Source organism: Ornithorhynchus anatinus, chromosome 4, assembly GCF_004115215.2.
Source record: "Ornithorhynchus anatinus isolate Pmale09 chromosome 4, mOrnAna1.pri.v4, whole genome shotgun sequence".
Taxonomy (NCBI): domain Eukaryota; kingdom Metazoa; phylum Chordata; class Mammalia; order Monotremata; family Ornithorhynchidae; genus Ornithorhynchus; species Ornithorhynchus anatinus.
This window is the reverse complement of record NC_041731.1, coordinates 1,632,987-1,701,693: the sequence shown is the minus strand read 5'-3', so window position 1 is coordinate 1,701,693 and position 68,707 is coordinate 1,632,987. Positions and strand designations below refer to the sequence as shown.

General features: G+C 55.0%; 4 protein-coding genes across 4 annotated transcripts; 3 read left to right on the top strand and 1 right to left on the bottom strand.

Moving 5' to 3' along the window:
- The first annotated feature begins 8,704 nt into the window (after positions 1-8,704).
- Positions 8,705-10,404, top strand: LOC114811033 (zymogen granule membrane protein 16-like). The gene is made up of 4 exons (XM_029062026.1): positions 8,705-8,796; positions 9,144-9,207; positions 9,438-9,573; positions 10,023-10,404. Exons 2-4 carry the CDS (start codon positions 9,144-9,146, stop codon positions 10,327-10,329), a joined length of 507 nt encoding a protein of 168 aa, XP_028917859.1. The 5' UTR covers positions 8,705-8,796; the 3' UTR covers positions 10,330-10,404.
- A 6,161-nt stretch (positions 10,405-16,565) lies between these two features.
- Positions 16,566-20,570, bottom strand: RPLP1 (ribosomal protein lateral stalk subunit P1). The gene is made up of 4 exons (XM_029061949.2): positions 20,368-20,570; positions 19,834-19,908; positions 17,947-18,064; positions 16,566-16,688 (listed from the first exon to the last, which is right to left on the bottom strand). The coding sequence occupies exons 1-4, from the start codon at positions 20,437-20,439 to the stop codon at positions 16,609-16,611; spliced, it is 345 nt and encodes a 114-aa protein (XP_028917782.1). The 5' UTR covers positions 20,440-20,570; the 3' UTR covers positions 16,566-16,608.
- A 1,330-nt stretch (positions 20,571-21,900) lies between these two features.
- PSCA (prostate stem cell antigen) lies at positions 21,901-36,175 on the top strand. The gene is made up of 5 exons (XM_029063707.2): positions 21,901-21,937; positions 22,964-23,010; positions 33,273-33,325; positions 34,866-34,973; positions 35,499-36,175. The coding sequence occupies exons 3-5, from the start codon at positions 33,274-33,276 to the stop codon at positions 35,711-35,713; spliced, it is 375 nt and encodes a 124-aa protein (XP_028919540.1). The 5' UTR covers positions 21,901-21,937; positions 22,964-23,010; position 33,273; the 3' UTR covers positions 35,714-36,175.
- Positions 36,176-46,611: 10,436 nt separating this feature from the next.
- Positions 46,612-51,411, top strand: LOC100082165 (ly6/PLAUR domain-containing protein 2-like). The gene is made up of 3 exons (XM_007661395.3): positions 46,612-46,841; positions 50,737-50,856; positions 51,105-51,411. The coding sequence occupies exons 1-3, from the start codon at positions 46,778-46,780 to the stop codon at positions 51,314-51,316; spliced, it is 396 nt and encodes a 131-aa protein (XP_007659585.1). The 5' UTR covers positions 46,612-46,777; the 3' UTR covers positions 51,317-51,411.
- Positions 51,412-68,707: the final 17,296 nt, after the last annotated feature.

Below are 68,707 nucleotides of genomic sequence, written 5' to 3'. Positions count from 1 at the left end.
CCACAGGGCTGCGGACAGTACAAAATAGAGGAGAGAGTCTGAGCTCTGGGTGGATATCTGAGGAAGTGGCCCTGGAACTTTTGCCAGAGCAACGGAACTGGTAAGACTCGTCCTTACAAAGTTTCCAGCCCCCACACCTCCTGTCCCTAAACCTGAGCTACCCATTCTCCCCACAGACACCCCTCCTCCCTCCCCCCAGCCTAGTAGAGCGGACTCTTGCCAGCTGGCCTTCCACCTGGGGCTTGGAACAAGGTCTGGCTCCCAGGACTCAGAGAACGTTCGTGGGTGGACGGTCAGACTGACTGTTGACCACCAAATGGGAGTGGGGAGGAGGGTCCCCTCTCCTGCTGGGGCCCCAAGAGAGCCTTCCAGCGAGAGACCAGAGCATCCTCTTGTCCAGCTTTTTTTTTAATGGTATTTTTTAAACATTTACTCTGTGTCAAATACTGTTTGAAGCACAAGTTAATTAGGTTGGACAGTTAATCAGGTTGGACACAGTCCCTGTCCCATATGAGGCTCACAGTCTAAGTGGGAGAGAGAACAGGAGAATTGAGTCACAGAAAAGTTAAGTGACCTGCCCAAGATCACACAGCAGGTATCTGACAGAGCTGAGATTAGAATCCAGGTCCTCTGACTCCCAGGCCTGTGCTCTTTCCACTAGGCCGTGCTGCTTCCAGGCCTGCTCGGCTTAATTCCAGAGCTGGACCTGGGGAAAGGGTGGGGTTTGGGGGATGCAGTGGGGGCTTGTGGGAAATAGGGTAGCACGCCCCCTCCCCATCTCCCTCCTCTCTCATCTTTGACTTATTCTCTCTGCCTCCTCAACTCTTTCCATCTCTGCTCTTTCCTTGGTTCCCTCTCACTCTCTTTTTCTGTTCCCTCATTCTCACTTTTTCTCCTTTTCCCTGTTGTCTCATTCTCACTCTCTCTTTTTCTCTCTTTTTTCATTCTCACTCTCCTTTGCTCATTCTCTCCCCTTTCCTCTCTTCTCTTTTTCACTCTCCCTCTTTACCTCCTCTTCTTTCACTTTCTTCTACCTATCCCCACCTCTACCCCAGACTATCCTTGCCCCATCCCTGCCCCCATCCTCATCCCTGTCCCCATCCTTGCCCCCATGCCCATCCCTGCCCCTTGAGCCCCTGGACTAGTTCAGCTACGGACCCGCTAACGAGGAGGAGAGGAAACTGGGTCAGGAAAAGGTCCGCCCGCGAGGAGACTTTGAACGCATTCGTTAAGCGGCCTGATGGATCACTCACTCTGCCGGCAATGAGCTAGCTGAACCCGTCGGTCCCAGCGACGGCAAACACACCTCCCAGGACGAGGCCCCCATACAGCTGCAGCATTAAAGCCAACCATAAAGCTTTCAGATCCTTATTTATCTTACAGAATAATGCAGCATTTGGGTAAATGTTTGTGTTTTCCACCCCGGAGCCACGGTTAATTAGTCCCCAGAACGCTCCCCGGGAAGCAGGGGGAATTAAGTCCTGGAGAGCTCAGACTCTGTCAGGGTCGGCAGCCGGACAAGGGCTCCGAGTCCTGGTGGCACATCTACCTTTCCCATTGGGTTTTACTGCGTGCCTGCGAGTAAACTTCTGCCTTTCTCTGCCCCTCCCCCCCCAGAATTCCCAGCCATCCACCAGAACCCATTCGGGATAGGGTTGGGTGATTAGAAACCACTTGGGGTGGTGTTAAGGAGCAGGGAATGGGAACCAGAGTTAAAAGGACAAAAAACAGGACAGTATTACTGAGGAGCAGCATGGCCTTGTGGCAAAAGCACAGACTTGGGAGTCAGGAGCCCTGGGTTCTAATCCCAGGTGCACCATGTGACTGCTGCATGACCTCGGGTAAGTCACTTAACTTCTCTGTGCCTCAGTTGCCCCATCAGTATCTTTTTCTCCCTCCCCATTAGACTGTGAGCTCCATATGGGACAGGGACCGTGTCTGATCCGATTACAATCTATCTACATCGGACCTTAGTACAGTGCTTACCAAACACTGTAATTATCGATACCAGGGGACCCGATTATCCACACACGAAGAATCAAGTTCACTCTTTTCTTTTCTAGAGCGTATGGAGCCATCAGAAAGTATGAATTTCTAAATATCCTGTTTCCTGCATCCTGTGCTAAACCTGTGGACTCCTTACTAACCCTGCCCTCTTCTGGCTAGCGAAAGCAAGACTTTGTCCCACTAGGTTGAGTATGAGGTAGTGGGAGCATTAAGGAACTGAGTTCCTGACTGATAACTAGCCAAGCTTGTCCTCCAGGAGAGAGAGAGTTTAAATTTGAGATCTGGATGGGGCCTCCGAGATCATCTCATCCATCCCCCAGCCTCCAGATCCTGGAGGGGTGTCCGCCATGATCATTAAGATTCCCAAGGAAGAGACATTCATAGTCTCACTCTCATTCACCCGTCTCAGGACTGCTTATCTCCCAGGCGGGAAATGAAGCCTGAGTGTAACCTAAACTCCTCCTCTTATAATTTAGGGGGAGCCGTGCATAACGTTTGCTTTCTTGGGCCTATTTTAATGTCTGTTTCTCCTGTAGGCTGGAAGCTCCTTGTGGGCAGGGATTGTGTCTACCAAAGTTATAATATTGTGCTCTCTCAAATGCCTAGTCCAGTGCTCCGCACACAGTAAGAGCTCAAAAAATGCTATTGATGATTGATTTTGGCCTCTTAGAATTTTGATAAATACAGAAAAGTCTGATTTGCAATGATGCACATTCAGCATTCTTGCTGGAAAGGTTTGGCTAAACTATTATGAATATGAGCTCCAAAGGGGGACGGGCACTTTATCCAACCTGATTAACTTGTATCTACCCCAGGGCTTAGAACAGTGCAGGGGACATAGTAAGTGCTTAACTTAACTTTAGCATGATAATTATTATTATTAAAGGGATTAACAAAGCTTTGTTTCCACCCGGTATTCCTGTCTCTAGAGACCTGAGAGTCCGTCACAGACCTGCTCTAATCACCCCTCACTACATCCCCGGGAAGGAATCTGAGAGTGGCCACTGTCCTTATTCCGCTCGTTCCTGCCGGAGACCCAGAGGCCCAGAGAGGTTTAGAAGCCCAGCCAAGGTCTGACTCTGTAGCGGGGAGTCAGTAACCGGATGTTGCTTATATTCAGCTCTGTCATCATCAATCAATCAATCAATCCATCAATACTATTTGTTGAGCCCTTACTGTATGCAGAGCACTGTACTAAGTGTTTGGGAGAGTACAACGCAATAGAGTTGGTAGACGTGTTCCCTGTTCACAAGGACCTTCTTAGACAGGAAATCCTATGTGGGACAGGGACTGTGTCAGACCTGATTAACTTGTATCTACCCCAAACCTTAATACAGTGCTTGGCACACAATAGACACTCAACAACTACTATTATTACTATCATTATCATTGTTACTGTATTTGTTAAGTATTTGATAATAATAATGTTGGTATTTGTTAAGCGCTTATTATGTGCAGAGCACTGTTCTAAGTGTTGGGGTAGATACAGGGTAATCAGGTTATCCCATGTGAGGCTCACAGTTAATCCCCATTTTACAGATGAGGTAACTGAGGCACAGAGAAGTTAAGTGACTTGCCCACAGTCACACAGCTGACAAGTGGCAGAGCTGGAAGTCGAACCCATGACTTCTGACTCTGAAGCCCAGACTCTTTCCACTGAGCCACGCTGCTTCCCCTGAAGTGAAGTGAAGAGAAGTGAAGTGAAGTGACTTGACCAAGATCACACAGCAGACAAGTGGAGTAGTACTTACTATGTATCAAACACTGTTCTTAGTGCTGAGGTAGACATAGATCTTATCCCATCTGGGGTTGTCAATATAAGGAGATGGAGAGAACAGGCCTCGAATCCCCAATTTACAAATGTGAAAACTGAAGCACAGAGCAGTGAAATGACTTGTTCAAGGTCACACAGCAGGCATCTGGTAAACCCACCATTAAAACTCAGGTCCTTTAATTCCCAGGCCCATGCTCTTTCCACTAGGCCACACAGCTTCACAAAAAAAAATAACTAAAATAAAAATAGAGGAGACAGACATTAAACTAAATTACAGATAGGAGAAGTGGCAGAGTTTAAAGATATATACCTAAGTGCTGTGAGGCTGAGGGTGGGATGACTATCAAGTGCTTAAGGGGAACAGATCCAAGTACACAGCCAACGCAGAAGGGAGGGCGGGTAAGCGTAATGAGGGCTTAGTCACCCCTCTGTCCACGGGAGGCCAAGAACCGTCTGGTGTGGAAACCCATGTAACTGACACAGTCTGACCATCTTCCCAAATCATTAGAGCACCAAGGACAAAAGGAAGAAAGCTGCCTCCAAAACAGATTAGAAAAGCTAGAAAGTGATGGATGACCTTGAGAACACAAAGCCCCCCTCTCATCTTCCCACAGCAGGGGAAAGAAAGCCCCCTCCCAGGAGTTTTTGGAATTTCAACTAGATTGAAGCAAGGGCCGATAAGCCGGAGAAAAAAGAGAGAGGGGGAAATTGAAGAGAAATGTCATTATATGCGGAAAATGATATGCTAATTAATTTCCCCATCTTTTGCCAGGGAGAATTGAACGCCAGTATATCATAATTAAGCACACTGTAAACGATAATTATTTTATGATCCGCTGAAAATTTGGAGAGCCAGGAAAACGTTGAAGAGCTACACGATGGAGAGAAGAGTGGAAGGGGGAAATTCCTCCATCGTGCCACTCGGCTGGGTTACTCCTAAATTGGTGAGGAGAGGGGATTGTTTTATACCCTACCTTGGAGCTAGACAAGATGCAGCCACTGCCCAGCTAATCAGGAGCTGCCTGAGATGGTCTAGACGTTCTCTGTCCCGGCCTCCTCTGGAGCTGTCTTTGGGGAGAAACCGAGAGAGGGGGCTCTTCAATGGGACATCAATCAATCAATAGTATCTATCGAGCACTTGCTCTGTTCAGAGCACTGTACTAAGTGCTGGAGAGTAGCCTAGAGTTAATAGGCTTGATTCTTACCCTCAGGGATCTTACAGTTTACTATGAGCAAGACACTGTACTCAACATTTGGGAGAACACCCTAGAGTTAGTTGGCTTGACTCCTGCATTCAAGAAGCTTCCCATCTAGTAGGGGAGACTGACATTAAAATGAATTACATGTTAGGAAAGCAGCTGAATATAAGGAGATGTATAAGAGGGGAAGGGCAAGGATGGGGAGGGGGAAGAGGACGAGGGTGAATGGCAACCTTGGTTCCAAACCAAAGGTGAGCAGAGCTGGGGTAGAGTCCAACCTTCTCTATGTCTGTGAGGGGGGCTGACCACAGATGGCACATTCAGCTTCTGAAGCCCTTTCCCCCATGTCACCTACAAACTAAACTCAACATTGGATGTCACGTGCTCACTCAGGCATTTGCTTCCTTTTTCTTTTTTCTCCTTCTGACATTTGTTTCTCCCTCTGAATTGTGGCTCCTTGAGGGCAGAGATCAAGCTGCTCTGTATCTGCCTTCAAGAAAACTCTGGATTAGGGAGATACTGGGACGGCTTGCACTGGCACACTTTATCGGCTGTCTTGGCTGTCTTTAACTGGGATCCATTCTGACCCCTGGATCTTCCTTCCTCCCTTCCAGCTGCCCCACCTCTTGTCTTGTCCTCAGGTTTGGTTTCCATCAGACCTCCCAGAAAAGGCCTGCCACGATGCTCACAGAGCAATCCACATCCTTCCCGCAGATGGGGAGAGACAAGAAGAGGAGAAGCAGCAGCCAACCAGGCTCTCTCTCCCCATCCACTAACCCCTCCTCTAAGTGACATATACTATAGGAAGACCTATCCAAGGTCATCGTGGGAAATGTCCCAGTTGGTCCGGAAGCCCCTCCTGAAGTGTGTCCCGTTATTCCCCTGGGCCTCCCGCGTGGCTTTCCAGAGGTCAGTGTGAAACATTGATGAGGTCTTGACACATCAGCGGTGACACCAGCTGCCCCACATGGGTCCCAAGGTCGATCCATCCGTCCTTCTCCCGCTCTCCCCCCACGCCTCAGAGCTTAATTACCCCGATGCCGGTCCGGCGATTCGTGCCGGAGTGAAGCCTCAGTTTAAGAATCTATCCATCAAGCCGCATCGTGCGAGGGCGGCCCGGGGTGCCTGGCGAAGATCAATATGCTATTGAAAGAGTAATCGTGGGGCCTTATTTGTTTTGAATAATAATGTCGTAAATCAAAAAGACCAGACAGGGATGAGGAGGATTCCAGGGAGGAGAGAAAAGAAGGCAGAAGAGAAAAATCTGAGTGGCTCTTCTCAGCCTGAATCTTGGCCCAGGAGCAGCCTGCTTCAAGACAAGCTCTGTGGCCTAGAGCTAGAGCATGCAGCTGAGAGTTGGAAGGACCTGGCTTCTAATCCTGCCTCCATCACTTTTCTGCTGTGTTACCTTGGGCAGGTCACTTCACTTCTCTGGGCCTCAGTTACCTCACCTGTAAAATGGGGCTTAAGAATGTTGGTATTTGTCAAGCGCTCACTATGTGCCGAGCACTGTTCTAAGCACGGGGGTAGATACAGGGTAATCAGGTTGTCCCACATGAGGCTCACGGTTAATCCCCATTTTACAGATGAGGCAACTGAGGCACAGAGAAGTTAAGTGACTTGCCCAAAGTCACACAGTTGACAAGTGGCAGAGCCTGGATTCGAACCCATGACCTCTGACTCCCAAGGCCACGCTCTTTTCAAGACTGTGAGACCCGTGTGGGACATGGACCGGGTCCAACCCGATTACTTTGCATCTACCCCAGTGCTTAGAACAGTGTCTGGCATATAGTAAGTTTTAACGAATACCATAAGAAAATCCTTCTGTCTCAAATCTCATGTTTCCGCCGTGGAGAGCTGAAGGGGCCACTCAAGATGATTGGCCGGGGGAGGTGGGGGGAGGAGGAGGGCCCGGGGACTTGGCGCCTTTCTGCCGTGGGATGGGGGGGTGGCAGGGCTGGGGAGACGGCTGGGTTCTCATGGAGGGGAACCGGGGATGGGTCCTGGGTGGGGGGAGGTCAGGGTAGTACTGGCCTGCGCCCTGAGGGACTGGGAGTTTGATCTGTCTGCCTGGACTCTGGGGCTATTCATTCATTCATTCATTCAATCATATTTATTGAGCTCTTACGGTGTGCGGAGCACTATACTAAGCGCTTGGCTACTGGGAGAAGACTTGGTCCCCAGCCTTAGGGGACTGACGATCCATTGGGACACATACAAATACACACACACACACACGTTTTCTCTCTCTCACTCAGGTCTGTGGGGAGGGATAAAGGGAAGAGAAGACACAGTCCTTCCCCATGGAGCAGGCCAGACCGAGGCTACAAAGCAGGGAACAGATCTCCCAGTGGGTCTTGTTGTTTGAGCCTTGGCTTTGCCACCAGCTACCACGCTTCCCCAGTCTCATGGACTTCTTCCTTTCCGAAAGGGCTAGGAAGCCAGGTAAGCCAACACCAGGTAAGAACATCGCAGGTCCCTCTCCTGCCCCAGCTCGCTAACGTTACAACAGAATCCATCAATCATCTTGCCAAACTCTCCAGGCTCTGGGGACACACACGCACACAGGCACACACACACACACACAACCCCTGTGTGTCGTTTCCCCCCCCATCTCTCCAACATTCCCTAATTTCCAAAGCCTGGGACCAGGAAGGGGGAAGTTTCCCTGTCTGCTGTACTTCTGGGTGAAAGAACTTTTCACTACGAGTATTGGGAGAAGAGGGAACCGGGGTCTTTAGATGCGGGTCAGGACGAGTCTGATTTAAAGAACTAAACTGACATGAAAGCCAGCACTCAGGGTCTTTCCAGCCCTGATTGGAAATTTTCTGGTCCGGTCAGAGAAGGGCCGGGGGGGGCCGGAGGGTCAGGCCCGTGGATGGAGGAACGGAAGGGAGGCAGCTCCATGTGACAGGGAGGAGAACAGCGGCCCTTGGGCCAGCTTGGTGTGGGTTTTCCCCCTGGGACAGAACACGTGTGGGTGTCCAGCCGGGCCCAGCCAGGGTCTTCCTGGAAGTCCCCTTTGGTGGGTAGTGGTGGGTAGGGTGGGGGCTTGATCAAGTCTGATGCGGGAGGCAGAACACACACACACACGCGCACAAAGTTAATAATAATAATGTTGGTATTGGTTAAGCGCTTACTATGTGCAGAGCACTGCTCTAAGAGCTGGGGTAGTTACAGGGTAATCAGGTCGTCCCACGTGAGGCTCACAGTTAATCCCCGTTTGACAGATGAGGTCACTGAGGCACAGAGAAGTTAAGTGACTTGCCCACAGTCACCCAGCTGACAAGTGGCAGAGCTGGGATTCGAACCCATGACCTCTGACTCCCAAGCCCGGGCTCTTTCCAGTGAGCCACGCTCTTATGGAGGGGTCAGATATGCTCGGGTCTTATTTTGCATCTATCCCAGCGCTTAGTTGATAGCCTGGCATCTAGTAAGTGTTCATTCCAGCTCTCCGCTCCTCACATCCTATTGTCCCTTTCGGGGACCAGGTGGCCGCGCCCTCCCAGAGCACTCTCTGGAGGGTATTAGGTGGCAGGAAAGTACCAGCTGAGGGGGAAGTGTCCTCAGGCCTTCTTTGGAAATGTCTCCCACCTGTCCTTGGGTGATCTCAGCCCGGGGGTGGAGGCAGGAGAAGATGCTGAGGAAGCTGCTTCCAGAGAAATGTCATCCTGGCATCAGTGCGGGCTGCTCTGAGCTTGGGCCAGAGCCAGAAGGGTTAGGTGGCCACCAGTCCCCTGGAGGATATAAAGAGCTGGTTGGGGAGCTGGAGGGAGACAGGCCAGGCTGCGGGAGGTTGCCCGGGACACAGCCACGGTAGGTGGGGCGGAAGGAGCGGGTTGGAAGGCCTCCGGGCCTCGGGAGGGTATGAGGAGCTGGGGGAGCTGGAGGAAGCCAGGCCCAGGCTGTAGGGGCTCACTCTGGGGTAGAGCCCATGGCTGTGGTAGGAGGGACAGAGAGAGAGCAGTCAGGAAAGCCTCTGAGCCCAGAGGCAGAGGATGGCGAGAGAGTCGGGGCTTCTCTGCTCCGCTGAGAAGGGCACAGTGAGTAACCACGAGGACCCCGGGGACTCCTGGATCTCTGGGCCGATCCAGAGGAAGCGGGGACCCCGGGGGGCTCCAGGCTGCCTTTCCTCCCCAACTGCCCCTCTCTGCCCTCTCCAGATGATGCCGTCACTGATCATCTCTGTCCTGGCCCTCCTGGGCAGCACAGCCTCACTGCATCTGGGTAAGTCTAGGCCTCATCCAGAACTCCCCACGCCCCACTGCTCAGGCCCCCTTCCGGTGCCTCTCGGCTTGTGGCCGAGACACAGAGAGACTTGTTCCCACCTTAGCTCGTTATGGGCGGGGAATGTGTTTGTTACTTCTCTTGCACTGTACTCTCCCAAGCCTTTAGTACGGTGCTCTGTCCTCAGGAAGTGCTCAATAAATACCATTGATTGATTGATTTCCTTGGAGGTGGGGAGCCTAGGACCTCATCCTCAGGAGAATTTGGGGCTGGCGTTGGCACCTCCTTCTCCTTGGTCACCTACCACCAGCGGGGGAAAATCACCGGCTTTCGGATCCGGGAGCGGCCAGGCCGGATCATCCGGGGGTGAGTGTGATTGGCCGGGGCCGGACCCCGGCCCTGGCCCTGGGGAGGAAAGTGGGAGTCCAGGGGGGTGTATCACTTGGCTCACTCCCAACTCTCCCCCAACCTCCCAACTCGAATATCCTTCAAACCCAACACAGCCCAAGATAACCCAGACCAATCCAAGCTAACCCAAACTAAACCACCTCAACCCATCCTAAGGACCTTAACCCAAACCGAGCCACCCCAACCAAACCAACCTAACTGAAACAACCCAAACCAATCCAGGTCTCTCTACTTTTGTTCACCCTCACCCATCCCAGCTCTTTCATCCCAGAGTTCCCAGGTCCCTGATCCGCACCCTCCCCTTTCCTCTTCTCCCCTTCAAACGTCTCCCCTTCCCCACCGGCTCAAAAGCTCCTTCTGTGACTTGTCATCCCTGTCTCTCTCTACACCTCCGCCCCACTGGGCAGCATCCAGTTTCAGTTTGAGCACTCCTGGTCCAGTTACTATGGTTACGAAGGGGACGTCATCCACGAGGTCCTCCTGGATCCAGAGGAAGTCATCACTCAGGTCTCCGGGAAACACCACTACTTCATCTGTCAGCTCATCTTTGGCACCAACCTGGGGCGGCAGTTCTACGTCGGCCAGCCTCTGGGCACGTCCTTCAACGCCCAACCACTGAGTGCCGAGGGCCATCTACTCTATGTTAGCGGACACCACGACAGCATGGGCCTCACGGGCCTCTGCTTTCACTGGGAGGAGCCCAGGAAGCTCTAACATCCGGGTCCCCTGCCGGGTCCAGGGCACCAGCATGACCCTAGATTGGGGGAAGGGAGGGTAGCGTTCGGGAGAGCGGGCGGGGGGCTGAGGCTTGGCGGGAACGATACGAGGGAGGCCTGGTGGGGGGTGGGGGTGACCTAGGTCCCCGCCAGGTTGCTAGAGAGAATTCTCGGTGGGGGGAGCAGAGTACCGGGGAAAATTGGGTGGGAAGGAAGCGGTGGGGAACCTGGGGACTGGGTCTTCCATTACTAAATAAAGTTTCTTCAGCGACTGCGCTGCTTCTCTCTGGGACAGGTCTGACGGTGCTGGGTGGTCGAGGGACTCGGGACCTTCTCCGTCCTCTCTGTGGAGGCTGAGGCCCCGGGGAGCCGTTTGGGTCAGTCACCGGAATGCCCCCGGCCGGGGTGGGGTGACTTCCAGAGATTCCCCAAGGGAAGCGGGAGTCGGAGCAGCTGCAGCTTGTGCCGAGGCAACTCCCGCCCCTGGAGGGAGGGTTAGGGGGTCCAGGCTCCGAATCAGCCCCTCTGATCCCACAGTGTCCCAGCCCTCCGGAGAGATGGAGAGGGACCGCTGGGGCTGGCCTTCGCTGCCCACTGGGGCTGACTCTCTGGAGAGCCCCAAGCTGGCCAGCCCCCGTCCGAATTAGACTGTGTCTGACCTTTTGATCTTGTAGTTACTCCAGCGTTTAGTACAGTGCTTGGAACAGATTAAGTGCTCAACAAAATATCACGATTATTATCGACTATCCTTATCGTTAGGGTGGTGACCTAGGGAATCGGGGGAATTCAGTGGGCCAGCAGGATTTGGGTTCCTCAGTGATAATAATAATAATAACGACTGTGGTATTTGTAAAGTGCTTACTATGTGCCGGGCACTGTACTAAGGGCTGGGTTGGATAAAGGCAGATCGAGATGGCCCAGGCCCCGTCCCACATGGGACTCATAGTCTTAATCGCTATTATACAGATGGGGGAACGGGGTCACAAAGAAGCGACTGGCCCAAGGTCACCTAGCAGGCTAGTGGCGGGGCCAGGCCCGTGCTCTATCCGTTCGGCCACGCCACCCCAGTACCATCTATCTGGGATGTTCGCACTCTTCCCGGCCCCCTCCGTCCACCCAGACTTCCCAGCTCTCCCCAGGAAGGTTCCGAGGGGTGCCCAAGACTTCCCGCTTGAGCATTCTCCCTCCTGCTGCAAATGGCCACCCCCACGAGCTCCCGCCCAGGGAGCAGCCGGCTCCACCCCCATTTCCTGCTGCCCAGACTGCCTTCTGACACAATCCGCCCACTCCCCCACCCCCGGGGTGGGAGCCACATGCAACATGCAAATTCTATGCTGATGAAATGCAAATCAGCACCTGTTCCTCTCGAAGTTGAGAGCGCGTGCAGCTTCACGTCATAGCTGCAGCACTCTGTGGCCCTTCATCCCCCCCCTCAAAGGTGTCCCGATTTGCCCCTCCGACTCTCCGGGCCGAAGATGGGAGGCTGGGGATTCCCGCAGAGGAACCCCCGCAGGCTCTGGGCACTCCGGCTGCCGCGATGGGAGCAGAGAACTGGGAGTCAGGAGGCCCGGGCCCTCTGTGTGACCTTGGGTGAGTCCCTTAACCTCTCTCTGCCTCAGTTCCCTCGTGTATAAAATGGGGATCCAATCCCTGCCCTCTCTACCTCTCACACCGTAAACTCTAGGTGGGGCAGACGCCGGGTACCACCGTGGTTATCTCGTATCCATCTCACTGCGTAGCGCTCCGTGAGCACTTAATAAATTCCATCCTCAACTGCCGGGGACTGGAAAGAAAGAAAAAAATGGCTCTCTTCATTTCCCCCCCTCACCTTTCTGTATTCCATACTACTATTAATAATACTAATTAGAGTATTTACCAAGCACCTACTATATACTAAGCACTGGGACAGATACAAGGTTATGATATTTTGTATAGGCTCTGTCTCACCCAATCTATCTTATCCCTATTTTGCAGATGAGAAAACTGAGGTTTGGAGAAGTTAAGCGATTTTGAAAGGAAGAGCTGGAGAGGCGATGGGGGCCCGGGATTGCCAGCCCAGCGGCTGTTGAGCTGGGCACGGAAGGACCTCGGGCAAGACGAAGGGGAGATCTCAAATAGAAGGTGAGAGGCAAAGCCAAGACTAGAATACAGACCTCTGGACATCCAGACCGGGGCTTTCCACTAGGCTGCACTGCCTCCCTAGACTCCCGCGTATCTGAGAAACTGAGAACGGTATGGACAGAGCAAATCCGGAATTGCTATTCACCGAGTCCCACCCTAATCAACAAATAGTATTTATTGAGCTGCTGATAGGTGTAGAGCACTTCACACTGCCTTACGCGTTAAGGTCCCTGCCCTCGAGGAGCTGACAGTCCGAGAGGCCTCCAGTTCGAGGGAACCCCACTGAAATTTGAAGTGGCAGATTCAAAATGAGCCAAATGAAACAAACTGCTCCAAGCAGGAATTTGGGCTCACGGGAAGCTAGAAAGACTGAAAATCTCAGGAAGTTCCAGAGGGTTTAAGTTGTCCCAGCTGCCTTCCCCGGAGGCCAAGGTCAGATTGGGGTCCAAGGAGGACGGGGCTGTGGGAGAGGATGTGTGTTGTGTCATGTTGGGGAGGGGCCCTGGGTTCTTTACTCAGCTCTTGCCCTGCGAGATGCCTCAGTGTTGGCCCCCCCAACCGCCACCTCCACCCCACCCCTGGGAGACAAGCTAATAATAATAATGTTGGTATTTGTTAAGCGCTTACTATGTGCCGAGCACTGTTCTAAGCGCTGGGGTAGACATAGGGGAATCAGGTTGTCCCACCTGGGGCTCACAGTCTTAATCCCCATTTTACAGATGAGGGAACTGAGGCTCAGAGAAGTTAAGTGACTTGCCCACAGTCCCACAGCCGACAAGTGGCGGAGCTGGGATTCGAACTCATGAGCCCTGACTCCAAAGCCCATGCTCTTTCCACTGAGCCATGCTGCTTCTCCAGCTATCGCCCCTGGGAGTGGCCCCCCTCTCCCCAGGGCCCTAAGCCCCAGAGACCAGGGGCCTCCACCTTTTCTGCGGGTCACACGGTAGGGCAACGGGACCTGCTGAAAATTCCACCCACCCCACAAAGCCCCACCATGGCCAGGGCGGGGATCACCTTGGGTAGAAGTCCCCAAGGAAGGGAGTAAGGACCGAGTTACGAGTTAGGAGTGGCTCCCCACCCAAAGCTAACCGGTCTTCTCCTCCTTCCCGCCCTCTGACCTCTGAAACCCTGGACCAGAGTTTGCCCCCAACAGGCTAAGCGCCCCTCACATACTCTCCCACCAGTGTCTCTGCCCTCCTGCTGGGGGAAGACAGAGGGGCAACCCATGGACCTGTCCCACCAGCATTACCCCAGCAGGATGCTCCCAGCCTGATAGCCCTTAGTACCACTGCCTGATTTCTACAGATCCTCCCAGGGCCAGGCCTAGCTCTCCAGAAAGTCAGGGCAGTACTGTAAAGGACATTCATTCATCCATTTATTCATTCAATTGTATTTATTGAGCAATTACTGTGTACAGAGCATTGTACTAAGAGCTTAGGAAAGTACAATACAACAATAAACAGCGACATTCCCTGTCCACAGTGAGCTTACGGTCTAGGGTGGGGGAGACAGACATCAATACATATAAATAAGATTATAGATATGTACATGAGTGCTGTGGGACCGGGAGGGGGGAAGAGCAAAGGGAGCAAGTGAGGGGAACTCAGAAGGGAGTGAGAGGTAAGGAAAAGTGAGGCTTAGCCTGGGAAGGCCTCTTTGGCCTTCCAACAAGGCTTTGAAGCAGGGGGGGCAGAGTAACTGTCTGTCAGATTTGAGGAGGGAGGGCATTCCAGGCCAGCGGCGGGACGTGGGCTAGAGGTTGGCGGCGAGACAGGCGAGATCGAGGCACAGTGAAAAGGTTAGCGCTGGAGGAGTGAAGCGTGTGGGCTGCGTTGTAGGAGAGAAGCAAGGTGAGGTGGGAGGGGGCAAGATGATGGAGGGCTTTAAAGGCGACGGTGAGGAGTTTTTGTGGGATACGGAGGTGGATGGGCGACCACTGGAGTTTTTTGAGGAGTGGGGTGACACTTCCTGAAAGTTTTTGTAGAAAAATGATCCAGGCAGCAGTGAAGTAAGGAGTGGAGTGGGGAGAGACAGGAGGCCTGGCACCTTGGGGGAAGGAACAGTAGCGGGGGGGAGACGGGAGGGGGGAAGATCTCCAACGCCTCTGCTGGCCTCCTTTGCTCTCCAGTATTCATTTCCTCTCTCCACCCCTTTCCCAAATCTAGTGGCCGATCCCGGAGCTCTGGAGTTGGATGGTGGAGCGAGAGCGCCACCACCTGGACCCCGCTCCCCGCGCCCGGAGACACCCACCAGCCTTGGGTTTGGTGAGCCTGCTGCAGACAGAGAGGTGTAAGTAATAATAATAATGTTGGTATTCGTTCAGCGCTTACTATGTGCAGTATGTAAGTATGTGGGGTGGGCTTGTGAACATGCAGGAGCAGGGAAGCAAGGGGGAGGGTCTGGTGCGCAGGGAACTGGGGAACTGGGGTGGGGTGGACAAGCGGCCACCGGCAGCTAGCCAGGGCCGAGGACAAATTAATAATGTTAATAATAATAACGTTGGTATTGGTTAAGCGCTTACTATGTGCAGAGCACTGTTCTAAGCGCTGGGGCAGACACAGGGGAATCAGGTTGTCCCACGTGTGGCTCACAGGCTTACTCCCCATTTTACAGATGAGGGAACTGAGGCCCAGAGAAGTGAAGTGACTTGCCCAGTCACACAGCTGACAAGTGGCCGAGCTGGGATTCGAACCCATGACCTCTGACTCCAAAGCCCGTGCTCTTGCCACTGAGCCATGCTGCTTCCCCTATTAGCCCCTTTCCTGAGAGACAGTGACTTTGGAGAAAGCCTTTTAGAAAACCCCTGCAAATCAGTGATTTGGGAATAGAGGGGGCTACACGGGGGTCGCAAGTGGCCATCTGCGGTTTTCAATCTTCAGATATAATCGAGTTGCTTCCGATCCATAGCAACTTTATGGACATGGCATCCGGAGTTTTCTCGGTAAAAAATACGGAAGTGGCTTATTGCTGCTTTCTTCGCACAGTAAAAAACTTAAGTCTGCCCTTCTCTTTGATTAACATTTTAATCACTTGATCATCCGCCTTTGACTCTTTCCCGTGCCGCTGCCGCCCTGTAAAGGTGAATTAACTTTGACACTTTTGACTTAGACCTTTCCATTATGGGGAACCCTGATGAGAGAATATCTCAGTGGCATAGCTAAGCTTCATGGGCGTACGCAAATTCTCCTGCCACAAGGCGTTGATTCGCAGAAGAACCCGCAGTATAGCCCCCTAAAACCCTCTTCCAGACAGCTGGGACAGCAGCCAGGCTGACCAGTACCCCTGGCTCGAGGAAGAGAACTTATCCGATAGGCCTAGGGGCCATCCATGGTCCATCTCCTACCCTCGGGACAAATCAGCTCCAGTTTGGGCATCTCCAATAGGTTGGAACTGCTCCCCAGCCCCACTGTTGATTCTTGTCACCTTGGGGTTAGAGAGGTCCCCCACAAATCCACCGCTGTGATCCTGCAGCTAGTCAGCTGGGCTCCCCAGGGGTTGGAGAAATTGGGATATATGTGGTATATATGTGTACTCATGGTTGACTGGAGGTGCATACGGTGGGCACACAGAACTCGATCCTGTGTGGATTCATCCTGGGGATTTTTAGCACCCAACCCAATCAAGGAACCTGAGTCTACCAACTGTATTGCCATATACAGCAGTGCTCTGCACACAGTAAGTACTCAAAAACCCTTGATTGAAGCAGGAATTGGAGGGTGAGGCTATGATGAGCAGGCTGTTTTTCTAGAGCCTGAGACCTGGGCATCTCCGGCCTAGAGATCTCCTGTATAGTGGTCCTAAGCCCATTCTTTGTCCAGAGCTTCCTCCCCCCAAATCTGCTCCAAAGGGCTCTGGGAAATCCATCTACAGCCTCCGGGTCACCTTGGAAACCAGACCCCAGAGTTGTCCCCGCCCTGCAAAGAGGCAGCTCTTTGTGCGGACAGGGTGCCCAGGGAGGTGGAGACGTCAAACTGGAGTGGACTAAGCCCATTGGAGCTGTGGGTCTTTTTCAGATTGTCTGAATTCTGGATGGCAGAACCACTTTAGGGGCCTGTTCCGTTAGGCCACATTTCACCACCCAAACCATCCTTCCAACCAGATCATCCACAAGGCTTAAAAGATCTCAGCTTTTTATTAAACTCATAGCAAAAGATGGTTAGTCAAAGAGGCCAAAGCCCATGTCATCATCCGACTCCTCGGATTCTTCCTTCTTTGCTTCCTCTTTTTTCTCCTCAACTGAAAAGACAAGAGAGAGAATTCAGTTACAAAATGTGAAGGGGACTCAGACCAGCACCTCCGGAAGTATGAGCTAGACTGCTCTCCAGCCCCAAGAGGGAGCGCAAAAATCTTCGGGCATTTTAGGGAGCCTGATGCTGCCAGCTAAGCAGCCCCACGCTGAAGGGACCCACCAGCCGGACCACCCCAACAGTCCTCATCTCTATGGCTGGGACAGCAGGGCTGTGTGGTCCCCTTCCAAAGCAGGGTGGCTTAGTGGAAAGAGCATGGGCCTGGGAGTGAGAGGTCTTGGGTTAATAATAATAATAATAATAATGTTGGTATTTGTTAAGCGCTTACTATGTGCCGAGCACTGTTCTAAGCGCTGGGGTAGACATAGGGGAATCAGGTTGTCCCACGTGGGGCTCACAATCTTAATCCCCATTTTACAGATGAGGGAACTGAGGCACAGAGAAGTTAAGTGACTCGCCCACAGTCACACAGCCGACAAGTGGCAGAGCTGGGATTCGAACTCATGAGCCCTGACTCCAAAGCCCGTGCTCTTTCCACTGAGCCACGCTGCTTCTCCATCTAATCCCCGCTCTGCCACTTATCAGCTGTGTGACTTTGGGCAAGTCACTTAAATTCTGTGTCTGTTACCTCATCTGTAAAATGGGGATTAAGACTGTGAGCCCCATGTGGGACAACCTGCTTACCTTATATTCACCCCAGCCCTTAGAATAGTGTTTGGCGCATAGTAAGCACTAACAAATACTATCATCATTATCACTACTGTTGAAGCAGGTGGCAATCCTATTCCAGGGACAGTTGCCACAGAAAGGAGTGTGGCCTAATGGACAGAGTATGGGCCTGGGAGACTGGAAGGACCTGGGCTTGAATCCCCAGCTCCGCCACTTGTCTGCTACGTGACCTCGGGTAACTTCATTTTTCTGTGCCTCAGTTCCCTCTGTAAAATGGGGATGAAGACTGAGCCCAACTTAATCAGCTTGTATATACCCCAGCACTTGAGTTCAGGGGCTGCTGGCACATAGCAAGTGCTTAACAAATACCAATCCAGAAACGCACAGGGCTGCCCGTCGGCCCTGTGGCTAGTCCAGCCAAGCCTGGGGCCTCAGCGAGATAGGCACCTCTCAGTGGGAGCCAGGTCTCTGCTCGCCTCCAACTCCCAATGACCCCTAAGCTGTGGGCTTGGCAAACCCAGGCCCACACTGTAGGGGCCCCCTTCCCCATCACCCACAGGCGGCAGCCATTTACGTACCAGGGGCGGCACCGGCGGCGGGGGCGGCACCGGCGGCGGGGGCAGCTCCCGCCGGGGGAGCCGCTCCCCCAGCTCCCACGTTGCAGATGAGACTGCCGATGTTCACGTTGGCGAGGGCCTGCAATAACACAGCGACGGTGAGCGAAACCTGGAAGGCGGGTGTAGGTAGTGGGTCTGGCGGAGGTTAACAGGCCAGTCCCAGGGCACAGACCTGATGCCTGGCCTCTGAGGGACTAACAAGCCAGTGGCCCGATCCCGAAGTCGAGGAGAAGCAGCGTGGCGGGGTGAAAAGAACACAGGCCTGGAAGTCGAAGGTCTCTGCCAACTGCTTGCTGTGTAACCTTGGGCAAATCACTTCACTTCTCTGTGCCTCAGTTCCCCTGATCTTCCCCCGGAGAGCCCCGTATGGGACAGAGCCCGGGTCCAACCTAATTAACTTGTATCCATCCCAGCTCTTACAATGGAGTTTGACACTTAGCACTTGGGGGATTTAAGAACCTCAAATCGCTCAAAACTGATCCAAAACTGATCAAGGTTCCAGTTATAACTGAAAGTCAATTATCCCAATGTGTACTGATCGAACAAAACTTGATTGGTATAAGCCTTGCCCAGCCCAATTCAATTTTCTGGCACAGTTACTCCAACGGGGGGGGGGGGGGGTCATATTCCCTGGAAACTCAAAGGCCCTTTACAAAGTCAAAATGAGTCCGGCTGATCGTTAAAACGAACCTTTTAGGCACCAAAACCCAATTCTGCTTCACCATCCGTAATAACCTGAGTAGATCTCGGACCTAAGCAGCTGGGAAGGCGAGCTTCTCGGTGCAGAATGGGTTCATCTTCAAGTCCCCTCGCGGGGTATCTGACGGAGAAACGCGCCAGCCGAGTTAGGGAAGTGGCACGCTTGTCGTCCCTGCCCGCTGCCGCTTAGTACAGTGCTCTGCACATAGTAAGCGCTCAATACTATCGAACCGCCCCCCTCCCCCGGGCACCCTCTGCTTGTGCCGGGTACAGGGGAGGGGATCCGGAGCACGTGGGGAAGAGAGAAACCGCCTCTGCCGACAAAGATGTCGGGCGGCTGGAGGGCACCTATGCCCCGGAACCGGAATGCAGATGCAGTACTTGTGCAAGTGAGAATGGCGACTCTCTGTTCCTCCAAGGACATGAAGCGGGTGGGTGTGTTATCCCGTTCCAACCCTGGGGCTCCCCCCGCCTCTCTCCTCCTCTTCAAAGCCCTACTGAGCGCTCACCTCCTCCAGGAGGCCTTCCCAGACTGAACCCTCCCTTTCCCTCTGGGCCCCCTCCCCAAAGCATCTGTGTATATCTGTATATAACATTTTTCACTCCCTTTTATTAAGGATGCGTATATTTCTATCTTGGTGGTACCGGTGCCTACTTGTTTTGCCGTCTCCCCCTTTTAGACCGTGTGCCCGCCGCTGGGCAGGGATGGTCTCTACTGCCGAGCTGTACCTTCCGAGCGCTCAGTGCAGTGCTCTGCACACCGTCAGCGCTCCGTAAATACGCCGAAATGAAAAAATGTGAGGGGCACGGGGGGAGGGGAGCACGTGGGAAGGGAGAAACCGCCTCTGCCAAGAAATCTGTCGGACGGGCGCGGGGAGGGAATGCAAACGTGGCTCAGTGGAAAAAGTCCGGGCTCGGGAGTCAGACGTCATGGGTTCGACTCCGGGCCCTGCCACTTGTCAGCTGTGCGACTTTGGGCAAGTCACTTCACTTCTCCGTGCCTCAGTTACCTCATCTGTAAAATGGGGTTTAACGGTGAGCCTCCCGTGGGACGACCTGATGACCCCGTATCTCCCCCAGCGCTTAGAACAGTGCTCTGCACATAGTAAGCGCTTAACGAATACCAACAGTATTATTAAGCCGGGTCACCTTTGCGAAGAGGCCGGGCCAGAAGGGCTCCACGCTGACGCCGGCCGCCTTGATGAGGGCGTTGATCTTGTCCTCCTGCAAGGAAAGGGGGGGAAAGGTGGCATCAGGGGCAGGTCGGGCTGAGCAGGCCAGGGTGAGCAGGCCGAGCTGGGCAAGTCAAGCTGAGCAGGCCGAGCTGCACAGGTCAGGCTGAGCAGGTCGAGCTGAGCAGGCCGAGCTGCACAGGTCAGGCTGAGCAGGCCGAGCTGCACAGGTCAGGCTGAGCAGGCCGAGCTGAGCAAGTCAAGCTGAGCAGGCCGAGCTGGGCAGGCCGAGCTGGGCAGGCCGAGCTGGGCAGGCCGAGCTGGGCAAGTCAAGCTGAGCAGGCCGAGCTGAGCAGGTCAGGCTGAGCAGGCCGAGCTGCACAGGTCAGGCTGAGCAGGTCGAGCTGAGCAGGCCGAGCTGAGCAGGCCGAGCTGAACAGGCCAGGCTGAGCCTCCCCCGCGCTCAGGCCACATGGCAGCCCGGCTCCCCACCAGGCCCGGCGGTCCTCACCGTGACGGTGACCTCGTCGTCGTGCAGGATGAGGGCGGAGTAGATGCAGGCCAGCTCGGAGACGGAGGCCATGGCGCTGGCGGGGCGGGGCGGCCTGACGCGGTGCTAGTCGCCGGCGGGGCGGCCTTAGCTTCCCGGAGGAAGAACCGAGCACCTTGCAGGCCGCGGAAGAGAAAGGGCGGCTCGGCCGCGGGACCGGCTCATAAAACCTCTCCCTCCTCCCCCCTCCCCCCCGGCCCTTCGGCTTCGGCAGCCAATCAGCGACGCGCCGGGCGGGGGACGGGGGCGGCCGGAGACAGCCGAACGCGCCCGAGGACCGTCGTTGGCCGCACCGGCGCCCCTCGGCCGCTAGGCGGCGGGCGCTCGGTAACCATTCGGCACTTAACGTTCGTTCGTTCGTTCGTTCGTTCGTTCGTTCGTTCGTTCGTTCGTTCATTCATTCGTTCATTCATTCATTCATTCATTCAATGCTAATAAGAAGGTTGGGATTTGTTAAGCGCTTACTATGTGCAGAGCACTGTTCTAAGCGCTGGGAGGGGATACAAGGTCATCAGGTTGTCTCCCGTGGGGCTCCCAGCCTTCAACCCCATTTTCCTCCCCCTTAATAATACTGTTGGTATTTGTTAAGCGCTCACTAGGTGTAGAGCGCTGTTCTAAGCGCTGGGCGGGGGGGATGCAGGGTCATGATAATGTTGGTATTTGTTAAGCGCTCACTAGGTGCAGAGCGCTGTTCTAAGCGCTGGGGGAGATACGGGGTCATCAGGTTGTCCCACGTGAGGCTCGCAGTCTTCATCCCCAGTTTACAGATGAGGTAACTGAGGCACAGAGAAGTGAAGTGACTTGCCCACAGTCACACAGCTGACAAGGGGCAGAGTCTGGATTCAAACCCATGACTTCTGACTCCCAAGCCCGGGCTCTTTCCACTGAGCCACGCTGCTTCTCTAATTTCTTAAGGTTGTCATCAGGTTGGCCCCCTTGGGGCTCCCAGTCTTCATCCCCATTTTCCTCCCCCTCCCCCCCTTAATAATGCTGTGGGTATTTGTTAAGTGCTTACTATGTGCAGCTCACTCTTCTAAGCGCTGGGGTGGATACAGGGTCATCACGTTGTCCCACGTGAGGCTCACAGTCTTAATCCCCATTTTCCAGATCGATTTGTCCCACGTGGGGTTGATGGTCTTAATTACCTCGGGTCTACCCCACCGCTTAGAACGGCTTGAACATAGTAAGCGCTTAACAAATACCATTATTATTATTTTACAGATGAGGTAACTGAGGCTCAGAGAAGTTAGTAATAATAATACTGTTGGCATTTAAGCACTTACTATGTGCCAAGCACTGTTCTAAACGCTGGGGCGGGGGGCGATACAAGGTCATCGGGTTGTCCCACGTGAGGCTCACAATCTTAATCCCCATTTTACAGATTCAATAACAGAGGCACAGAGAAGAAGTGAAGCGACTTGCCCAAAGTCACACAGCTGACAAGTGGCGGAGTTGGGATTCGAACCCACGACCTCTGACTCCCAACCCCGGGCTCTTTCCACTGAGCCACGCTGCTTCTCCTACATACAAGGTAATCAGTTTGTCCCACATGGGGCTCACGGTCTTAATTACCTTGTGCCTACCCCAGCACTTAGAACAGCGCTTGGCACGTAGTAAGCCCTTAACAAATACTATTATGGTTATCATTATTTTACAGATGAGGTAACTGAGGCACAGAGAAGTTAATAGTAAGAATGTTGGCATTTGAAGTGCTTACTATGTACCAAGCACTGTTCTAAGCGCTGGGGAAGATGCAAGGTAATCAGGTTGTCCCACATGAGGCTCACAGTCTTCATCCCCATTTGACGGATGAGGTAACTGAGGAACAGAGAAATTAAGTGACTTGCCCAAAGTCACACAAAAGACAAGCGGAAGAAAGACCCACGACCCATGACTCCCAAGCCCGGGCTGTTGCCACGAAGCCCCGCTGCTTCTCGTGATTTACCCAAGGCACCGCAGCAGACAAGCGACGGAGGAGGGATCAGAATCCACGCCCTCCGACTCCCAAATCCATGCTCTTTCTACTAAGCCGCCCGCGCTTACTATGCGCCAGTGAGAAGCAGCGGGGCTTAGTGGTAAGATGATCGAGTGCTTGTACCATGTGCCAAGCACTGTGATGAGCACTGGAGTAGATGCTGTCAGAGACTGATAATGTTTTGGCTTTGCCACTTTGTCTCTCGTTTTGGGATTACCCACCTGGCTCCCCCAAATCTAGCTGTCCCCAGCTCTCGTACCCCACTGCACCCAACAGTCTGCTCACAGCTCTCCCGCATCTGGATCGTCACACACGGACACATGCACACACCACTCTCTCCACTTAGCGTACCCTCCCTTCTCTGTTTTGCCGACACACCGCCTTAAGAAACCACCTCCTCCAGTAGGCCTTCCCAGATTAACACCCTCCTCCCAACCTTGCTTACCCCCTCCTCTCCTGCCACCCCAACACTTGGCACAGATTGGTTCTTGTATTTGGGTCTTACGTTTATTTCTGTTTGAATACTTGCATCCGTCAGCTCCCTAAAAGAGGCGGGGGTTGTATTTTCTCCTTATTTCGCAGAGCCCTCCGGAACGGGAATCTGCACTCGGAAAGGTTTAATGCTGACGGTAAGCTCGTTGGGGGCAAGGAATGTGTCCGTTTATTGTTATAGTGCAATCTCCCAAGCGGTCAGTACAGCGCTGTGCCCGCAGTAAGCGCTCAATAGATATGATCGACTGACTGACTGAGGGTGATACATCCCTCTGGCAGTTGAAATGTCCTCGAGTCTTTGAGGAAGGCGCAATAACGTCCAAGCCCCCGAAGATGGCGTCAAAGAGCTGCCCAAGGAACTTGCTGGCCTGTTGATTGGGGCTGTATTTGTTCAGTGGATCCCCATTCCCCATCCCCATCCCCATTCCCCATTCCCCATCCCCATTCCCCATCCCCATCCCCATTCCCCATCCCCGTCCCCATCCCCATTCCCCATCCCCATCCCCATCCCCCATCCCCATTCCCCATCCCCGTCCCCATCCCCACTTCCCATCCCCATCCCCATCCCCATCCAATTGCCCCCTCCTTTGCAACCTAAAATTGCTCCGTTTCAAAGTACAGATGAGAGGTTTATTTCTGCCCTTCAGCAGGGGCACTGGACTTCAGGTCCCCATTCATTCCTTCAATCTTATTTATTGAGCGCTTACTATGTGCAGAGCACTGTTCTAAGCCCTTGGAATGTACAGTTCGGCAACAGATAGAGACAATCCCTGCCCGACAACGGGCTCACAGTCCCCAACACTTAGTACAGTGCTTCCAGCACTTAGTACGATGTCTGGCGTATGGTAAGCACTTAACAAATACCAGAATTATTATTCAGGTGCCACAAACTGAAAACATGACAGTATGAACAAAGTACAACCAAAGACAGTCCTTCTGCTCTGCCGTTTCCTCTATCTGTAATTTGCTTAATATCTCTCCGCCGTAGACTGCAAGGTCCTTTCTTCATATTCATTAAGTGCTTACTAATAATAATAATAATAATGTTGGTATTTGTTAAGCGCTTACTATGTACAGAGCATTGTTCTGAGCGCTGGGGGAGATACAGGGTAATCAGGTTGTCCCACGTGAGGCTCATAGTCTTAAACCCCATTTTACAGATGAGGTAACTGAGGCAAAGAGAAGTTAAATGACTTGCCCGCAATCACACAGCTGACAAGTGGCAGAGCCGGGATTCGAACCCATGACCTCTGACTCCCAAGCCCGGGCTCTTTCCGCTGAGCCACGCTGCTTACTGTGCGCCAAGTGCTGTTCTAAGCACTGGAGTAGATAGAGGTTAATCAGGTTGGACGCAGTCCCTGTCCCATATGGGGCTCACAGTCAAATGGGGAGGGACAACAGCTATTTCATTCCTATTTTACAGATGGGAAAACTAAGGCATGGAAAGATGAAATGACTTGTCCAAAGTCACCCAGCAGACAGGATTAGAACATCCTGACCCTTGGGCCCGTGCTCTTTCCAGTAGACCATGCTGCTTCACTAAACAGTCTCCCCCTTCCCTGAGTTCAACCGCAGGACGGGGGTTCTGCAGGTCTTGCCCTTCAGACTGGCTCTTTTAGAGTATTAGTAATAATAATGATCATACTCGTTAAGCACTTATTATGCATCAGGCATTGCGTTAAGCGCTGGGGTAAATACGGGATCATAAGGTTGGATAAAGTCCCTGTCACATGGAAATGAAGGGAGTAAGATTTAATCCCCGTTTCTCCGGCTCCGTCACTTGTCTGCCGTGTGACCCTGGGCAAGCCACTTAACTTCTCTATGCCTCAGTTACCTCATCCGTAAAATGGGGATTAAGACTGTGAGCCTCACGTGGGACAACCTGATTACCTTGTATCCACCCCAGTGCTTAGAACAGTGCTTGGCACATAATAAGCACTTAAATGCCATCGTTATTATTATTACAGATGAGGAAATCGAGGCACGAGGAAGTGAAGTGACTTGCCCAAGATCAAACAGGAGACATGTAGCTGAGCCAGGATTAGAACCCTGCTCCTCCGGCAGACCCGGGCTCTTTCCCTTAACCTTTAATGAGCAACCATTAAGCTCGTCGTGGGCGGGGAATATGTCTCTTTATTGTTACATCATACTCTCCCAAGCGCTTAGTACCATGCTTTGTACTCAGTAAGCGCTCAATAAATACTACTGAATGGAATAAAAATGAATAATGCAATGGACTGCGCTAGGCCCTTGAGAAGTACACAATGAAGAAGTGACACTTTCCCTGCCCACAGGGAGCTTCTACTCTCACCAGAAAGACGGGCCGAAAGATCTTTACAACTAGGACAATCAAAATAAACACTGGAATGTTGTATAAACCGGTATAAATATGTATCCAGGTATCGAAGGTGGCTATGAATAAGTTCGTACGTGTGAACAGTGGCCGAAGGGTCTGTCCAATCAATCAAACGAAGAGTTAATCTGATGTATCTCGGGGAGCTGGGCAATGACTGGAGGAAGACCAGTGGAGGGAGGTGGATTTGGGACAGGTTCTGAATGCAGGCCAACCTTCTTTAAAGCAAGCATTCGTGCCCAGCAATGTTTCCACCACAAATCTTACGTAAGATTTTGGTTTAAAAACTGACATTTATTTACCCATCAACAGATTTCAGAGTGAAGACCAAAATACTCCAGAGCTGTGGGAGGACAAGACTATTTATATTTAACAAAGTCTCTAGAGTTTGGGCGAAGTGGGGATTAAGGCTTGGGCCCCAGCGGGACAGGTTTGGGGTTTGAGGTCTCCAAGGAGCCCCACCCTCCACTCAGGGGAGCCACAGGGGCTTGGGGAACCCCATGGAAGAGGGGGTGCAGCCTCTATGATAACCTAGATCTCTGCGGGCTTTGCTGCTCCTAGTCGGAGTATGTAGGAGGGAGAGAAGAGAGATATTCCCTCCGGGGACTCTCAACACCCATACTGCCTTTCCCCCACCCCATATTGGACTTGGAAATCAAGAATGCCAGCAACGCCGACTTTACCCTCAGGTGGTGACCCACTACTCACCTCCATCATTGGTTTATTGAGTACTTACTATGTGCAGAGCACTGTACGAAGCGCTTCAGAGAAAACAATGCAACAGAGATGGTAGACACATACCCTGCCCTCGAGTTTATTGTCGTCTAGAGGGGGAGTCAGGGTCGGTTTACCCTGGATTCTCCTGTGGGTTGGATCCACTAGGACAGTGACTTACAGTGGCTTTGTTTTGAGTCTTTTGTTCTTACCAAGACGGGAGACAGTTGGTGGAGACAAGCGTCCTAAGACCCAGCCCCCCGGGGCTCATCTATCCAAGTGGAATCTCGGCCTCAGCCTTTCAAAGGGAAAGACAGGAGAGCTGAGCTAGATACCCACTAGAATAACATTTAGTCAATCCCCCTGTCTCTGGTAGATATATATCTCCCATATTTGAATAATAACAACAATGATAATAATAGTATTTGTTAAACACTTATTATGTGCCAAGCACTATACTAAGCGTTGGGATAAATACAAGATAATCAGGTCCCACTTGAGGCTCACGGTCCAAATAGAAGGGAGAAGGGAGTATTAGTTTAATACTTACTCCGGGCCAGTCACTGTTCTAAGCACTGGGCTAGATACAAGCTAGTCAGATCGGATACAGTCCCTCTCCCACATAGGGCTCCCAATCTTAATCCCCATTTTACAGATGAGGTAACTGAGGCCCAGAGAAGTAGAGTGACTCGACCAAGGTCACACAGATGACAGGTGGTAGAGCTGGGATTAGAAGCCAGGTCCTTCTGACTCCCAGGCCCGTGCTCTACTGGGCCACTCTGTGCAGAGGTAGTCACGTCCCCTGCCCGCTTCGAGCTTACAGGCTAGAAGGCGATACAGACATTCACGTAAATAAATTACAGATGTACATAAGTGCGGTGGGGCTGAGGGAAGGATGAATAAAAAGTGCAAGTCCGGTGCAAGGGCGATTCAGAAGGGAGTGGGAGAAAATGAAATGAGGGCTTAGTGAGAGAAGGCTCTTGGAGGAGATGTGCTTTAATAAGGCTTTGAAAGTGGGGAGAGGGTCATCTGTCAGATATGAAGAGGGAGAGCGTTCCAGGACAGAGACAGAACGTGAGGGAGAGGTCAAGATAGATTAGACTGAGGTACAGTGAGTAAATTGGCATTAAAGGAGTGAGTCATGCAGGCTGGGTTGGAATAGGAAATCAAAGAGGAAAAGTAAGACGGCGCAAGGTAATAAATTGCTTTAAAGTCTATGGTAAAGGTATGGTATGATGCGGAGGGGGATGGGCAACCACTGGAGGTTCTTTAGGAGTGGGGAGACACGGACTGAGTGTATTTGTAAACAGTGATCTGGGCAACAGATTGACTGACTGGAGTGGGGAGAAACAGGAAGCGGGGAGGTCAGCAAAGAGGTTGGTTGATTCATTCATTCATTCAATTCAATAGTATTTATTGAGCGCTTACTATGTGCAGAGCACTGTACTAAGCGCTTGGAATGAACAAGTCGGCAACAGTCAGAGACGGTCCCTGCCGTCTGACGGGCTTACGGTCCGATCGGGGGAGACGGACGGACGAGAACGATGGCGATAAATAGAGTCGAGGGGAAGAGCGTCTCGTAAAAACCGATGGCGACTAAATAGAATCGAGGCGATGTACATTTCATTAACAAAATAAATAGGGTAATGAAAATATATACAGTCGAGCAGACGAGTACAGTGCTGAGGGGATGGGAAGGGAGAGGGGGAGGAGCAGAGGGAGATGGGGGGAAAAAAGGGTTAAGCTTCGGAGAGGTGAAGGGGGGGTGGTAGAGGGAGTAGAGGGAGAAGAAGAGCTCGGTCTGGGAAGGCCTCTCGGAAGGGTTGAGTTTTAAGTAGGGTTTCGAAGAGGGGAAGAGAATCAGTTTGGCGGAGGTGAGGAGGGAGGGCGTTCCGGGACCGCGGGAGGACGCGGCCCGGGGGGTCGACGGCGGGACGGGCGAGACCGAGGGACGGCGAGGAGGCGGGCGGCGGAGGAGCGGAGCGTGCGGGGTGGGCGGTAGAAAGAGAGAAGGGAGGAGAGGTAGGAAGGGGCAAGGTGACGTAGAGCCTCGAAGCCTAGAGTGGGGAGTTTTTGTTTGGAGCGGAGGTCGATAGGCAACCACTGGAGTTGTTTAAGAAGGGGAGTCACATGCCCAGATCGTTTCTGCAGGAAGATGCAGTAATCAAGGTGGGATAGGATAAGTGCCTGAATTAATGTAGCATCATTTTGGATGGAGAGGAAAGGGCGGATTTTAATGATGATGTGACGGTTGAACCAACGGGATTTGGTGACAGATTGAATGTACGGGTTAAACGAGAGAGATGAATCAAGGCTAACACCAAGGTTACAGGCTTGTGAGACAGGGAGGATGGTGGTGCTGTCTACAGTGATGGGAAAGTCAGGGGGATGACAGAGTTTGTGTGGGAAGATAAGAAGTTCAGTTTTGGACATGTTAAATTTGAGGTCTCAGCAGGACATCGAAGCAGCGACATCCTGAAGGCAGGAGGAAATGTGAGACTGCCAAGATCGGGGCTGGAGATGTAGAATTGGGGATCATCCTCATAGAGGTGGTCCTTGGAGCCATGGGCGTGAATGAGTTCTCCAAGGGAAAAGGTGTAGATGGAGAATAGAAGGGGACCCAGAACTGAGCCTCGAGGGACTCCCACAGTTAGGGGATGGTAGGCAGAGGAGGAGCCTGCCAAAGAGATGGAGACTGAGCAGCCAGGAGAGATAGGAGGAGAACCAGGAGAGGACGGTGTCAGTAAAGCCAATGTCGGATCAAGTTTCCAGAAGAAAGGGCTGGTCAACAGTGTCAAAGAGACTGAGAAGTTGAGGAGAATTAGGATGAAGGAGAGGTTGTTGGATTTGGCAAGAAAGAGATCACTGACGACCTTTGAGAGGATGGTTTCTGTGGAGTGAAGGGGTCGGAAGCCAGAGTGGAGGGGATCGAGGAGAGGATTGGAGGAGAGGAACTGGAGACAGTGAGTGTAGACAACTCACTCAGAGAGTTTAGAGAGGAATGGTAGGGGGAGATGGGGCAAGAACTGGAGGGAGCCATGGGGTCAAGGGGAGACTTGAGCTTGTTTGAAAGCAGTGAGGAAAAAGCCACTGGAGAATGAATGGCTCACTGAAGATGGCATTCAGGGAGGGAAAAAGAGAGGGGGCAAGTTGTGAAGGGGTGGGGTTGGAGGCACAGGTGGAGGGGGTGGATTTTGAGAGGAGGCAGGAGGTTTCCTCTTGAGATACAGCTGGAAAGATGGGAGAGTTGAAGGGGCAGGAGAGAAGCAGGGGAGGTTTTAGGGAGATCATGCCTGACGCTTTCAATTTTCTCAAAAAAGTACATGGTCAGGTACTGAAACCCCTTTCTGCGGATGAGGGAACTGAGATATAGAGAAACTAAGTGAGTTGCCCAAGGTCACACAGCAGGTCCCTGGCAGAGTCTGGATTAGAATTCAGGTCACCTGACTTCCAGGCCTGTGATTTTTCCACTAGTCCATGCTGCTTCTCTAAGGGTCTCCATATCCAAATCTCTGAAGGGGCTCCACCTCCTCCCTTGGGAACATATTGCAAGTTTTCCAACCCTGATGGTCAAGAAGCTCTTACAGTCTCACCTGACTCCATCCTGCTGCAATTCCAGTCCCTGCCTTCTTGTTCGATGAACCCAGAGAACAAACGCTTCCTGCTACTTACACTGCATCCTATCGTCGATTTTCAGTTGGCAGTTCAATCCTGAAAAGCCTAGTGGTGGGGGGGGGGGGGGATGAGAGAGGTCCATCGTCAGTCGCCATCCATGTGGAAAGATGGGCACCGTTGAGGGGAAGGAGATGGTTCATCAAGAGGGTGGGGTCAACCTGGGGCGACAGTGATGTAAAGGAGAGCAGGGTGGGGGGGTTGGAGAGGAGCAAGGAAGCTATTCTGTGCGTCGGAGAAGGCACCAAAGCTCACACACCCCATTGCCATGGGGCTGGGTGCTGGAGACAGGTGTAGGCTGGCAGAGGGCTGGGCCAAGGGCTGGAGGCGATTGGGCATTGGGTTTGTGCCCAAGCGGCATTCTTCAAACAGCAGTCACTTCGCTGTCCTGATGATCACCCTAGGGCGCTCTCTTGCCACCCTTGTGGCCCGGACTTCTCCGAGCCCATCTCCTTAAAGTCAATTCACCTCCAGGCACCGGGATCCATAGTAGGGAGTAAACACTTTCCGAACTCATAGGGCCAGGGCAGACCCTCGGCCTGCCCCCTCCATTCTGCCCATCCACATATAGAAACTTAAAGAAATAGTTAAGGGAGAAATCATGTCACGGATTCATTCGTTCATTCAATAGTATTAATTAAGCACTTGCTCTGGTGGGTAGGACGGTGGGCGGAGAGAGAATCTGGGAGGGGTTCCTGGAGGGGGTAAATTTAATCAGCAGGCTCACTGTGTAGAGAACCCTGAACTGGGGGCTTGGGAGAGGGGCAGAGGGAGGTGAAGACATAGGCCCTTCTCTCCAGAATCTGTTCCTGTGTTGGGAAAGACAGGGCAGACACAGACAGAGAAAAGTAGACAAAGTATACTAGCGACATAGAGGCTAGAACATAACCCATGTGCGATAATCCCGATGTACACAAATGAAAGGAAAATTTATAAAATAAAAATAGGTGGCAGGAGATCTAGAGAGCTGGAGAGACTGGAGCAATGTGGACTGAAATCTTTGAACTAGAGGGCTTTTGGTATCATTCAGAAGAGGAAGGCCATCGTTTGTTGAAGAGGAGAGAGGAGGGCATTCCAGAGAGGGAGAGGATGTGTTGGATGATGGAGGTGGGAGACTCGTGGGACAAAGAGGGGCAGTGGGCTGGGATAGAGAGGACCTGTCAGCCCCCCACCAACCTAAGGAAGAAGTGACAGAAAAATAGTGATAGTTGTGGGGTTTGCTAAGTACTTTTTTTGTGCCAAACACGGTTCTAAGCACGGGGGTAGATACAAGGTAATTAGGTCGGACACAGTTCCTGTCCCACATGGGGCTCATAAGCAAACTCCCTACCCGTGGGCACAGAAGGGAGGAGGAAGAGGAGAAAAAAGGAGAGAAGGAGGAGGAAGAGGAGGGGGAAGAAGAGGAGGGGGAGGAGGATGGGTGGATAGGACACAGTCCCGTTTCCCCTCGTCTCCAGCCAGTCAGGATGTTGCCGGCTCAGCCAGGAGCCTAGCTGACCTGCCGCTGGGGGTGTCCCCCTCATGTGGTCCGGGAGAGGCCGAGGCGGGGAAAGGAGAGGGACACATCAGTTATGCTGCTTGACCGGATTGCTCCTGAAACTGGTTCTGGGCGAGCCTAGATTCCCAGGCTGGGCAGGTCAGGCGACAAGGCTTCAGCGAAAATTGGCCCAAACTGGGGAGGAGAGGAGAGAGGCTCAGGGGTGGAGACAGGGTGAGGTTGCTGGCATAGAAGATCTGCCCCGGGGAGGGCGCAGAGAGGGATCTGGTCAGAAGACAGCCCAACAGCTTGGTAAATTCCCAAGAATAATTATGGTATTTATTAAATGCTTATGATGTGTCAACCACTGTTCTATGCATCAGCTCTAGAGTCCCTCTCTCTCCGGACCCAGTGTCCCATGTCCCAGCGGGTGGAGCTGGGTTTTTCCTTCCCATTTGGCACTGCCCCTCCTGGCCAGTTGTCCAGCCTCCCCAAGGCTAACTGGATGGAGACACTCTCAGAATGCTGCAATGATTCTCCCTCTTCTGCTTCCATGGTGTGCACCTCATTTCCAGTCCCAGCCCTGGTTGAGGTCTTCCCCTACCTCTGCTCTCCTCTTGGGTCCAGGTGTCCCCATGCCGCAGAGATAATTCTTCGAACTCCCAGTCATCCCTCAAACTGGAGCCAGCCAGACCAGAGCCTGGGCAAGCTTTCTGAAGGGGGCCGTTTTTAAGTGAATTAGACATTTTGGGGAGGAGTGGGGAAGGCATTCCAACCAGAGAAGCAGCGTGGCCTAGTGGATAGAGCATGGACCTAGGTGCCAAAAGGCCCGGGGTTCTAAAGTCAGCTCTGCCATTTCCCTGCTGGGTGACCTTGGCCAGGTCACTTAACTTCTCTGTGCCTCATTTACTTCATCTGTAAAGTGGAGCTTAAGACCGTGAGCCGGGTAGAGAGGGAACAGCAGCGACCGTGTCAACCCAATTACCTTGTATCTACCCCAGCGCTTAGTACAGTGCCTGGCATATAGTAAGCACTATACAAATACCATACAAAATGGGAAATTCTCCGGATAATTTTAGAAGTTGCAATGGTATTTACTGGGTGCTGTACTGTACTAATTCCTTGGGGAAATACAATATGAGCAGAAGACCCATTCCTTGCCCACAAGGAGCTGCCGCTAATGGAATCTGGACTGATGATGGGACTCCAAGCCCATGCCAGGCTCCTCAGTACAGAGTGTTAGCACAAAGATTTCCTCAGGAGCCCCTTCCCATAAGCTCTCCCCGCTCCCTTCTTTTTTTTTTTTGATATTTCTTAAGCACTGTGTGCTAGGCACTGTTCTAAATGCTGGAGTAGATACAAGCTAATCAGGATGGAAATGCACCATGTCCCACTTGGGGCTCACAGTCTTCATCCCCATTTTACAGATGGGCACAGAGAAGTTAAGTGACTAGCCCAAGTTCATACGGCAGACATGTGGCAGAACCAGGATTAGTGCCCAGATCCTCCTGACTCCCAGGTAGGGTTCTATCCACTATGCCATGCCGCTTTTCACTTTCCCTGTGAATGGACTCTCCTAACTGCGGTGGGCCTCTGAGATCTCAGGATGACCATCCCAGTTACTCTTAGAGGTGGGATTTAGTCTCCTGCCCCTTCCCAGGGGAACCTCTGCCCCAGACCCACCGCCCCAAAGCTAGGGGAGGAAGGGAGCCTGGTGATGGGAGAGATTTTCTAGCCCCAAATCCTAAGAGGGTGGCCTTCTCCAAGTGCCAAGCTACTGACCCTCTGGCACCTTGGCACAATGGCCAAAGCTGTGCCAAGTCACGCATGGGCGGGTGCGATCTCTCAGCCCAAACTGGCAACTCCACCCAGGGAAAGTCCAGAGAAATCCATCCAGGTCTGGGCATGGGCTCCTTGCCCCGGGGGGGCGGGGGGAGAATAGGCCGCTTGCCGGTGAGGGAGAGAGGAGAAGATCCAAGGGAATGCCAAGGGTGGAGAAACTTACCTTGACTTTTGGGCTGAGACCCAAACCCCGAGAGTGTGAGTCAGGGGACTTGTGTCCGTATCGGACACTCCTCCTCCCGTCGCCGCCGCCGCCGCTGCTGCCGCTGGGAGCGGCGTCCGGTAGGTGATGCTATATAAAGATTCCCTAGCTGAGCAGCCCCCACTCTGTCTCCTGGCAGGATGAGGGCACTTCTCGTGGTTCTGCTGGTCACCACCCTGGCCGTGGGTCCAGGTAAGGCGAACTCTCCCCACCGCCAAATTCGGGAACTGCCATCTGGAAGGGAGGAGGAAACCGTGTCGGAGATCCTGAGGGACGCCTGGCCACAGGATGGGAGGGCGATGGAGGCCGGGGGAGAAGAAACGACAGAGATAGTAGAGAAAGAGACAAAAAAAAACTAAGAGAGTCCAGGGAGTGACAGAGCAAGGTGAAAGGCAGGTAAAGAGAGACCCTCAGTCGGCACAGACACAGAGAGATGGGGACAGAGAAACGGAGGTGGGGGGGCACAGAGAGATTTAACAGAGACAGTTAGATTTAAAAGAAAAGAAAAAGGGAAATTAAAATAGAAAGAGAAATGAAGTGAGGAAGGAAAATGAATAGGAAAGAAGGGCAGAAGGAAGGATGTTTTTACGCTCCTTGGGCAGGGATTGTAATGTGTCCTCTATATTTTCTCCTAAGGGTTTTTAGTACAGTGCTCTGTGTTCAGAGCCGGTCCAGTACATTCCAAAGACTGACTGGAGGAAGCAGAGAGGGAAGAAAGCAGGAGAGAGCATTGAGGAAACAGTTATAACTGAATAGATGGGGGTGGAGGAGCCGTTAGCAGGCTCCCAGGGTACATCCCTTCTTCCTGTCCCCTGGACCAGCAGTTCTGTGTTGGAGGGTCCTTGTAGAGCTGAAGAACCCAATGCTGGGTTTCTGTCAATGGCCAGCTCTCTGTCCCCCCTCCCCCCGCGTTCCCCTCCCCCAGCATCGGGCACTGCCTCAGGGCTGCTCTCAATACCTGAGACCCTCTGCCCAGTCCTCTATCACAGGGGAGGCACTGCTAGTGGAGGAGAAGGAGGACGACGAGGAGAAGAAGGAGGAAGAGGAAGATGAGAAAGAGGAGGAGGAGGAGAGGAAACTTAGACCCAGTTCCCTGGAAGGCAGAGATCACCCTCCCCATTAGACCAATGGGGGGATACAGAGACTCGGAGAGGGGAAGGCACCGTGCCAAGGCTGGCAGTTTGGAGAAGCAGGACTTGAACCCAGACCTCCTGACTCCCAGGCCATGGCGGGGTCTGCCCCCATTGCCGCAGGTCAGAAATAACTTCAGAATTGTGTCGCAGCTCCTAAAGTTGCTTGGGGAATCGATTCTGCCCCACTCGTCCCTCCCACCCTAGGACTAGGGTCTAAAAGAAATCAGACTAAGGGCTAAATGGAAATCAGACCGAGGGCCTGGAAGGAATTTCCCCTTGGATCCTAGACTTGGATTCTCTTTCCCTTTTCTTTTGCATGGAATTTTCCAGAAGGGGGGCGAAGGTGACAGTGGTGCCTTTGAGCCCAGGAGGAGGGTTGGGGGTGGGGAAGAGCAGGGGAGGGGAGTGTACTCTCCAAACGCTTAGTACAGTGCTGTGCACACGACTGAGCGAATAAATGAATTCACGTTGCGTTAAGGCGGAGCGGGACATGGGAGATGACAAAGACCACGGAGGCTGAGAGCTGGAGAGGTGTCGGCAGTCCAAAAGCTCGGACGCTGGAGGTGGTCTGACAGCCCCCTACCCCCATCTCTCCCCAGGCGGGTCCCTGCAGTGTTACAAGTGCACGGGGCAGACCAATAATAAGAACTGCCAAACCGTGCAGCCCTGCAGGCATGAGGAAAAGGTCTGCAAGACGGAGCTGACAAGTGAGTAACCCGCTGGCCGGGGATGGGGTAGGGCAGCCTGCACCTCCCAACTCTCCACGAACCCCCTCCCCTCCACCCCTCACCCCTCCCCTCCACCCCCCCCCCCCGCTGTACATGTAATAATTTAGAAACCGCACGCGCAGACTACCTCGCCCCTCCCCGTGTCCCTGGCGGGGAGGGGGAAGCAGGACCGGTGGGCAGGGGCAGAGGTAGCACCCCCCTCTGTGCCCCCCAGCCTCCAGCTCCCTCCTCTGCCACCCTATCCCCCTGCAGCTTGGGGGGACCGGGGTGGATGAGGCCAATGGGGTAAGTGAAACAGTGCAAGGTATTTAATCGTCATTATTTTTAAAGTTGGGTGTCTGGGTTTAGGGTTCAGGGTGGGGGCCGGTATAGCCGTGGGGATCGGGGTGGGGGGGGTGGGAGGCTTTCACCAAAGGTGCAGGGACAGGGGTTCCCCGCTCCCCGCCCCCCGCCCCCGGCCCCGGCCTCTCGGCCAGCCTTCCCTCAGGTCCCTGGCTTTCTCAGCTGCCGCGGGCCTGGTCAGATTCATCACCAAAAGCTGTGTGGAGTCATGCCAGGAGGAGACCAATAACTACCACGTGGGCTTCAGGAACGTCACCTGCTGCCGCTCGGACCTGTGCAACGTGAACGGAGCCAGAGGGCTGAGCCCCAGCCCCGCCGCCATTCTCTCCGCCAGCCTGCTGGGCCTCTTCGGTGCCCTGCTCCGGACTCCGCTGTGAGGGAGGTCCCCCTTCCCCTCCTCATCCCCGAGCAAGGCCCTGCTGGCAGAGCCAGCCCGGTGGGCCCGGCCGGTTGGGGGCTCCCGGAGCCCGCGGCCTCCCCAGTAGCGACGGGCCATCTCTGGGGACTGGGGGAGCGGGAGGGAGCCAGAGGTGCCCGATGACGCATCTGGAACCGAGCATCCCTGACCCCATGTTCCCTGGGTACCTCTGTAGCCCGGCTGCTGGGTACATGTCCAACTCTTCTGCCCCACCACCCCCCGCTTCCGCCTGGAAGGATGAGGCATCGTGGTGGCGTTGGGGACCCCCGCCCAATACCCAACTCGCCCCACTGTGGTCCCTCCCACACTCCATCCCTCCCCCTTTTCTAGAAACAGGATCCCCATCAGGCTTTTGAACCTCCTGTCGCTGATTGGAAGTCCTCGTGCCGGCTGGCTATTAAAATGGAGAAACTGGGTGGTCTTTGAGTGTGTGTGTGGGTGTGGGTGTTTGTGTGTATGCAAGTGATTGTGCAAGTGAACGACCCGGGGAGAGGGAGGTGGATTCTTGGGCTGAGACGGTGACCCTTTCGGCGATTGTAGAGAAACCAGGAAGCGGAACTTCAGGAGGGCAGGACCACAAAAGCAGTCAAGGAAGCTAGAAACACAGGCAGAGAATGACAGACAGAGGACAGAGGCAGACATAGGAGGATAGAGAGAGGGAAAAAGGCAGAAACAGAGGGAAGACAACCCTGAATGTTGCTCTGTGCTCTTGTCCGAGCTGCTGGTGGAACTGGCTGGAGCCACCTTCCTCCTCCCATTGGAACCGCAGGCATATGAACACATTTCAGTCTTTCTCCCTGCCATTCCTCTCCACCCCCCGTCCAGCTCGGTCTACCCAAAAGAGATGGCCATTGCCTCTGGCCCATGGCAGCGCCAGCCCCTCCTGCAGCGTCTCTGTCTGGGGAGGGAGGCAGCCTGTCCATCCACGGTTAGGGACGAGGCAACCCTCTTGGGGGACACAAGTAACCGTGCCACTCCTCATGAGCTTAGGGGGTGAGACGGGGGCGGGGAGGACAAGGATGGAGTGGGTTTCAAAGAACCAGAGAGAGTTGTCATTTTGGGTCTTTGCAGCTCAGGGAGGGAGTTAGAGCCCTGCCGGGGTGAGCGAGCCCAGAAGGCCAGGTCAGAGGGTGTGGGGTCCACCGTCATCCTTACTCCTGCTGCCCCTTTCACCCCGGTACAGTGGACACCTGTGGTTCCAGCTAGATTTGATTTTCCCCAGATACCTCCCCTGCTCTCCTATTCCAGTGTCCTCGCCCAGGGTTGCCCGGAGGCTGCCCAGAAAGGAGATTGATATAGGCTCAGGGAAAGGTCCTTTGCATAGTCTTAATTAACACATAACATTTTCCTGGCTCTCTTTTTAACACGGGCATTCCATATACACCTGCCTTATTAACATTCCTGCCCTATTGGTTAACATTAATCTACCATCTAATTAGCCAACATTTGCTTATCTCCCTCGTTCTAACATTCTAACGCAGGACCTCGGCCAAGGGACTAAAGATCATCAGGGACGTGCCTTTCCGGGAGAAAGTCCTCGAGCTATAGCGCTGGGGTGGACCGCCTGTGAGGCCCTGGGGATTTGGGAGAGGAGACCTTGCTGTGTGGGGTCGGAGGCCCACTCACGACCTCTCGAAACCTGTCTCTGCCACTCATCTGCTATGCGATCTTGGGCGAGTCACTTCATTTCTCTGGGCTACAATTTCCTCATCTGTAAAATGGGGTTTCAATGCCCATTTCCCTTGTACTTAGACTGTGAATCCCACATGGGGCAGGGACTTGTGTCCGAGCTGATTATCTTGTATCTACCCTAGAGCTGAATACAGTGCTTGGCACGGAGTGCTTAACAAATATCCAAATTATTACTGTATGTCCAGCTTTCCCCAAAGGCTGGTGAGGGGCCAGGACAAAGAGAGAGAGAGGTCGGGGGTGGCGGGGTCTCCTGCCACGAAGCCTCTGCTTGCTGAGGGCTCATTTCTAAGTTGGGGTTCAGAGCACACACATGCGGAGATGAGATTGTCTGCCACGCACATGTTCTTTCAGAGATTAAGAGTTGTAGAGAATCCTTCCCCTTTCCTGTCATTTCACCCTGGCACTGGCTGAGCCTGCCTAAGGACCAGCAGGAGATGGCATGACCACCTGGGGAGGTGAGGCTTGGGGGCTGGAAGGGAAGGCTTAGGCCCAGAGGCAGCCGGAAGACCAACCGGGCAGGAATCGAGGGCGTGCGTCGTGGTGGGGGTGAAGAGACCGAAGAGGGGAGAAAGGTCCGGATGTCGAACTCGGTTCAAAGCCCTGCTCCTGAGATGACAGCCACCAACTCCTAATGAGGGTCTCCAGTCCAGGCTTGGCCGAGGAGTATCGACCCCCAAGGCTGAGCCTGGCTGCACCAGAAGATGGGCAGCAGAGAGCTGAAGAGCTGATCCACCTGTATTCCGCAGACCCGCCCCAGGGACTGGAGGGTTGACAGCTTCTTCCAGTTCCAGGAACAACTGGTGGGAGAGCGGATTTACATCCTGCAAGAACCTGCCTGTTGGCCCGGAGGCAAAAAGGCCACGTCATCCCCAGAAGGATTTTCTCTTCCCCACAAAAAGGAGCAAAGTCACTGGGTTTCTCCTCAGCTAACCCCCTCCTCGTCCCTTGCATTCAGGCACTGGCATCCAGTAAGTGCTTAACGGATTGCCACAGTCATCACCATTATTATCCATACAGGGACACTGAGGCTGGGGGTCAGCTGGCAGGTCAGGGCCGCAGACTCCAAGGGCTAACAGATTCCACTTCAGCCCCCTCGGCCACTGGGGTCCCTCCCCTGGTCTCTGACATCACTGTCACCCCTGGAAGACGCTGGCCCTACTGGGCCAGGGATTTCCGTTACCCCGACTGGGCCCACAGACTGAGAAAACAGATTCCCATTTCAGCTCCCCCTGTTTCTCGGCCCCTTCTCTCATCCAAGCTCCTGACAGCTTGCCCCTCTGCTCTGGGTCCCTCCTGCGGCCTGCCCCCACGGGGTCTGTCTATCCATAGACCAGTCTACCCCGAGTTCCCTGACCCTTGGGAACTTCCTGAGGGCAGGGACTGTGGCTGCTCTGACAGGAACCCAGGAGCCTGATTCAGGGCTGAACCTCCTACAAGGGGTAGCACGATAGAGATGGGGAGTGGGGCATAGACTTAGGCACCTCGGAAGTGCTCAGAGGAGGCAGGGATGGGAGCAGGAGGATTGGGAGGCAGTGGGCAGAGGGGGCCAAGATGGCAGCAGCAGGGGCAGGAGGCAACAGAGTAGGTGCATGACGGTGGCTCCATTCCCACTCCACTACTCTTCCCCCCTCGATGGGACCCTGCAGAGTTGTTATGGAAGAGCGGGCACTGCCAGCCTGGGACCCGCAGCCCCGACTTTGCCCCTGGGATGACTAGCCAGCTGACTTATTCACCCCGGGCCTGAGTGGGGCACAGTTCACAGTTGGAGAAACCGAGGGTGAAGAGCGGCAGCCGGATGTGTCCGAAGACACGGTCCAAGTCAGTGCCGGGGCCCACTCCACAAATATTCCTGCCTCGGTGTGTTCCGACACCAGAAACCCACACCACCCATCTGGGGCCGGGGGTGGACCACAGGGGTCTCTCCCAGCTCCCTCCCAAGTGATCGAACCGCCTGGTGGTGGATTGTCCCTCAGCATGATGATATTCTATGTGACTTTCTACATTGCTAACATCTCTGTTCTCCCTGCCCGGTAATCCCAGCCCTGGCTAATCGGCTCAGGGTATTCTCCCAGAAGGAATCTTCTTAGAAGATCTTGTTAAGCGGGTCTGCCTAGTCCAGTCTGTCTTTCTGTCTGCTCATGTCTCTCTGCCCAGATCTTTCTCTCTCCCCAGGTCTGTGTGTCTGTCTCCCCAGATCTGTCTGTCTACCCAGGTCCATCCATCTGCCTGTCTGGGTCGGTATACCCATCTGTGTCCATCTGCCCTGGTCTTTCTGCCCAGCTCTGTCTATCTTTCCAGGTCAGTCTGTCTGGGGCATTGAAGTCTGTCTGTGAGTCTGGGAAATGCTGAGGCCACACAACCCCTTCTCTGTCCCCAACTCAGGGAATAATAATAATGATGATGATGATGATAAGAATAATAATAAAAAATAATGGTACTCGTTAAGCGCTTATTATACGCCAAGCACTTTTCTAAGCACCGGGTAGGTACGAGTCACTCGGGTTGGACACAGTCCATGTCCCACATGGGGCTCACACTCTTAATCCCCGTTTTACAGATGAGGTAACTGAGGCTCAGAGAAGTTGAGTGACTTGCCCAAGGACACACAGCAGACATGTGGCAGAGCCGAGATTAAAACCCAGGTCTTTCTTACTCCCAGACCCTTGCTCTATCCACTAGGCCACCCTACTGGCCCTGAATTGGGGACTCTTCAAGGAGCGGTGAGGTTAAGGAGACAGCTCCAGGACTTGGGTGGGTTTTGGAAGAGGATAGTCTTGGGAACCCCAGGCAGGTGGCTGAGGATCCTAATAATGATGATGATGATGATATTAATAATAGTAATGATAATATTTGTTAAATACTATATACCAAGCACTGGGTAGATACAATACAACCAGATTAGGTAGTCCCCGTCTCATATGGAGTTCACATTCTAAGTAGGAGGGAGAATATGTATTTAATCATCATTTTAATAATGATAATAATAATTTTAATATTAGTTAAGCGTTCACTATGTGCTGAGGACTGTTCTAAGCACCGGGGTAGATACAGGGTAATCAGGTTGTCCCACGTGGGGCTCGCAGTCTTAATCCCCATTTTACAGATGAGGTAACTGAGGCACCGAGAAGTTAAGTGACTTGCCCAAGGTCACATAGCTGACAAGTGGAGGAGCTGGGGTTAGAACCCATGGCCTATGACTCCCAAGCCCGGGCTCTTGCCACGAAGCCACGCTGCTTCTAAGCAGCATTTTACAGATGAGGAAACTGAGGCAAGGAGAAGGGCCGGGCTCAGGGCTCCAAGTAGTGAGACCCCACATTGGCCATTTGACAGGCACGGGTGGGGTAGGGGGCTATGCCCCAGCTGCCCACCCCTCCCTCCCTTGAGGGTGCTGATCGTGTAAGAATCAACCCACAGAAATGTGTATGAGAAGCAGCATGGGCAGGTGAAATGAGCCCTGGGACTGGGAATCACAAGATCTAGGTTCTCATGCCAGCTCCTCTGCTTACTTGCTGTTTAAACTCGAGACATGTTCATTTGTGTTTAGTGCACTGTGCTCTCCCAAGCGCTTAGTACAGTGCTCTGCACACAGTATTTGTTTAATAAATATGATTGAATGAATGAGCAGTGTTTGGCCCATAGTAAGCGCTTTACAAATGCCATTAAAAAAATGGTGGAAGCAGGCTTAGCTCCGGGTCCAGAGGAGCTCTGGGCTGGGGTCCTCAGGGATCAGGCTGGTCCCACAGTCGAGGCAGGCAGAAAAGCCAAGCCCACAGCTACCTGGAATCTGGAACCAGTCTTTAGCAACCCCGCCCTCCCCACCCGGGGGGCCTCCGCCAGGCCAGATTCCCTCTCACTCTGCTCCTCCTGGAGCACCTCGGTCCCGAGAACAGATGAGCCCCTGGCCCTGGCATTCCTCGCAGAAGAGCCATCTTCACATCCCATCCATTCGGCCCCGGCTTCCCTCCTGGATGGAAACCAGCCTGGTGCTAATAAAGAGTGCCAGCCTCCGGGAAAGAGGCCCAGGAAGGTCCGCTGTTGCTTCAGGTCGACTGAGCAGCAAAGGGACCGGCTTCAGTGTTAAGCATGGGCCTCTGCTCCCAGAGTGGCCCCTGCCCCCAACGTGACTCCTGCCCCGGTTTGGTCCTGGCTCCCGGGGGCTGGGCACGCAAAGATCACATGACCCAGCTAGGTTCCACCCACTGCCCACAGAAGGCAAAATAAAGTAGTTTTGAATCCTCACTCAGCCTCAACTGGAAATGGCAAGGGGAAGTTCTTCCTAATGGCTTCCTGCTGCAGTTGAAGATCACGGTATCTCCGGTCATCTGTTGGGAGGTCAGTAGCTGTGCATCCACCCCGAAAAGAGACTAGTGTGTTTCTGTTTATTGGTGGATCTGATGCTAATTCCCTCAGGGCTGCTGACTCAAAGGAAACCACATCAATCAATCCATCACTTAATAATATTTAGTAAGCACCTGTTGACTGCAGAGCAGTCACTCCATCGGTGGTATTGGTTGAGAAGTAATTGTGTGAAATCTCCTGAACTGAGCACTTGGGAGAGTTCACGACATTTGGTAAACACAGTCCCTGCACTTGAGGAGTTTACCATCTAGTGAGGACAATGAAAGTATTACAGATCACACGCGGTCCAGTGCTCCCCGCACAGTTAAGTGCTCAATAAGTACCATGGATCGGAGGAAGATAGGAGGATGTTACAACTACATCAGAAATGCCAGGGGGATTGTGAGTACGTAAAAATACCTAGATGAAGCAGAAATGCTGAGGTGGTAATTGGAGGGGATTTGACCTGGGGAGAAGAGAAGTCAACCGGGGAAGACTTCCTGGGGGAGGCATGATTTCCAAAGGACTTTAAAGACAGGGCAATCAACCAAACCAGGGTAACTACAGGGCTGGGCAACCCAGCTTGGGCAATCAGGAGGCATCCAGACACTTCAAAAGTCCCCAACCACCCCACCCACCGGTTCCGTGTGGCGGTGATGATTGCCGCAATGGCCACGAGCGGACCATGTCCGGGACCCCATCACCCTTGGATTCCCAGCGGGATCAGAGGGGGCCGTGGTGAAGCAGCTCTCAGTAGGGGTCAGATGTGACATCTGGGGCAGGTCCGGCTTCATTAGCCACAGGGAAGACCAGATGCCACTACAGCCTTGTCCGCCTTCAGCTTGGCTTGACCTTGCTACCCAGCCAGTCTGCTGACGGCCTGCCCCCAGGAGGTGCTGGCCTTCAAGAGTGAAGGATTCCAAGCCCATCGATCGCAGACTCAGTCCAGAAGACAAGCCCTGCAGGTATTTATGCATAATTTGCAGAGACAGGCTTCAGTCCGGAGGCAGAATGACAATAATCAGAGAGTCCAGAGGGTCAGCACGATACAATCTGGAAAGGCTGCCTGGAGGGGAAGGGGTTTCAGCAGGTCCCAGGAGAATTTGGCAAAGGGGGGGAGGGTGTGGGGGTGTGTGTGAGGGGTGTGTGTGTGTGGGGGGGTGTTCCACCTCGTTTTCTTCCTTAGGAATCATTTCCCACTATACATCTAATAGAGGGGACAGTAGTTAATAGTAGTAGTAATAATAATAATGATGGTATATTTCCTAAATGCTTACTATGTGCCAAGCACTGTTCTAAGCGCCCGGATAGATACAAGGTAATCAGGTTATTCCTTCATTCAATCGGATTTAATGAGCACTTATTGTGTGCCAAACACTGTACTAAGCAGGTTACCCTACGTGAGGCTCACAGTCTTGCTCCCCATTTTACAGATGAGGTAACAGAGGCACGGAGAAGAAGTGAAGTGACTTGCCCAAAGCCACACAGCTGACAAGTGGCCGACCCGGGATTAGAATCCATGACCTCTTACTCCCAAGCCGGGGCTCTTTCCAGTAGTAGCAGCAGCAGCAGTATTTAACGGTGTGCACTGTATTAAACATTTGGAAGAACGAAGTCAAAAAATGTCACCAAACTTCCTCCCCACTTCCAAATCTAGATCCCAGGTTCAGAGGAAGCAAGGAGAGACGATCCACTTTGTCCACAAAAGCAGCCAGCAATCAATCCTCCTCCTGCTTTCCACTCTGACCCCAGCCCCAGAGAGACAAGAAAACAAAATAAATCCATTTGAAATGGATCTGTTCTTTTTTTCCCCCTCTCTTTTCCCCTCACTGCTACGAACTAAACACATAATGTTCCTGTACGCCCTTTTTTTCTGCAGAACTCAGAGCTTTCATAGTACCAGCGGTTCATTTCCTGGAGGGCAAAGGATATTCCCAAATTCAGGCTGCTGTCACTCAGCAACTTCGCAGGAACTAAAGACACATCATAGCAACCGGGAAGGTCACTGGTTCGGCTCCCTGCTGCCTGAGAACTGCATAGTTTCACTGCAGTTGCCGGTCCCCCCCCAAAATGTGTTCAATTCCTTGCTCAGCTGTTTAGCCCTGCTGAGATTTTATCTCTTCCTGCCTTGTATGCAGTCTTCCTCCACCTTCCACTAGTTGTGGAAGCTACATTTGTCTGCCTCTCCATAAGACTGTGATCGCTTCAGGGCAAGAAATGTACTCTCCCAAGTACTTAGTATCCCGCCTAGCACTCAACATCGCTCAAAAATGTCACTGATTGACTGATTGATTAGCTCTACATTCTCCTAGTTAATAGACGGGAGACAGAGGAGCTTACAGCCCGTGGAGCTGTAATCCCCACGTGGGGCTAGAGCAGAACAGGGCAGAGAAAGGTAGCCAGAGAAAGGTGACCAGATGTCTCCACTGGGACAGGACAGTCCTGAAAATCTGTTGCCCACTTGGTTTCAGATTTATTTGCCCTCATGTCCCCAAAACTCAGCGATCAACAGGGGCAACCCAAAGTGGCTGGGAGGGAGATAGGTGCTCCAATTTGCAATCTCTTCTTGAATCTGTTCCTTGTTCCACCAGAATGATGAGAGTGGAGGCAACAGAGCATGACTCTCCTTCTCCTTAGGAGAAGATTGGAGAGGCTCTGAAGAAGAATAAGGCAGCAGCCACTAAGGAGATGGCAATGGGGTTGGCTCATAGACTGGTCTTTTACAGGCAATGGGGTTTTCAGCCTGGTTTGCCCCAGGTCCATACTGACATGGATGCCTTTAAGGTCTCAATTGATATATGAAATGCCCCTACTACTTAGTGCCCCTGTGGCTTCTGCGGGTGAGTCTTATGACTCAGAACTGGAGACTGGGCACCTGGGGCTCTGGGAGGGGGACTTGGCAGCTCTGGAGCAGGTCAGGAGGCCTGGGTCCACCTGGAGAATTGTTTCAGGCTGGGGCAAGCTAGGGTAACTGCCACAGAATGCCACCGGTGATGTCAACCCACTATAATAAATGTCCAGACAGTGCAAGAAGTTGGGAGGAGTGGGGATGGATAAGCAAGGAACTGGGAACTGTCACCTCTGAACAGGAAGAGGTGTCCATGGCTCAAGCAAGCAGGACTTTATTGCCAAATGGGGTCTATCAGCAGACTGCCCTTTCTGATCCACTGCCTCGCCTCATCCCTTCTCCCCATTTCCAGGTTACTCCGCCCCAATCGTGGCCTGTTCAGGATTTGGCTGGCTGTGTCTCCTCCACTGATCAATGGATCCAGGTCTTGGGGGTACTCCTCTCTTGTCTCTGATCTGTCCTTCCAGGTTAGGGTACGCCCCTCTCTACAAGGACTTGGTCCACAAGCTGGGAGAAGCATTTTACTATCCTAAACTTGTTAATCCTTTCACTCCCAACAGCCTGCCCCACCCCGAGGGCCTATCCCCAACCTACCTAGGGCCCCAGGTGCAGTCAGTTTGGTGTTTTTTTTTAATGGTATTTGTTGAGCATTATTACATGCCAGGCACTGTTCTAAGCACACAGGGTAGATACAAGATAATCAGGTTGGACACAGTCCACGTCCCACTTGGGGCTCACGATCTTAATCCCCATTTTACATATGAGGTAGCTGAGGCACAGAGAAGTGACTTGCCCAAGGCCACACAGTCGACAAATGGCAGAACCAGGATTAGAACCCAGGTCCTTCTGACTCCTAGGACTGTGTTCTACCCCTAGGCCACACTGCTTCTTTACACAGGGCTGGGGGTGGCCAGAGACGCCCGATGAGTCTCGAAGCGGTGCTTTCCCTTGGGTGAGGAGCAAAGATACCCAACCCAGGGGCCAGGTCAGGCAGGTTGGCTCGGGACTGTGAAGAGATTAGGCTAGGCCTGAAATAAACTGGGCTGGGGTCTAGAAAGCGCGTGGAATGAAGGCTCTCGTCGTGACTGCCCCGTCTTCATGGCCCAGGATGCCCACCTCCCTCTGTGGTCCCATCAGGTCAGGTGGGTGACCATTCCTATTCCCTCTCCATCCCTGGATCTCCTGAGAGGTGGACAGCGGCACGTAGCTAGCAGCAGGAACGATTTGGGCTAGGCAGAAAGAAAATCTTGAGGTTGTGAATGCACGCTTGGGAGATGGGGGGGAGACTATGCTCCTTCTCCCTGTGGATATTTAATAAGCACCCAATCAATCATACTGTATGTACAGAGCACCTTACAAAGTACTTGGGAGAATGCAATATAACTGGGCTGAAAGATTAGTTCACTGCTCGCAACAAGCTTACAGTCTAGAGTGGGAGACTGACATTAATATAAAAAAATAAATTATGGAGATGTTCATAGTGCTGTGGGGCTGAGGGAGGGGTGAATAAGATATGCGTATGAGAGACACCCCCATACGATACCTCCCTTCTCTGTGGTGGCCCCCTTCCCCCCAACCCTTCCTCACCCTCCAACCGGTAGCCTGGTTTAGAGGGAGGGGAATAGATAGGATGACCTCTCCATGTCCCCAGAGGAGTCCAGGCCCAGCATGGCTGGGGAGAGGGAGGAAAAATGAAGTCCCCGGGGCCTTGCCCCACCCGTGGGGTTGGAGGCTCCGGGGCGGAACAGGTGGCGGCCAATCCTGTCTGCGAGCGTGGAGTCAGCCAGAGGCGTTGGTATCGGCTAGAGCCGGGAGAGGTGGGTGGAGGAAAGGAGGGCGTCGATCTGACCAGGGACCTGCTGTTCCTTCTGGAAACAAGCTGAAAGGGGCCGATGAGAGAGGCCGGGAGAGCACCCGAGAAGACAAGGGAAGGGGAGGGAGCAAGGGTGGGTCCCACATAATCAGTTTCTGTGTCAAAGCAATTACTTGCAGCCCTCTATAATTTGCTCTCCAGATTAGCAAGTGTCCTGAAGCCCAGCTGCAGCCAGCTTCCCCAGCGGAGCGGAGTGGAGCGGTTATATAGCCACCCGTGGCTGAGGGATTCCCGCTTCACTTGTTGCTGCTGCTGCCTGGAGCTCGGGCCAGATGAAGATGGTCCTGCGGGCGTCGGCGCTGATGTTGCTGACAGTGGCTCTGTGCATGGAGTTGGGTGAGGCCCGGCCTGGGTGCCCAGAACGGTCCTGGAGATTGTGGGTGGGGGGCAGAGAGAACCAACCCTATCCTACTGGTGCTTCCCTCGGTCCCCTTGCCACACCTCAGGGGAACAGAATCAACGGGGCAGAAATTCCCAGCTGATCCCGGACCCTCCTTTTAGGAGTCCACACTCTCAGAGAGACCACCTTCTCAGTGTGGATGAGGTCGATGCCTCCCTACCTGGAGGCAAGGGGCTGGTCGGGAAAACATCGTCTAGCCCCATGCTTGCAGGACTAAATTGGGTGGGGGGGGGGGGCGGTGAGGGGGGAGCGTTGGAGGCCTCGAGGTCCCTGAGGTTTTTTCTTCCTAATTTCCTTGGGGTTGGTCAAGACTTAACTCTCGAATAACCACAGTCCTGAAGCCGGTGGAGGGGAGATGGGAGCCGGGAACCGGATCGTGAGAAACCTCACCCGAAACAGGAAATGCTCCTTTGCTGAAAGAACCCTTCAGTCAAGTGGTTCACAAGGAACTGGCTTGGGTTTCCTCTCTTTTCCTCATTCCTGCTCCCCTCCCCAAGTCTAACCTTGATGTCTCTTCTTGGGAGAGGAACGGTGGAGTCGGGCAATGCAGGCTGGGCTGGGGGAGTTCACACCCTGGAAGGGCAGGACCCCTCCTGCCGGCTGGGGCGGGGTCTTCATGCTGCATTGAGGGTAGGAGTGAGGGATATTCTAGGGGAAGCTGGGGGGTGTGGGAGAGACCAAAGGGAGATGGTGCCACTCGGCCTTTCCCCGGCTGTGCCGTGCTCTGGTGAAGAGGGGGTTTCTTTTTCTTTTTCCAAGTTCCCTCTTTTGCTTTTCCACGACCTTCTCCTCTGCCTCCTCATTCCATCTTGTTACCTGCTCAGCCAGCCAGGTCTCGGCCCAAGTTGAGGGGCCCGTTGTCTCCTGCCCTTGGAGCTTCCAGAAACAAGTGTCCCCGGTGGCTTAAAGTGTTCCGGCTCTGAATGACCACTAACCCGTGTGGGCAGAGAGTTGGGTGGGACTGGCAGCCGGGGCGAAAGTGCTGGGGGTGGGAAAGCGGGGGAGACTTTCCTTCTAAAATAGACTCCTATAGCTTCTCCCAACACCCGTAGTCACTAGTGGAGATTCAGGAAAGGGGGGACGCAGTGTCCCCTCCTCCTCCTGACCTCATGTCTCTGGCCTGGGATGCTGGGGGAGGGAGAGCTGGGCGCTAATCATTTCTGGCCCAATCGGGCTGATCGGAGGGTCCGTCGTGGACCCGTCTCACTCCAGAACAAGGAGGGAGCCGCATAATAATGGTATTTGTGGAGGGGGCCAGATAATAATGGTATCTGTTAAGCACTTATTCTGTGCCAAGCTCTCTTCTAAGCACTAGGGTAGTTACAGGATTACCAGGGTGGACAGAGTCCCTGACCCACATGGGGCCCAGTCTAGGTAGGCAGGAGTAGGATTTAATGCCCATTTTACAGATGAGGAAATGGAGGCACTGAGAAGTGAAATGACTTGCCCAGGGTCACAGACAAATGGAAGAGCTGGGATTAGAACCCAGATCAGAGAACAGACGATGCAAAATACACGGTCAGAGGGAGACCCCCTGAGTCCTCCAGTCATGGGCCAGGCACTGAGACATTCCGGCCACCAGCCGAACCAAGAAGCCCCTTGAGGGGTGCGGAGGAAGTGAGACCGGTAGCGGAGAGGAAGAGGCGGCTGCAGCCCCGTAACGATGATTATAGTGACGTGATGGCAGCATCCCACTCCCCGAGCTGTGTGCTCCCCAGCGATAACGCGGCGACCCTGTCCTGCTCCCCAGCCTCTGTGCCGGCAGGAGGGGTCCTGCCCTTCCAGGGTGCGAACTCCCCCAGTTGCCTGACTCCGCCGTTCCCCTCCCACCGAGAGACATTAAGGTTAGACTTTGGGAGGGGAGCAAGAATGAGGAAAAGAGGGGAAACCCAAGCCGGTTCCTCGAGAGCCACTTGACTGAAGGGTTCGTTGGACAAGCGAGGGTTTCTTGTTTCATGTGAGGATTCCCCAGTAGTAATGCCGCGGCTCTATCCCGCTTCCAGGCTCCATGCTCTCCGGCTGGGTCCAGTGAAGCCCGATGAGCCCCGAATGGTCAGCAGGGGAGTCTCAGAGGAGGGTTGGGTTTTTTTCTCCTCCGGCCACCCCCCTCCTTTCAGCCCTGCTTGGCGTCACACAGGAGGGCCTGGGTCTTGGACAGAATTGGAACAGATGGGGCCCCCAAACTTTAGGGATGAAGGAGATGCTGCGGTTTTGCCCTTTACCCAGACCGACTCCAGGAAGTTGCAGCGTGCAGCGCGGCTCGGCGGAGAGAGCCCGGGCTTGGGAGTCGGAGGTCATGGGTTGGAATCCCGGCTCTGCCACCTGTCAGCTGTGTGACTGTGGGCAAGTCATTTCTCTCCTCGGTGCCTCGGTTACCTCATCTGTAAAATGGGGTTGAAGACTGTGAGCCTCACGTGGGACAACCTGATGACCCTGTATCTGCCCCAGCGCTTAGAACAGGGCTCTGCACATAGTAAGCGCTTAACAAATACCAACATCATCATCATGCCCTTCCCCCCCGTATCCCCAGACCTCTTCCCCAGACTCAATAGTTGGCACCCCTTGATGGCAGCACTGCAATGGCGTTGGGTCGGTTCTTCTTGAGTTCCTACTTCCAGAGACTGAGTGGTCCCGACTATACGCTTCATTCATTCATTCAATAGTATTTATTGAGCGCTTACTATGTGCAGAGCACTGTACTAAGCGCTTGGGATGAACAAGTCGGCAACAGATAGAGACAGTCCCTGCCGTTTGACGGGCTTACAGTCTAATCGGGGGAGACGGACAGACAAGAACAATGGCACTAAACAGCGTCAAGGGGAAGAACATCTCGTAAAAACAATGGCAACTAAATAGAATCAAGGCGATGTACAATTCATTAACAAAATAAATAGGGTAACGAAAATACGCTCTCCACTCTCTGCCCCCCTGAAGGCCCAGATCTGTGTGTGCACAAACCTGTGTGTGTACATGTGTGAGGAAGGGCATGCCTTTGCAGGTGGGGGGCGCTTCTTGTGTGAACTGTGAGAATGTTTGGGTATGGGTGGGCGTTGGCCTATGTGTTTGTGTACATATATGTAGAGGCGTGAGCCATCTTCCTGGTCAGAGGGAGGCCCCTCAAGGGCAGGGATTACGTCCCCTCCTGACCTCCGGGCAGTCAGGAGGGAGGGAGCGTGACTCGTCCTTACCCTCCGCGCCTAGGCCTGTTGCGGCGTGTAGCCGGTCAACTCCCCTTTCTTCCATCATCTCTGCCGCCCCGCACGGTTGGGCGAACAGGGATGGGACTTGCTGATGGGGCACGAAGCCGCTCCCACCTGCAGCAGGCACAGCGCCAGCCTGCCGCCCCAAGGCACGCTCTCCCTCCCTTGCCCGTTGCCCCAGGCAAAGCCCAGCTGAACCAGCTGGCCGACGCCCCGCAGGAGGCGGGAACCAACACGGCGGGGCAGTGGCCAGCCCGGCTCCCCCCCCAGGGCACGGAGCCCGGTGGCTCCGGAGCCTCGGGTCACGGCGGGGTCGCGGTCTCTCTCCGGGTGAGGGGTCTCTCTGGGCCTCGGCCAGCCGACCGCATGGGGAAGGTCATCGGGCAGGGATCCCAGGCACCCAGAAAGCAGCAAGCACACCCTGCGCGGATGCCCTGAGCCGGCAGGCGGGTGCAGCAGGAGGGATTTCGGCCGGACCTCAGGTGGTGATTACGAGGGGAAGAGTGAAAGCCCTAAGCTTCCCCTTGGCCCGTCTGCATCAGCCGGGCCCTCGTCCTCATGACCCGCGAGACGGTGCTGAGGGGAAGGAGGCCGAGTCCGACGGGTCCCTCGGGATGCCCTCCCTCTGCAGGTGCGGCCCTGCGGTGCTACACCTGCCCCCAGGAGACTGACCTCTTCCAGTGCACGCAAGTCATCAGCTGCTCCCCCACGGACACCATTTGCAAGACCACCACCTATTCCGTGGACTCGGGTAATGGCGGCATCGAGCTGAGGGAGGGGAGGGATAGTAGAGAGGAGGGAAGTGGGGCGGAAGGAACTGGGCAGGGGGGCCCCTGTCCAACTTGTCTTCAGGTCGATCCTTTCAGGTCCACGTTTCCCGATGTCCCAGCAGCTCTGCTCCAAGGTCTCCAGTTCTTGCCTCCGCCCTCCGTCCCTCTGTCTCCGTCTCTCTCTCTCATTCTTTCATTCACTCTCCTCATGACTCTCCCTCCCCTTCAGGTTACCCCTTCTTTGGCAACATCACCGTCACCAAGGGCTGCGCCAACAAATGTGTCGCCTCCGACGTGGATGGCATCGGGATCACCCGGCCCGTGTCCTGCTGCAACACGGACCTGTGCAACACGGACGGGGCGGCCGGCCTGACGGCCGGCACCCTGACCCTGGGGGCGGCCGCCGCTCTCGCCCATCTCCTGCTCCGGCTCTGGCCGTAACCGGTCCTGTCCCTCAGGCAAGCTGCGGAATTTACTGAGCACTTACTGGGTGCAGAGCCCTGTACTAAGCGCTTGGGCGAGTACAATATAACGGTGGCGAGAGATTTGTTCCCTGCCTACAAGGAGCTTCGGTCTAGAGGGGAGACAGACACGAAGCTATATTCTGGCATTTCCTTCATCTGTAATTTTAAGGATATTTACCTACATGCTGGGGGGCTGGGGAGGTGGGGGCAGGGGTGAGCCTAAGGGCAACAAAGTCCAGTACGTAGGGGACATACGGAGGGGAGGGCGGGAAGGGGAAATGAGGGCATAGTCGGGGAAGGCTAAGGAAGGGAAGGGGGAGAGAGGGGAGGGCGTAGGGGCTCCCGGCTGGAATAAAGTGACTCCAGGCCAGCACTCGGCTAATTCGGGCATGGTCGAGGCCTCGCCTTCCGTGCCCACCGATCACGAACAGTTGCTGCCACCATCAGCACCTGTCTATCTGGCCGGCCTCTAGCACCAGGGTCCCCGCCCTTGGGGAGCTCAAGATGTTCCAGGGAAATCGGGCCACCCTGGGAAGGCCCTTCTCCGGGACCAGTAAACGGAGCCAAGCCTCAGGCTGGGCACTTCAAGGAACAAAGGATGCGAGCTTGGAGACGGTCAGGGGTAACCCCCAAACTTGGGGCTCAGTGCCAGAAAAATCCCCGATTTTCATGTGACTTCAGCCTCCCCACTGGGGCGTGGCGTCCCCGGGCCCCATCTGGCAGCGGGGAGCCTCCGGGCGGCTAACAGGGGGGCCCGGCAGCAGAGAGAATGGATGGGTGCCCCAAGACCCCGCACCATCGTTAGCTAACGTTGCAGGCCAGCCAGCTGCGGGGATGGAGGTGGGGGGAGGAACACTGAGTCCCCGACCCCCTGTGGTTCAGAAGAGGCCAGGCAAGTTTGGCAGCTGCTGGAGCCTGGGCCTCTTGGAAGACAGGATGGAGTCTGGAGGATGCAGCGAGGTGACCCTCACCCGGGGGACAGGTGTCGCCGGCTCTCCAGCTGTGTGGACGTTTAGGAAGCAGCTGGCCCTCAGCCCCCTGACTTCCCACCTGCAGGTCTGATTTAGCCAGGACCCATCCCCTCCCCGGCCCCCGCCCCGGTCCCCGGCTAGCATCGTGTCCTGGGCCCCACGGAGGTTCTCGCCAGCCAAACCTCCTCTGAGTCTCGCGCCAGTGCTGGGCCTCAGGTCCCCTTCCTTCCCCCGTGCGGGCCCATCTGTCTCCACTTCTTCCCCTGCACCTGTCTGCAACGGGGGATCCCTGGCAGCACCTCACCGAGAGACCAGCAAGTCCTTTCTGCCGTGTCGCGGGAGCAGAAGGACCATCAGCTCTCCAAGCCCCGGCACTCAGCCCAGGCCCTACTCCCCGGTCTCCAGCTTCCTTCTCTGCTTCCCGGGCCGCCGGCGTTGTGATATGCTCCTGGGCCGGGGTTGGGGTGCTGAGTGAGAACTAGGGGGGCTTTCTTTGCGGCAAAGGGGTACATTTTCCCTCCCCAGTTCTCTGTGCCCTGTGGCAAAGCGGTCGGTTTCCCTGCCCCACGCCTGGGCTCCCAGTGCCTGGCAACCCCAGATAGGGTGTGACTCGGTGCCCTTCCCCTTGTCCCCAACTGCCCCATCATGCTCTGGCCAGGATCTCAGCTTCTCGGAGGAGTCATGGTTCTCTGGAAAGGACAGAGTCGGCGGTGGGTGTGGACAGGATAAGTCAGGGGGAAGGAGGGAAGAGGAAACCTTGTGGGAAGGTGAGCGGGCACGATGCCCAGGGCACTGATCTGAGGGGCCTGTGAGGAGGGGAAACTGTGATACCAGCTGGCCCGCTGGGCTGTGCACTCTGGCCCGGGGCTCCCGGAAGTGGGCCCTCGGGGGCCCCGTTCTCCCGCAGGCAGGGAGTGAGGAAGAGAAGGAAGTGGACCTTGGGTGACCCCAGGCCTTCAGCTCTCTGGACTATTAATTCCAGGCTAATTCCAATCCCTGCACACTTTCTTCCCTCCACTCCCAGGCGTGCAGGCCCTCTGACCCAGCCCCCTGCCCACCCTCCTTGGCAGGGTATTAGAGAAGAAACAGGCTGACCCATCCAGTCACTGAGACTTATCCCTCCAGATGCTGCTGCTTCTGTGCATCCAGCTGGCCGGGGGCTCGGCTCCGCTGCTCGATAAGCCACCTGGTTCCCATTCCAGGCCCTGCCAGCCTGACCCGCTCCCCCGGCCCCTGCCGACGGGTCCTGTGCCCACCTTACGGGCCCGTTTGGTCTCCCTACGATCACTTCGACCTCGAGGGCCGCGAGAGGGTTAATGTATGATTTGCAGGACAGATGTGGGATAGATACTTCTGTGATCAGGGGGACCCATCTCGGAGAGAGAGCGAGACCTCTCCCCGATCAGCTACCTGATCAGCTTCCTCAGGGGCTTTGCCCACGGTAAGTGCTTAATAAATACAATTGATTGATTGAACTGAATGCAGTTCTACTAAGAAGCGGGGGGGACGGACTAAATAATAACAATAATGATGGTATAGATACAAGGTTGTTCCACGTGGGGCTCACAGTCTTAATCCCCATTTTACAGATGAAGTAACTGAGGCCCAGAAGTGAAGTGACTTGCCCAGAGTCCCATAGTTGATGTGGTGGAGCTGGGATCAATAATAATAATAACGTTGGTATCTGTTAAGCGCTCACTATGTGCCGAGCACTCTTCTAAGCGCTGGGGTAGATTCAGGGTAATCAGGTTGTCCCACATGAGGCTTGCAGTCTTTATCCGCATTTTACAGATGAGGGAACCGAGGCGCTGAGCAGTCAAGTGACTTGCCCAAAGGCACACAGCTGACAGGTGGCGGAGACACGGTGCTCTTTCCACTGAGCCACGCTGCTTCTCTAAACGACTAAGTGACCTGTCCAGGTCCCTATCCACCCTGGGTCTAGCAGCTGCTGCCTGGGGAGCTGATGCGAGGGGAAACTGAGGGCACAGAGAAGAAATACTCTATTATCGTATAGAAATATAAAAATGCTATAAAGTGACAGGTGAACACACATCCGGGCACTGGGCGAGACTACGGAAGCTGGAAAACTTCAACAGAAGGGCCAACGTTAGAGTCTGTTAGGGAGGCAGTGTGGCCCAGTGGAAGGAGCACAGGGGCGGGCGTCCACTCTTCCACCGCGGGACCTTTGGGCAAGTCACTTAACCGCCCTGCACCATAGTTGTCTCATCCGTCAAATGGGGCTCAGGAGCTGGGAGCCTGCTAGGAGCCTCCGCGGGGGGAAATGAAGCAGCTTCGGCCTCTTACACTGACCTCTCATTCGCTGGAGAATTCTCTGCCCTTCTCAGGGCTCCTCGCGGCGGGCGAGCCACCGGTCGTGCCCCCGTTCCTGCCACGGGGCAATCCACAGGCCATAAATACGATCGAACGAATGCCACCGGGATTCTAGGCTGCGGGGCCCTGCCGAAGGAGTTTACCCGGTCCTCGTCCGGTCGAGTCTGGAAATCACCTCAGAATCTGCATCCCCCAAGGGACCGGAGAGACCATCTGGTCCAGCCCCCTGCCTCCACGTGGGGGTCTCCTCCGGGAGCTTCGGGGGAGATCTGGAAATGGGAGTTATCCCGTGTCGGGAATTGTAGACCAGCCTTCCCCGTCAAGACGTGACTTGAATTCCCACTCGCGAAAGCTATAAATATTCTCAGACTCTATATCGCTGCCGGCCTCTCACCTCCATCCCGCCTTCGCCCTCTTCACGGCTGACAGACGATCGCTCTCTTCACCGTCATAACCCTGTGCACATCAAGAGGTCTTCCCCGACTAAGCCCTCGCTTCCTCTTCTCCACCTCCCTTGTGTGCCACCCTTCCACTTGGATTTCCACCCTTTATTCACTCCTCCCTCCGCCCTACAGCACTTAGGTAGATCTCTGCAATTTATTCGTTTATATTAATGTCCGCCTCCCCCTCTAGACCGTAAACTTGCTGTGGGCAGGGAACCTGTCTATCGACTCTGTTACACTGTACTCTCCCTTAGTACGATGCTCTGCACATAGTAAGAGCTCAATAAATGTGATTGATTGATTGAATCAATCGGCAGCAGTTATGGAGCTCTGTGGAAAAAAACTTCACGAACTCCGCATCGTGTTTCAAAAGGGTACGTCAGAAACCAGTTTATTACTACTAGCGCTTCTTCCAGCACTAACAGGGAGAGGCGATTGAGAGGCAGAGATTCCCCCTGCTAGTCAAGGCCAGCTCGGTCCTGAGTAACCGAGTTATACAGTACGGCGTCTGATTTCATCAAAGTGCACTGCGGGATAAATACATTAGGATGGGCAGCAACATCCCTTGGGGTGGGGTTTTCTACCTTATTCACAGTGTGGTTAAACCCACTCAACCCCACTAAAGGAGTAGTTTCATCTTGTTTTCAGCTACTCCGGAGAACAAAGTGAAGACGTGTTGTGAAATGCATTGCCTTGGTAACCAGAGGCAGGCCTACGGCCGAAACCCTTCGGAGAAAAAAGGGGCAAATGCAATACGTTGACCATTGTGTTTCCCCAGTTCCAACCGTGTGTAGAGTTCTGTACTAAGTACTTGGGAGAGTACAACAGGAGCTTACAATCCTAGTGGGGAGACAAACATTAAAATGCAGTTTTGACATTATTCGACTCCCACCTATCAACACCGCTGGGGTCTAAACAGCCACTCCTGCCCCTGCCTCCCGTCATTCCAGGAGAAAACACCCTCAGTCCTAGTTGGGTGGGGTGTGGGTCACTTAGCCATAAAACGCCACGTTAGGAAAGTGCTCAAAACTATTTAGAGATGTCAGCTAATTCACCTCGGAGAGCAGAGTAGGACACATACAGAGGGTAACACCATCATTTTGCCCTTTGGAGACTTCTAAGCTGCCCTTTGGAGACTTCTAGCTGTCCTTTGGATACGTCTAGCTGCCCTTGGGACATGTCTAGCTGCTCTTTGGAGATGTCTAGCTGACCTTTGAACGTTTCTAGGTGCCCTTTGGAAACATCTATCTGCCCTCTGGAGATATCTAGCTGCCCTTTGGAGACTTCTAGCTGCCCTTTGGATACATCTAGCTTCCCTTTGGACAAGTCTAGCTGCTCTTTGGAGATGTCTAGCTGACCTTTGAACATTTCTAGGTGCCCTTTGGACACGCCTATCTGCCCTCTGGAGACATCTAGCTGCCCTTTGGACATGTCTAGGCCCCACTGGAGAGGCTTATCCTCAGACAGGAAGATGTTGAGGAGACCGTTGGGGGTTGTTGCCGTCTCCGGGATCCTTCCCTGTCAGGTTGAGGGTGGGGCCTTCCGCACTTTCAGCAGGCTTGGGGTGGTTTGCCGGTCCAGGTCCAGCTGTCTAGGAGGCCAGGGCAGCCCTGGCTTGGTTTGGGCCCGGCTTCAGCTTTGGCATCATTCATTCAATCAGTCAGTGGTATTTACTGAGCCCTCTCTGTGTGCGGAGCCCTAAACTAAGCGCCCGAGAGAGTATAATACAACAGAGTTGGTAGGCACATTCCCTGTCCACTTCAAGCTTACGGTCTAGACGGGGCATCCCACCGCGGGTGATGCGGGGTCAAGACCACGGGTCCTTGACGGCACGGGCCTCTGACAGACTGCCGGTTGCCCGTCCGTTGGTCACCTGGTAGATTGACTTGCCAACTCACCGACTGCCAGTGTTCCTCCCCAGAAGACCAGGCCCTGTGATGGTACACCCGCCACCAACCTACCGGCGTCTGGACTGTAAGCTCGTTGTGCAGAGGGGATGTGTTGTTATATTGTCCTCTCCCAAGTACAGCGCTCTGCAGAGAGTAAGCGCTAAATAAATCCGATCGATGGATTGACTGTCGTCAAGAGCACGGACATCACCAGCCGCGCGGCCAGTGACACGGGCCGCGTGACTCAAGTGCACCGGCGATTCAGGTCACGCCCGGGGACCTGAGGAGAGGAAAAGGACTGGTGCCATCTTCTGGGAAAATTAAAGAGCGGTGCCAGATCCAACGAGCCTGAATTTATCGCTGCAATTATTTAAATTGCGGTATTTGTTCAGTGCTTACTCTGTGCCAAGTGCTGGTAAAGTCATACCACCCCATCCCCCTGACGATGGATGAATGAAAGTGGGATCATCATCGTCATCATCGTAGGGGTATTTGTTCAGCACTAACTGTGTGCCAAACACCAGATGATCAGGTCCCACACGACGAGATCCAACTCGCACTGGGCCAAAGGAGTGATGGCTGGATGAGGAGAAGCATGGCCAGCTAGCGACCGGGTGCCCCTCGCTGGCCCAGGCACAGAGTAGAGAGGGGAAAAAGAAACAGCGTGACCTAGTGGAAAAAAGCACGGGCCCAGGAGTCCGAGGAGCCGGGCTCTAATCCCGGTTTTGCCAACTGCTTGCTCTGTGACTTGGGGCAAGCCACTTCACTTCTCTATGCCTCACTTCTCCTGTTATCCCTCCTATTTAGACCGCGAGCCCCATGCGGGGCAGGGAAGATGACCAACCTAATTAATTTTTACCTACCCCGGCGCTTACCACTGTTTTCGACACCTAGTAAGCGCTTAACAAATACATAAAAAAGGGCAGGGTGGAATGCGCCGCTGCTGCCGATTAGAATGTGTCTTTTTGCTGTCGTACTGTACTCTCCCAAGCGCTCGGTACCATGCCCCAAGCGCTCAATAAATACTATCGAATGGATGAACGAACGTTTAGACTGTGAGCCCGTCGTTGGGCGGGGATGGTCTCTCTCTGTTGCCGACTTGTCCATTCCAAGCGCTTAGTCCAACGCTCTGCACATAGTAAGCGCTCAACAAATACTATCGAATGAATGAACGAACGTTTAGACTGTGAGCCCGTCGATGGGCAGGGCTGGTCTCTCTCTGTTGCCGAATCGTCCATTCCAAGCGCTTAGTCCAGTGCTCTGCACATAGGAAGCGCTCAATAAATATCGATCAGACTGTAACTCCGTCAAAGGGCAGGGACTGTCTCTATCTGTTACCGATTTGTCCATTCCGAGCGCTTAGTCCAGCGCTCTGCGCATTGTAAGCGCTCAATAAATACGAATGAACGAGAAGCAGCGTGGCTCAGTGGAAAGAGCCTGGGGCTTTCGAATCCCGGCTCTGCCCCTTGTCAGCTGTGTGACCGTGGGCGAGTCACTTCACTTCTCTGGGCCTCAGTGACCTCATCTGTAAAATGGGGATTCACCGGGAGCCTCCCGTGGGACCACCCGATGACCCCGTATCCCCCCCCCGGCGCTTAGAACAGCGCTCTGCACATAGTAAGCGCTTAACGAATACCACCATATACTTCGCTTCTCTGGGCCTCAGTGACCTCATCTGTAAAATGGGGATTCACCGTGAGCCTCCCGGGGGACCACCCGACGACCCCGTATCTCCCCCGGCGCTTAGAACAGTGCTCTGCACGTAATAAGCGCTTAACAAATACCGACATTATCATTATTATCATGATGGATGGATGGATGAATGAACGAACGAACGAATGAATGAGTGAATCTCTATCTATCGCCATCGTTCTCGTCCGTCCGTCTCCCCCGATCAGACCGTAAGCCCGTCAAACGGCCGGGACCGTCTCTATCTGTTGCCGACTTGTTCATTCCAAGCGCTCGGTCCAGTGCTCTGCACATAGTAAGCGCTCAATAAATACGAATGAATGAATGAATGAATGAATGAATGAATGAATGAACGAACGAACGAACGAACGAACGAACGAACGAACGAATGAATGAATGAATGAATGAATGAATGAATGAACGAACGAACGAACGAACGAACGAACGAACGAACGAATGCATGCATGCATGCATGAACGAACGAACGAACGAACGAACGAACGAACGAACGAACGAACGAACGAACGAACGAACGAACGAATGAATGAATGAATGAATGAATGAATGAATGAATGAATGAATGAATGAATGAATGAATGAATGGGGAACGAACGAGTTAGGCCCCCCCCCCCGCCCGCCTCCCGCCGCCGCAGTTGGGTTGCAGGGCCCGGGGGCTCCGGCAGGTGGCGCCGCGGGCCCCGCTCGGCTCCCAGCGGATGACGTAGCGCGGAGGGGGGCGGGGCCCGGGGAGAGGAGCGGTCGAAGAGAGTCAAAGCGGCCGCCCGGGAGGGGGTCGGAGCGAACCATCGCGGGGGGGGGGGGGGCCCGGCGGGCCCGAATCGTCCTCCCTTCCCCCGGCCGGCAGAGCGGCGCGGCCCCGGGGCCGGGCGGGACGCGGCCGCCGCTCCGCATCCCCGGGCCGGGCCGGGCTTGGGGGCTCCTTGCGCGGCGGGCGGCGGGTCCCGTCCGTGCCCCGGCTCCCCCTCCGAGGATGCCGTGGCCGCCGCCTTCGCCCTGCCGGACGGCGGGGACCTGGGGCGCGCGCCCCCGCCGCCCGCCGCGCCTGCTCCAGCCCTGCGAGGTCCGGCCCCGCCCGCTCGCCCGCTCGCCCGCCCGCTCGCCCGCCCGCTCGCCCGCTCGCCCGCCCGCCCGCCCGCCTTCTGGCGGGAGCCGCGCTTCGTCTGCGCCCCGCTCCTCGGCCCCCAGCACGGGCCGGGCGGCAGCCCCGGACGCGTGGGGCGCTCCCTGGGACGCCGACCGGTGAGCTCGGGGCTGCTGATCCGCATCGTCATCACCATACGGGGGGGTGCGCCCCCCGGGACACCGACAGGGAATAATAATAATAATAACGTTGGTATTCGTTAAGCGCTTACTATGTGCCGAGCACGGTTCTAAGCGCTGGGGGAGACACAGGGGAATCAGGTTGTCCCACGTGGGGCTCACGGTCTTCATCCCCATTTTACAGATGAGGGAACTGAGGCGCAGAGAAGTGAAGTGACTTGCCCACAGTCACACAGCCGACAAGTGGCCCAGCTGGGATTCGAACTCAGGAGCCCCGACTCCAAAGCCCGTGCTCTTTCCACTGAGCCACGCTGCTTCTCCAGCGGCAGGTGAGCTCGGGGGTCCCGATCATCATCATCATCATCATGATACGGGGGGTGCGCTACCCGTGCGCCCGACGGGTGAGCTCGGGAGTCATAATCACAATCATCATCATCATCATCATCATAATACGGGTGGTGCACTCCCTGGGCCACCGACAGGTGAACCCGGGGGTCACGATCATCATCATCATCATCATCATCATCATAATACGGGGGGGGGGGCGCTCCCTGGGCCGCCGACGGGTGAGCTCGGGGGTCCCGATCATCGCCATCATCATCATCATAATACGGGGGGGTGCGCTCCCTGGGCCGCCGACGGGTGAGCTCGGGGGTGATGATGATCATGATCGTCATACGGGTGGTGCGCTACCCGTGCGCCCGACGGGTGAGCTCGGGGGTCCCGATCATCATCATCATCATCATCATGATACGGGGGGTGCGCTACCCGTGCGCCCGACTAGGTGAGCTCGGGGGTCCCGATCATCATCATCATCATCGTCATGATACGGGGGGTGCGCTACCCGTGCGCCCGACGGGTGAGCTCGGGGGTCCCGATCATCATCATCATCATCATCGCGATAAGGGGGGTGCGCTCCCCGGGCCACCGACGGGTGAGCTCGGGGGTCCTGATCATGATCACGATACGGGGGGTGCGCTACCTGGGCCGCCGACGGGTGAGCTCGGGGGTCATAATCATAATAATGATAATGATAATGTTGGTATTTGTTAAGCGCTTACTATGTGCCGAGCACCGTTCTAAGCGCCGGGGTAGACACAGGGGAATCAGGACGTCCCACGTGGGGCTCACGGTCTTAATCTCCATTTTACAGATGAGGTAACTGAGGCACGGAGAAGCTAAGTGACTTGCCCACAGTCACACAGCTGGCAAGCGGCAGAGCTGGGAATCGAACTCAAGACCTCTGACTCCAAAGCCCGTGCTCTTTCCACTGAGCCACGCTGCTTCTCATACGGGTGGTCCGCTACCCGGGCGACCGACGGGTGAGCTCGGGGGTCATAATCCTAATCGTGATGATGATACGGGCGGTGCGCTACCTGGGCGATCGACGGGTGAGCTCGGGGGTGATAATCATCGTGATGATGATACGGGCGGCGCGCTACCTCGGCGACCGACGGGTGAGCTCGGGGGTGCTAATGATAATCATAACGTTGGTATCTGTTAAGCGCTTACTCTGTGCAGAGCACTGTTCTGAGCGCTGGGAGAGACACAGGGGAATCAGGTCGTCCCACGAGGGGCTCACGGTCTTCATCCCCATTTCACAGATGAGGTCACTGAGGCCCAGAGAAGCGAAGTGACTCGCCCGCGGTCACCCAGCTGACAAGCGGCAGAGCTGGGAGTCGAACTCACGACCTCTGACTCCCAAGCCCGGGCTCTCTTCCACCGAGGGCTGAGCTGAGCGACACGGGCGGCGCGGCGCCTGGGGGAAAGAGCCCGGCCTGGGGAGCGCCGGCCCCCGCTCCGCCAATAAGTCGCTTCATTCATTCGATAGTATTTATTGAGCGCTTACTCCGTGCGGAGCGCTGGACCGAGCGCTTGGAATGGACGGGTCGGCAACGGAGAGAGACGGTCCCCGCCCTCGGGCGGGCTCACGGTCTCATCGGGGGAGACGGGCGGACGAGAACGATGGCGATAAATAGGAACGGTGGCATTCGATAGTATTTATTGAGCGCTTACGGCGTGCGGAGCGCCGGACTGAGCGCTTGGGACGGACGGTTCGGCAACGGATAGAGACAGTCCCGGTCCGATAACGGGCTCGCGGTCTACACGTTCATTCGTTCAGTAGTATCTATTGAGCGCTTACTACGTGCAGAGCGCCGGACTGAGCGCTTGGAATATACGCTTCGGCAACAGAGAGAGACGGTCATCCGTTCATTCAATAGTATTTACTGGGCGCTTACTGTGTGCAGAGCACTACGCTAAGCGCTTGGAACGGACGGATCGGCAACGGATAGAGACGGTCCCTGCCCTTGGACGGGCGCCCGGTCTAATCGGGGGAGACGGGCGGACGAGAACGATGGCGATAGATAGAGTCGAGGGGAAGAACGTCTCGTAAAAACAGCGGCAGCTAAGTAATGATAATGGTGGTATAATAATAATAATAATAATGTTGGTATTTGTTAAGCGCTTACTATGTGCCGAGCACTGTTCTAAGCGCTGGGGTAGACAAAGGGGAATCAGGTTGTCCCACGTGGGGCTCACAGTCTTCATCCCCATTTTACAGATGAGGTAACTGAGGCACAGAGAAGTGAAGTGACTTGCCCACAGTCACACAGCTGACAAGTGGCAGAGCTGGGATTCGAACTCATGGTATCTGTCAAGCCCTACTACGTGCAGAGCGCCGCTCTAAGCCGTGCCGAGATACGGGGTCATCGGGTCGTCCCACGTGAGGCTCACGGTCTTCATCCCCGTTTGACAGATGAGGTCGCTGAGGCCCAGAGAAGCGAAGCGACTCGCCCGCAGTCACGCAGCTGGCAGGTGGCGGAGCCGGGATTCGAACCCATGACCTCTGACTCCCAAGCCCGGGCTCTTTCCGCCGCGCCGCGCCGCTTCTCTGTGGGATCAACTGCGAGCCTCGCGAGGGACCGCCCGATGACCCCGTATCCACCCCAGCGCTTAGAACGGTGCTCCGCCCGTAGTAAGCGCTTAATAATGACGTTGGCGCTATGCGCGGAGCACGCTGCTTAGCAAATACCAGCGTTATTGTTATTATTAAAGCACCGCTCTAAGCGCTGGGGGTAGATGCGAGGCGAGCGGGTTGCTCCACGTGGCGCGCACGGGCTTCATCCCCATTTGGAGGCACAGAGGAGTTGGAGTGACTTGCCCAGAGTCACACAAGAGGAAGGTGGGATGGGGGTGAACTGAGCCGGGCCTCAGTTTCACCCTCGGTCCGGGGAGGGTGGAGGCCTCTGGGCTGCGTCGATGATGATAATGAGGGCGGTATTTCTTCGGCGCCATGTGCGCAGCAACCGTCTAAGCCCTGGGGTAGACGTAAGGTGAGGAGGTTGTCCCGTGCGGGGCTCACGGTCTTCGTCCCCATTTGGAGGCACGGAGAAGTGACTTGCCCAAAGTCACGCGAGAGGAAGGTGGGCGGGTGGCGGGCGGGAAGCTGAGCTGAACCTTAGCTTCTCCCTCGGTCCGGGGAGGGTGAAGGCCTCTGGGCTTGGTTGAGAATAATAACGGCGGTATTTCTCAAGCGCTACGTGCAAAGCGCCGGTCTAAGCGCTGGGGGGAAACAAGGTGATCGGGTTGTCCCTTGTGGGGCTCACGGTTTCAATCCCCGTTTTACGGATGAGGGACCCGAGGCGCAGAGAAGTGAAGTGACCTGCCCAAAGTCACGGAGCTGGCCGGCGGTGGAGCCGGGATCAGAACCCGCGACCTGTGACTCCCGAGCCCGGGCTCTTTCCGCCGCGCCGCTTCTCCAGACCAGGAGAGAAAGAGATTGGGTCGGCTCGAGGTTAGAACCCCACCGAGAGCTCACCTCCTCCAGGAGGGCTTCCCGGACCGAGCCCTCCCTTTCCCTCTGCTCCTTCGCCTCCCCACAGCACCGTGCCTATTTGCAGGTATTATTTATGACCCTTTTTATTTTGTTAATAGCTGCGATTCTATTTATCTTGATGACACTGACTCCAGACTACTCGTTCTGTCGTCCGCCTCCCCCGTTTCGACCGAGAGCCCGTCAGGGATGGCCTTCTCTATCTGTTGCCGAATTGTACATTCTGAGTGCTTAGTCCGGTGCTCTGAACATAGTAAGCGCTCAATAAATACCATTGAATGACCGAATCCCTCCGCTCGTCTGCGGCGTGACCTGGGGCGAGCCATCCCCCCTCCCCCGGGCCTCAGGTATAATAACGAAGGCATTTGTTAAGCGCCTACTATGTGCCGAACACCGTTCTAATCATTTGCAGAATGGGGACGGAGCCTGACGGTCCCCCGCGGGACAGGGACGCCGTCCAACCCCATCTGCTCATTATTCGGTCATTCCTTCCATCCTACTGTGTGCAGAGCACCGTCCTAACTGCTCGGAATGTACGAATTCGGCAGGTTGCTCGCACCCACCTCCGGCGCTCACCACGGGGCCGGGCGCACGGTGAGCGTTGAAGAAATACCAAGATGATTATCGTCGGTGGCAGCGTTACCCCGGGCCCGCCTGGCCTTTGCCGTGGCGACCGACGTTGCCGAGCCAGCCCCGCCGCGGGCCGGCTCTCCCGGGACCCTTCCTGCGGCATCCTTCCCGTAATTCCCCGCCGCAGGCTGCCCTCTGCGTCCTCATTTGCCACGAGCGCTCAGTGCAGTGCTCCGCGCATCGTGAGCGCTCAGTAAAGACGCTTGAGTTAATTTGCCGATGATCCTCTAGCTCCGCCCCTCCCCCCCCCCCCCCCCGCGGCCTTCCCTTCCGAGGCCCCGATGCCGGGCAAGGCCCTCCCCTCCCCCGCCTCCCCGCACGCGGGCATCCCTTTCGGCTTCCTTTCGTTGGTTCAGTCGTGCTTATTGAGCGCTCACCATGTGCGGAGCACTGGACTAAGCGCTCGGAACGTACGGCTCGGCCATCGACGGAGACCACCCCGGCCCGCCCTCGGGTTCGGCCCCGGCAGGCCGACCCCGGCCCCCGAGAAGGAGCCGACCTCGATCGACGGGGAGAGGGGACGCTTGGGGTGAGACGGCGGAGCGGTGCCGGGATGAAGAACCGGGGGTCTGGGTTCTCCTTCTTGGCCCTGCCGCGTGACCTCGGGCACGACGCTGCCCCTCTCTGGGCCTCAGCCTCTCCCTCGGGCCGGGGATGGCGGAGGCCTCTCCGGACCAAGATTAGGTCGGCTCGAGGTTAGGACCCCAAGCCCTGCCCTGTTCCGGTGAAGGATGGAGAGGGGAGTCGTTCGAGGGGACTTTGAACGAACGAATCGTCGAGATAACCCAAGCCCCGCCTTAGGGGGAAACCTTGTTGCAAGGGAGTCTTGTGGGGGGAGGGCTTGGTTTCTCCGACGCGCTCCGAGAAGCTTCCCAGAGAGGATCGGCGAAGGGCAGGGAAAAGTAGTTTTTACCCTCCCTGGACCACCCTTCCCTTCAGCTCACTGTCCCCTGAAGCTGGACACAGAGGGATGGGGAAGGGGTAGGGCGCAGGTTGGGGAGTCAGAAAACCTCCGTTCCAATCAGGATCAGACTGCCGACCGCCTGCTGGGTGACTGGGCAATTCACCGCGCCTCAGTTTCCTTATCTGTAAAATGGATTCAGTACTTGTTCTCCCCCCTCCTTAGTCCGTGAGCCCCAAGTGGGACAGGGACTGCGTCCAACCCGACTATCCTGTGTTTATTCCGGTGCTTGGCACGTAGCAAGCCCTTAATACTTTTATCATCGGGAGCCGGCGGTAGGGTGGGCGAGCTGAGGAAGCTGGCCGGGGAAGGGCCGGTACGTGGCGGTGCCCGTTGGCCCGTCGACTGCGGAGTCCGTCCGACTTCACCGGCGGGACCGCGGGTTCCGTTCAGGGGCGCCCGGCCCCTCCCTGCCGTGCGGATCCCGGAAGGGTACGGCCTCGGCCGACCCCCGTTATCGGCGGATGCCGAGATCCGTCAGTTCGATCGCTTCTCCGGCTCGTTGGGTGGGGCGGACCTGGGGTGCGGAGACGGGGAGCGGGGGCCGCAGGGGAAGGGCTCTCTGACCCTTGGGCGGTGGGAGGAAGGGAGGATGGATTTACCTCCTGAGTTTGCCCAGCGAGGTCCGGTGGGCGACACCCTCTCCCCACCCGCCTCATCTCTGGGCTCTAGACGTGACTCGGCCCCCGGCGTGCTGGGGGACCTTAAGCAAGTCACTTAACTTTCCCGAGCCTCGGTTTCCCCCACCTGAACGACAGGGATAGATAGGTAAATAAGCATCGGGCTGGGATGGAGAGAAAATGAGAATTGCCTCCAGTACGCTCTAGGCTGTAAACTCCGGCTGGGCGGGGAACGTGTCCGTTGTTCCCTCCCGGGCCCTTAGTACTGTGCTCTGCACACGGTAATGCTCAGTAAATACGATTGACTGACCCGATTGACTCCGAGAGGAGTAAAGACGCAGGATTGTTGTCGATCTGCTGTCCAGCCCAGGGATGAGGGCCAGGGGCCTGCTACCTAAGCCGGGGGCGGACCGCCGCCAGTCAGGGGGCAGGTCCTTCGGGGGCGAGTCGAGGGAATGAGCCCCCCTCCGCTGGACTGAGGAAGAGCTGGGTTGAGGCGCAGAGGCACCGGGCCCCAGCCCTGCCTGTGACAACAGCCCGGGCCGCCGCCGGGCACCGTAGCTGGACCGCCTCAACCACCCTTCCAGAGGCTGCAGGTTGGAGTGATTTGGGAGGGCGGAGAAATATGCTGCCCCGGGCTGCCTCGGCGAGATCTCTGTCCGGGACGCCTTGGGGCTGGGGAAGCAGAAGGACGAGCAGCGTGGCCTAGTGGAAAGACCACAGGCCTGGGAATCGGGAGACTTGGGTTCGAATCCCTCTCCACCATTTCGTCTGCCGGGTCACCTTGGGCAAGTCACACTCCATTTTACGGTGCCCGCGTTTCCTCATTTGTAAATTGGGAATCAAATGCCCGCTCTTCTCCCCCCCGTAGATTATGAGCCCCAGTTAGGACGGGGATTGTCTCCAAACTGACTGTCTTCTTTCTTCTCCGGTGTTTAGTTCTTCTAGACCGTGAGCCCGTTGTCGGGTAGGGATCGTCTCTGTTGGTAGCCAAATTGTACTTTCCAAGCGCTTAGTGTAGTGCTCTGCACACAGTAAGCGCTCAATAAATACGGTTACATAAATGAATAAATACGATTCGAAGAATGGTACGGTGCCGGCCACAGAATAAGCGCTCGACGAATACCGCCGTTATCGGTGTCCCGGTGGCACCTTCCCTGCGGTGACGGGGAGGGTGGGTCAGTGCTCCGGGACCCGGCCCTTACCTTGGGCCAGGTCTTCGGCGAGCTGGGAAGTCAGATGCCCGTAGCCTTCTCTACCGGTGGCTCGGGCTGGATGGGTCGGGGCATTTGCCCCCGAAAATCCATCCCCCCGGGCTGGCCGCCGCGTAAGAGACCGTGGGCGCCCAGAAACCCATCCTGGAACCTAGGAGCCTCTCACCGTGTTCTTTCCGCCCGAACTGGCTCCGGCCCCGAATGAGGCGGCCTCCCCGCCGCCCCTTCCCCCGCCGCGCCCGTCTCCCCAGTGAGCGCTGAGCAGACGTCGCTGTTTGCCGAGCTCAGAATCACGCTCAGCTCAGCTTTCTCTCTGAGGAGTCGCGGGCACTTCGGGGCCGTTAGCCTGGCGCCCGGGGGCTGTCCCCGGTGAGGAGCTTGGTGCTTGGCAGACATCGCTGTTCTCGGGCAACGTCCACACTCTCTCCGCTCGGTGGGGCCCAGCTGGGCCGGGGGGGCCGGGGGCCGCTGCCGCGGCCTAGTATCCGGCGGGAAGGGTCCCGACAATCTGGCCCCGCTGGATGTCAATATGAAAGCAGAAGGAGGGAAGGGAGTGCGGCGGGGGGCCTGGAGAGGGAATCGGATCAGAGGCCGGTCTCCGGGGAGGGGGATTGCCTTTTCGCTTGACCAGCTGGCCACCCTGGACACCATCCCCGGGGGTCGGACCGGCGGTGAATCCGGTCCTGATTTTGGACCCTGCTGAGGCTGCGGGCCGCACCTGGAGGCGGGCGACGGACCGGCCCCGACTGACTCTGCCTTAGTTATCCACTGCGGGCCGTCCACCCCGCCCTGCTTCCCGCGGGAGGGAATTCCATCCGCACGCTCATCTCCCGATGGGCGGAGGAGCGTTTCCTTCAGTTTGGTCCCCAGTCGCGTGGCGGGTTTGGGAAGAGGGGTCTGGAGAACAGCGGCGAGGGAGGGCCGAGAGCGCCTGCCTGGGGCCTGTCCCTCCTGGGCCCAGAGCATTGAAGGCCAGGGCTGGCTTCCTTGGGACGGAAGACAACTTGAGAGCTCATCCCGTCCATCCCAGCTCTGTGCCCAAATGGGGGGGAGGGGACTGGTGTCCGAGCCGATGGGGGTGGGGGGAGGCCCGTAGCTCTGGACTGGTGCAGTGGAAAGGACGCAGGCCCAGGAGGCCGAGGTCCTGGGTCCCTGGTCCCAGCTCTGCCATCGGTGCGCTGGGCCACTTCAGGCAAGTTGCACCTCTTTGGGCCTCAGTTTCCCTATATGAAAAATGGGGTTAGTCATACCTGCCTCTCCCTCTCCCGGACGCGTACCCGGGCAGAGCTGGACATATCCAACCTGTTGTCCGGGACTCGCCTCAGAGCAAGTAAGGGCATGGTCCCTCCCTCCGGGAGTTCATCGAATGTGGGGAGGCAAGCACTTCGGGAAGCACTGTGGCTTAATGGGAAGAGCCTGGGTCTGGGAGTCGGAGGACCTAGGCTTTAATCCCAGCTCCGCCACTTGTCTGCTGTGTATCCTGCGAGCAAGCCTCCGTGCCTCA

Excerpts from the sequence above, each read along its gene's own strand:
- LOC100082165 (XM_007661395.3), top strand. The coding sequence starts at position 46,778 with ATGAAGATGGTCCTGCGGGCGTCGGCGCTGATGTTGCTGACAGTGGCT. Across the intron at positions 46,842-50,736 it reads GGCTCTGTGCATGGAGTTGG|GTGCGGCCCTGCGGTGCTAC; the intron begins GTGAGGCCCGGC and ends CTCCCTCTGCAG. Across the intron at positions 50,857-51,104 it reads CACCTATTCCGTGGACTCGG|GTTACCCCTTCTTTGGCAAC; the intron begins GTAATGGCGGCA and ends CCTCCCCTTCAG.
- PSCA (XM_029063707.2), top strand. The coding sequence starts at position 33,274 with ATGAGGGCACTTCTCGTGGTTCTGCTGGTCACCACCCTGGCCGTGGGT. Across the intron at positions 33,326-34,865 it reads CACCCTGGCCGTGGGTCCAG|GCGGGTCCCTGCAGTGTTAC; the intron begins GTAAGGCGAACT and ends ATCTCTCCCCAG. Across the intron at positions 34,974-35,498 it reads CTGCAAGACGGAGCTGACAA|CTGCCGCGGGCCTGGTCAGA; the intron begins GTGAGTAACCCG and ends TGGCTTTCTCAG.
- RPLP1 (XM_029061949.2), bottom strand. The coding sequence starts at position 20,439 with ATGGCCTCCGTCTCCGAGCTGGCCTGCATCTACTCCGCCCTCATCCTG. Across the intron at positions 19,909-20,367 it reads ACGACGAGGTCACCGTCACG|GAGGACAAGATCAACGCCCT; the intron begins GTGAGGACCGCC and ends CTTTCCTTGCAG. Across the intron at positions 16,689-17,946 it reads CGCCGCCGGTGCCGCCCCTG|TTGAGGAGAAAAAAGAGGAA; the intron begins GTACGTAAATGG and ends TTGTCTTTTCAG.
- LOC114811033 (XM_029062026.1), top strand. The coding sequence starts at position 9,144 with ATGATGCCGTCACTGATCATCTCTGTCCTGGCCCTCCTGGGCAGCACA. Across the intron at positions 9,208-9,437 it reads CACAGCCTCACTGCATCTGG|GTGGGGAGCCTAGGACCTCA; the intron begins GTAAGTCTAGGC and ends ATTTCCTTGGAG. Across the intron at positions 9,574-10,022 it reads CCAGGCCGGATCATCCGGGG|CATCCAGTTTCAGTTTGAGC; the intron begins GTGAGTGTGATT and ends CCCACTGGGCAG.